Source organism: Camellia sinensis, chromosome 8 (genome assembly GCF_055761805.1).
Source record: "Camellia sinensis isolate YWXY chromosome 8, ASM5576180v1, whole genome shotgun sequence".
NCBI classification, from domain to species: Eukaryota; Viridiplantae; Streptophyta; class Magnoliopsida; order Ericales; family Theaceae; genus Camellia; species Camellia sinensis.
In genome coordinates, this window is record NC_138968.1 from 130,051,510 (window position 1) to 130,122,945 (window position 71,436).

The 71,436-nt window shown below is 39.4% G+C and overlaps 4 protein-coding genes, 1 long non-coding RNA gene and 1 pseudogene across 10 annotated transcripts; 4 read left to right on the forward strand and 2 right to left on the reverse strand.

Annotated features, from left to right (window-relative positions):
• Window positions 1-13,287: 13,287 nt before the first annotated feature.
• LOC114292347 (protein FAR1-RELATED SEQUENCE 5-like) lies at window positions 13,288-13,974 on the reverse strand. Its single transcript, XM_082885498.1, has 2 exons — window positions 13,773-13,974; window positions 13,288-13,664 (listed from the first exon to the last, which is right to left on the reverse strand). The coding sequence occupies exons 1-2, from the start codon at window positions 13,972-13,974 to the stop codon at window positions 13,288-13,290; spliced, it is 579 nt and encodes a 192-aa protein (XP_082741624.1).
• Window positions 13,975-20,464: 6,490 nt separating this feature from the next.
• LOC114301796 (uncharacterized) lies at window positions 20,465-23,598 on the reverse strand. Its single transcript, XM_082883465.1, has 8 exons — window positions 23,069-23,598; window positions 22,745-22,986; window positions 22,270-22,488; window positions 22,089-22,181; window positions 21,895-21,996; window positions 21,406-21,789; window positions 21,208-21,304; window positions 20,465-20,733 (listed from the first exon to the last, which is right to left on the reverse strand). The coding sequence occupies exons 1-8, from the start codon at window positions 23,493-23,495 to the stop codon at window positions 20,717-20,719; spliced, it is 1,581 nt and encodes a 526-aa protein (XP_082739591.1). The 5' UTR covers window positions 23,496-23,598; the 3' UTR covers window positions 20,465-20,716.
• A 1,412-nt stretch (window positions 23,599-25,010) lies between these two features.
• Window positions 25,011-26,423, forward strand: LOC114261182 (putative protein phosphatase 2C 47 pseudogene; annotated as a pseudogene). Its single transcript, XR_014337164.1, has one exon. The product of XR_014337164.1 is annotated as a putative protein phosphatase 2C 47 pseudogene (transcript).
• A 3,144-nt stretch (window positions 26,424-29,567) lies between these two features.
• Window positions 29,568-30,019, forward strand: LOC145796674 (uncharacterized). Its single transcript, XR_014337165.1, has 2 exons — window positions 29,568-29,701; window positions 29,806-30,019. It is a non-coding gene; the product is annotated as an uncharacterized LOC145796674 (long non-coding RNA).
• An 858-nt stretch (window positions 30,020-30,877) lies between these two features.
• Window positions 30,878-34,547, forward strand: LOC145797115 (coatomer subunit gamma-like). 5 transcript variants are annotated; one of them, XM_082883468.1, is made up of 5 exons: window positions 30,878-31,242; window positions 31,326-31,550; window positions 31,657-31,788; window positions 31,876-32,048; window positions 33,081-33,876. In XM_082883468.1, exons 1-4 carry the CDS (start codon window positions 31,132-31,134, stop codon window positions 32,029-32,031), a joined length of 624 nt encoding a protein of 207 aa, XP_082739594.1. In that variant the 5' UTR covers window positions 30,878-31,131; the 3' UTR covers window positions 32,032-32,048; window positions 33,081-33,876. The 5 variants fall into 5 exon arrangements, with proteins under 5 accessions (XP_082739594.1, XP_082739596.1, XP_082739595.1 ...); XM_082883470.1 differs by lacking the exon at window positions 33,081-33,876 and having other exon boundaries at window positions 30,881-31,242; window positions 31,657-31,730; window positions 31,876-32,031; XM_082883469.1 differs by lacking the exons at window positions 31,657-31,788; window positions 31,876-32,048 and adding an exon at window positions 33,965-34,547 and having other exon boundaries at window positions 30,892-31,242; window positions 33,078-33,290.
• A 20,421-nt stretch (window positions 34,548-54,968) lies between these two features.
• On the forward strand, window positions 54,969-57,152 carry LOC145798046 (uncharacterized). Its single transcript, XM_082885499.1, has 3 exons — window positions 54,969-56,169; window positions 56,338-56,502; window positions 56,545-57,152. The coding sequence occupies exons 1-3, from the start codon at window positions 54,969-54,971 to the stop codon at window positions 57,150-57,152; spliced, it is 1,974 nt and encodes a 657-aa protein (XP_082741625.1).
• The last annotated feature ends 14,284 nt before the right edge of the window (window positions 57,153-71,436 follow it).

Here is a 71,436-nt window from a genome sequence, read left to right on the forward strand (position 1 = left end):
GAGGGAAAGAAGTTGTTGACAATGCAAAGGTAAGCAAAAGCAATTAGTACACATGCTTCACACAGTTCACAGAGGTTACTTGAAGATGAAATATCGTAGTGAGTTAATGTATGTGTTTGTGTGATTAGGTGGAGTCGACTGAAAGAAATTGTAACATTAACATATCCTCCAACATTGGTGAACTGAAAGGAATACTGAACCAACTGGTTGCAACTATATTGTCTAGGAAACAACAGTTTAATGAATAGACACGTATTACTAAAATGAAGCAAATGACGCAACAAGTGCTGGAAGGTTTATCGGAATCAGCACAATTGCCCTGCACAGAGGAAAAGGGTGTTCACCCTAGCGTGGAAGTCGAGTTGGATGACAGTGGCGTGGTCTTCCCAAATTATTATGCTAACCTAATAGAGGGTAATCTTAAAGATTTATAGGGGGTGAATTGCGAAGAAAATAGTGTGAATGGAATGTTGTCCAATGAGATAATTGATATGCATGTTGGACAGTTGCATACTGTCCAAGAAGTTAGGGACACGCACAACAACCGTGGCCTTGCCTTGGAGGAAACATACGCAAGCGAAGAAACCAAATCTCTTTTGGTTCAGTTTCTAGCAATCAAGAACGTTGCAAAAGAGAGTGTATCTTCCTTTGATGATTCGCAAACCTTGCCTCCAATGCGAGGAGAAGCAGACAAAGTGCATGCTTCTGCTGGTAAGATTGCCCAAACATTGGAAGCGGGACAAATTGTAACAGGTAGAGGAAAGGGAAGAGGAGGAGGAAGAGGTGTTGAAGCCACAAACGTAGGGAATATGCATTCATGCAACGATAGCAAAATAAGTACTCGACTTACTGCAGAAAAATTCCCAAGTCGCCACATCACTTCACCTTTCGTATGTTTCATTACCAATTGATACTGACAGCATTACTGATCATAATTGAACCATTATTTATGTTGTATTTTAATAGTTGCCATTCTATTGCAAGTTTGCACTAACAAATGTTGTACAATTGTCTTACAGATTTCGGACAAAGTCCTATCCAAACTACACAGGTTAGAGAAGCGATTCCGTTCAGAGGTTAGACATCGCTTCACCAATTTTAGATGCATAAGGATGTGTTATGTATTTTGTAAATTTATTTTCTGAACTGCGTTCAGTTAGTTAATTGTTTATATTAATAGAAGGAGTTGATGTTACTTGATTGTTTATATTGATAGAGGAGTTGATGGTACTGGAGAGCATAGAGGTTTTATCGATAGTCGAAGAGAAAGTTGTTGACTCTGTACTTGACGACAGGAAAAATGAAAGGTACGGTTCAGTTGACTACTTGCAATTAACTTGTTCCGTAGTATTTGTGAAATAAGTTTGATTTTCTATGGATTCTTGTTTCTTGTAGGGACATTGTCGTGTTTATGAATCTTCATGAAATGCCTTGCGAATGTGTTATCCGACATGACATGCACACACTTAAACCAGGGGCATGGCTATCTGACACTATAAGTCGTGGTATCTGACAATGTTATTTCCACTATATTTGCATGATGAACATTCTATGTAAGGGCAATGTTATTTCGTATTAGATTTAAACAAATTACAAACCTCATTTACCAAGTTGCCTCATCTGTTATAATGTTCCAGCCAATCAACTTGGTCGCAGTTCAATTGACTAACAGACAACGGTAAGTACATAAAGACGGGAGGCATACTGCGTGGTTCTTTCCAGTATATCTGTCGATAAGTAAGTGTTTTAGGTCGGTTGTGTACTGTAGATGACATATTTTCATAAATCTTTGGCTGACTGACCTTTACACACCAAACATGCAGACTTTGATACTAAATCAAAAAACTCAACCTCTGAACCATGAAAATATCGTCAAATCATATTTTGGACATGACAGATATACTGGTGTGCTTGATGCATGTGAGAAGGTAATATGAATGTCCATCCCGTTGAAGCGACTAAATTTAATATAAATGTCGGTAATATGAATGTCGATCCCATTTACATGAATGTCAATGTAAATATGAAAGTGCGTAGATGTTCACATGCCCTCTAAACAATGTCTTTACTTGTGTTTATGTGTAGATTTACATGCCTTTCAATTATAGAGGAGTACATTGGTTGTGCGTACAAATAGATATGGTAGACCGTGTGGCGTACCTATTTGACTCATTGGCATCCGCCACACTGGACACCAACAAGCTGAACGTGGGAAAAATATTGGTATGTCGTGCTGAATTTCACAAATCTACTTCCACACTATGACATCCTTCACATAAACCAATCATCTCTTTCTGCAATAGGTTCAAACAATGCATGCCTTATTGCAACTATAGTTTGGAAATGAATATGTTGAAAATGTGCGTACCTTTGACGTCCGCATGTTAGAAAAAAGGCCATTACAACAACTGGACGAGTAATCCACAAACCCTTCGTCACATTTACTTGACTCCTGAATGACTCATTTAACGAACCTGCTTATATTTACGAGAAACTTAATCTTACATTTCATTTGTAGCACTTTCGACTGTGGGATGTTTATGATCAAGTACATGCAGTGGCCTGATATACCCAGCGGTCCACACAAGGTACATTCTACCGCTTCATTTCCAATTGCGAAATAAATCCGTTTATTTCCTACCGCTATAACTGTACCTGATTTCTGTTATTTGCTTTCTTTACATAGTTTCATCCATCCTTCTGTGCGTCGGAAGTTAGTGCTTGACTTCGTTATGGATGTGAATAATTCAAAGATCGGCGAGTATATTTCGTACAGGTGATTGATTGCAATTACAACAAATAGGGCAGCGATGGGGAATGACCTGCCAGTACGAGAGTAATTTGGATGCCCAACCACTACTGGATTACTGCATCAGCTTGTCGTGACAATTTTTAGGTCACAGCTGTGATAATACTAATTTCCCACGCATATTGATTGTACACATAATTCCGATGTTTGAGACTGGAACAAACGACGAAAAGTAGTAATATTTGTTCGCTTTTATCATGGCCTGTAAGTACTTATGAAATTGTGCATAAGTTAGATGTCGCAACTCTATCGATCAGTGGAATTATGGGTACGTGTTTGGGTGGGCTGATGTCACCCTATGTCATCAATAAATCGATGTAGTTACACTTGAATTCGTACAAATACCATGGGACTGAGCGATGTCTTTCTTTGTGGGGTTTTTTTGAATGCCGTAATTTTGCCCAAAAGAAAGAAAAAAAATATTCCACAGAACAAACAAATAGCAGTGACTATAATGCACCAACAGGGGTCTACCCGTCGACAGGAATTCATGTGGTCAACAAGTTGCTGTAATTCTCCTGTCGAACCACCTTAGTATTATGTTTCCAACTGTCCCTGCACATTGTGGGCTTCACATCGACAGGTCAAGCTCTGTATTCTGCCAATGACCGTTTTTGCAATCCACCTAGTTTGTCCATACAATATCCTCGTAACTGCTGCACCATGTGGGCCCTCACGTATAGTTAAACTAAACCCCTTTCATATATGTAACTAATGGACTCTGATATTGACTTTGGCACATGTCATGTTGTGATTGATCCATGTGTCGACAGGCACAAACAAGTACAAATTTTATACTGCAAATAATAACATAACACCAATTCCTAATCAATCCCAACTTAAAGCACGTAAAGGAGTTTGGTATTACAACTTACAAGAAATATAACATTTCATGCTCAAGTCTGATTATAAATCATGCTTATTACGAATGGGCAGAAAATCGACAACAATTTCAAGTAAACAATTAAACCAAAGTTACCAGCCAACTTATTCAAACTGATTGAAATGCCTGACAAGTAGAACTTGGATATTGATTCGAATAAAGAACATGCACCTGATGAGAGGACCTGAAAGTCCTGCCACGGGTGAATTGCGTCTACAAGCCACTGCATGGACAATAAAATTACGAAGTAACAATACACATTGTTTTAATAGTACAGTATGTGTACATGTACGACTAGGAACCGATTTGAAAACAAAACACGAAAGTGGAATATGTTTGCTTGAGTGCAATATTTATATCGTCAGCTGATTGTGAGTATGAAAGTGGGCACCTGCTTAAAGTAGGTTGAACTTAATAGTGCCCATATAATTGTGTGCCACGCCAATGATGGTACTCGGAAGACTCTACTCACGATGATGGTAACCTCAATGGTCCGATACATAAGAAGAGAACTGATTTTGCTTCCCTTCAATAAGTTGGCCTTCAAAGAACCACAAAAGGATCTTGCTTGGACATGGTTTGATGCCATGAAACATTGACGGAACGTACAAGTTGAATATCTGCCATACAAAACAGAAGAACATCATGGGTTTGAACGATACAGTTTTCACAAGAACCTGTTCGTTTAATGATAAAGCTACTCATAAATTATGCAAGAATTATAAACTGCTTAACTTGTGTTGCTCATGATGTTGTCTTATCTTCGGCCAACATCATCAGTTTTGATATCCGTATACTCTTTTTGTGGCCCCTTATTGCATGATCCCACATTTCAACCCCATAATTAAAGTGTAGCTGCCCCTTGATTTTGAATCTTCCAACTCTGCCAAATATTAAATGTACCCCGTCGACCTTCCTTCCAACTCTTAAGTTGCCTCGTCTGTTAAATGTTCTAGCCAATAAACTTGGTCGCGGTTCAATTGACTAACGGATAGCGGCAAGTAAACAAAGATGGGCGGCATACTGCCTGGTTCTTTCCAGTATATCGATCGGTAAGTAAGTGTTTTACGTCGGTTGTGTATTGTAGATGACATATTTTCAGAAATCTTTGGCTGAATGACTTTACACACTAAACATGTAGACTTTGATACTAAATAAAAATCTTCAACCTCTGTACATGACAGATATATTGGTGTGCTTGATGCATGTGAGAAGGTAATATCAATGTCCATCCCATTAAAGTGAATAGATTTCATATGAATGTCGATCCCATTAATATGAATGTCACTGTAAATATGGAAGTGAGTAGATGTTTGAATGGCCTCTAAACAATGTCTTCACTTGTGTTTATGTGTACATTTACATGCCTTTCAATTATAGAGGAGTACATTGGTTGTGCGCACAAATAGATATGCTCGACCGTGTGGCGTATCTATTTGACTCATTGGCATCCACCACACTGGACACCGACAAGCTTAACGCGGCAAAAATGTTGGTATGTCCTGTTGAATTTCACAAAACTACTTCCAAACTGTGACATCCTTTACATAAACCAATCCTTGAAAGGGCAACCACATAGAAGATATATAAATGGAAAATATGTGAAGAAGTATTATCCAACCATGTGGGAAGCTTTGAAGGGGAGTTGATTACTTCATAACAATGCACAAAGGGAGAAAAATTACACAACAAAATAAAAAACCATACAACAGACCATTCAAAAATAGAGTATTGATATTCATTAATGAACAAGTCTGCACAATGGTTTGAAAGATAGCACACATTCTGTGCAATACAAATATGTGCCTGTTTGGTAGAGCTTAATTACAGCTTATTTCAGCTTTCAGCTTAATTTAAGCTATTTTGATGTGTTTAGTTTAGCTTATAGCTTTTTGGAAGTCAGAAATCAGCTTATTTTTTGAGTGGGGCAGGAGATGCTTTAAGAATAAGTTGAAAATCAGCTTAAGCTGAAAGTTATAAGCCATAAGTTGTTGAGGCATAAGCTATAAGCACTTTTTCACAGCTCTACCAAACAGGGCTTATATATATATATATATAAACTAGTCTAGGATCTGGGGAAGAGAATAGCTAGAACACCCCATTCTGATTGAGCATCTGCCAACATGGCTTGGGCTTGGTCCAACTCAGCTTTAGTTGTCTGAATTGATGCAGGACCATGTCTAATTTGGAAGAGTATCATCCTTGCTTCTTGATTAAGCTGGTCATGTTGCTGCTGCAGATGAGCCTTTCTTTGCCGGATAGAGGCAAGTTCTGCCATAAGTTTGGTTTCCTCAAGTTCAAGTGCTGAGTGTTGCTCAAGAATGGCTGCAGAGGTTTGGTGGCCGAGTTTAAGTGAAGTAGATATGGTGTGGGCTTGGTTTAGGAAATCTTTTTTGGTTTGAATATCCTTCGAGCAAGTCTAAACCATCTGTGAAAGGGTTGGCCATTCTGTGATGATCTTGGCCAATTGCTTTAGTTGAATGGAGTTAAAAGGATTATGAGAGAGGTTTAGAATAGCAGAAAGACAGGCCAAGGTTTCATCAAGTTTGTGGAGAATGATTTCTTCAACTGGGGTGTTAATGAGGTTGATGAAGGTGGTTAAGGTTTGTTGAGTTTCAGCATGAAAGAGATGTAGCCTTTGAGGCGATGGGGATATTTCGTCTAGATGTTGTTCAAGAATAGAAAGTTCGGCCCAAATATCCTGAGATGGAATGGTGGCCTATGAACATTAATAGTTTTGTGAGAATATATGCTGCAAGTAATAAAGAGTAAATAGGATGAGGTTGGAAATGCTAGTACCTGTCCTGATAAAGTGCGCACAGACGGTTGGCCTTATTCGGCCGTGGTTGTGGCAGCAGGAGGAGTTGTTTTCGGGTACTGATGAAATGGCAGCATCAACGCCTTCAGGCTCTTTTTCTAGTTCTGGTAAGAGGGAAAAGGCATAAGGACTTTCAAGTTCTTTCTCAGACATTGGTCGTGGAGATGAGTCATGTATTATGTCCGTCCCTGTAAATTGGAGAAGAAGAGAAATTACTTAAAGAAAAGTTTTTTTTTTTTTCAAACGAACAGTCACATTTGTATTTCTATTTCCCTTGTTTGTTGTGAACTTCTGGTTGAGGGGATTTTGTATTGTTATCTGTTAGAGAGGATTGGCTGTTGATTGAAATGTCAAAATCAATCCTCTTTGATTGTTTGTTTGAAGTTTGGGAATTTGAGGAGTTAGATGGTGATGGTTGAGGGCTAAAGATAAAAGGGATAATAATAGGCTCAGTGTCCCCTGGGTAATCAACCTCCATCGGGAGAGCCCCAACTGTCATCCCTGAGAGCAATTGGAGGAGGTTCTAGCTGTGAAGGATGTTGTGATACAGATTGTGTAGATTGCTATGGCAAAGACTGTGAAGGAGGTTGTAATGAAGTTTGTTGAGATGCTTGAGGTGGTGGTAGAGTTGGTTCTAGAGTGGGTTCTCTGGGTACATTGGTGATAGGACTGGGAATTAGAGCCTTGCCTTTATGTTGGTCCCTAACCAATGGTTCAGCAGCAGGCCCAATTTTGGTTGCCAAAGGTCAAACAAGTTAGTGTTGTAGAGAAAAAAAAATGGCATGAGACAGTCAAGGATATGAAGTATATGAAGGAAAGATACCTGTAGCCTTAAGCTTGGAAGGCGAGGATATGGGGCCCTGACTATCAATACAAGTATCGTGAAGGCAGGTTTCAAGTGGCTTACAGAAAATAATGGCAGTCCTAAGTCCCCACCAATGGTCAAAAGTAGTGGAGCGGTCCGAAGTAGGTTTGAAGAAGAAGGGGCCAAAATCTTGGAAATATTTGGTGTTCTCTATCAGAATGGATTCAGCTTGCCTAGGATCTTTGAAGTAGATTCTGGACCCAATCTCCTCATGGATGGTTGGGTGGAAATAAGGATAAGGGATACCCTGGGAAAGACCTAATTGCCTGGACCATTGATTGGGACAGTATGTCTCAAAACTGCAGTTCGATATCTTGGCGGAGGATATGGAACAACCAACCAAGACATGTCTACAGGTGAGAATGTGTCTCCAAGTCTCATTTTGTGCTTAGACTTGCTTATTGTCTAAATCAGAAGGGTCTATGAAAAGGAAGCGAAGTTTGCTGGAGGAGAATTGAAAGTTTTGAAATGGCATGTACAAGTTGGAAGGTCTTTTCAAAGGAAAGTTGTAAAACATGGTAAGATGATTTCTGAAAGTGATGATGGGTTGGCTGTTATAAGTGAGCAATTGTTCAGTATAGGAGTGGAAAGCTGGTTTCAAGGTGTTAGGTGGTGGGGGTCGTGCCTCAAGGAAATAGGCATACAACCAAGCCTGGAAGAGCCAGAAGGGTCCACCACAGTTGCCAAAAATCTTCTTGTCGACAAAGGAAAATAAGGCCTTGTAAAGGGTGGCAAGAAGATAAGGGCTAAAGCCATAGCTTGGCCATCTTGCATACACAAGGCAAGGGGGAGGTACTCCTTGGTGATCTTGTACCTAGGGACACAAAAAAGAAACTGACAAAGCCAAAGTAAATAAAAAAAATAGTTCTTTCTTGGTCCTTTACAAGGGGAACCAGGCTTGCCTTTGTATTTCTGGGTGAAATCTGTATAGCTCATGTCAGTGTTTAAAGTAAAGGTCACTTTTGGAGGCTCAAGGAGAGCGTGAATTGATTTCCCAAGATTGGGAGACCAGTCAAGTGAGCTACATCTAAGATGGTAGGGGAAATCATACCAAAATTGAGGCGTAGGGAGTTACAAGATTGCGACCAAAAGCATACAGCAGCAGCAATCAGCCTTTTGTCCATGTCATATTTCTTGGTCAATAGTTTAATTGCTTCACTAAAGCCCTGGTGCTTCTATACTTCAGAGTCATAACCTTCAATTCTCCTGGCCCAGCTTTGCCAAACAGAGTCTGGTGACCTCCGGCCTCTGACTAGGTTTTTGCTGACATTCCAATTAGTCCACTTAAGTCTAGGTTGGTTGAGAAGAAGGTTCTCACCATTACTAAGGGGATAGTATGGAGCTAGCTCGTCTGGAAAGTAAAACGTAAAGGTAGGGCCTAGAATAACCTTAGCGATAGAGCTTGTGCTGGGCAATAGGGTAATACCTAATTTTAGAGGAGCGATACGTTCTCTGATAGGGTCTGGGAAGTGGAGTAGGTCTTCATTGTTCTTCTCAGATGGAGATGGTTGAGATTTTTTGGACGCCATGGCTTAGGGTTTTGTGGTGCTGTGGTTTTAAACGTTAATACTTGAGAAGAAGGAGTACAGTCTGAGGAGTTCGAATCAGAGGGAAATGAAGTGGTTTGAAGTTGAAAATGTGGGTCTTTTATAGCTTATGATGGGGGCCAGTATATTTAAATGCTCTTATATTGGGCTGTAGTTTATGTTTGTTTTGGACCCGTATTAAGAAATTTGCTATTGGACTTATCCCTTGGGCTCAGGGGAATAAATCTCTGGGTTAAGTACAAATTGGGCCCAAACAATGGCCCCCTTGTTCAAGTTAAATATCATATGACTTGGACCCCCACAAGGGGGGCACCCCCATGACCCCCTCTCTCTCTGATTGACCAGTTTTCTTTTTTTTCTTTTTTTCCTTCTCCTCCAATCACCAGCCCCCACGTTTGTGTGGCGGTGGTAGGGGTGGTGATTGGAGGGGGTCTCAATCACTTCCCCAGATGGTCCGCTTAATGGAGGACAAGTGGCCAAGTCTGAAGGAATGTCCACCAGTTGAAAGTGGGTTCTCTGCATGTGGGTCACCTACAAGTGATGGGGGCAGTTTTTAGCACTAGTCATGGAGTTAGTGGGCACACTTTCAGGAGGAAGCACAAGACAAAACAAAAGCCTTGCTCTGTCGATAAAAGTTTCAAATAGTTGGTGGTCATGAAATAAACAGAAGAAAAGGGAGATAGACAGATAGAAGTGGATGTTTAGCACACTTGGAAAGCCTAGAAGGGAGATCGTGGGTTTTGATATCTGTATATTGTTTTTATGGCCCATCATTGCATGATCTCACACATCTACACCATAACTGCTACTGTAACTGCCCCCTAACTTCGAATCTTCAAGTCCCCTCTGCCAAATATTGACTTTTCCCTGTCGACCTTCCTTTTCACCATTGCGGGGTATGTCCCTCATCATTATGAGACAAAAATCGATAGAATATTGTCCACTAAACACAACCATAATCCTTGCAAACTGGGCCATTGAACCACAACACTTGGCCACTCACTGTAACTGCCCCCTGACTTTGAATCATCAAACTCTGCTAAATATTGAATTTTCCCTGTAATTTAATCAATATATTCAATGTCGGTAAACTTGTTAATATTTGAAATAACCTTTTTCTAGATTATAATGACTTAAACACAATTGTTGTCCTACATTTTACGTAACCACAATACACAACTTATTTATATCGAAAACAAAATATACATCTCAGGTTTATAATCATAAAAATGGAAACTACTTTTTTTTTAAAAAAAAAGTTCACTCATATTTTCAGCTAAATTATGATTGGTTATTTTTAAAAAATTCCTCTTTGCACCTATTTTTCCCACATCCTACCAACAGCTGCTCCATTCAATTGAGGACACATGGCAAGTCTACCTGAAGACAAGGGTTATCAACTAACATTGAATCTTGCATGCCACCTGACTTACATGGTGGAGCAGTTACTGGCAGTGCTCATGGATTTAATGGCTAGCATCCAAGAGGAAACATGAACGAATTAGGAGTCTGTATTTGTCGAGGAAATGCTAAAAAGACTTGGGCACAGGTGACAACTTCAATGATATGCACTTCGACAGGTACACGTGAAGGTTTTATATGGTTTCAAGACCTGGAAATGACCGTGTAGTTACAGAAGTTGCACAGAAGCAGTTGCAGATTCAGGAGATCATGGGGTCGTGGGAAATAAGAGCTATAAATGGCAGAAGGTTTGTAAAGAGAGAGGACATGAACAACAACACAACAACTTACTTTTTACATTGTAACTTATGAGTAGTTTTTTCCGTTCTCATTTGTACTTTGTCACTGGGTGAACTTTGGTGATTTTAACCTCAAATCAGCAAAGGTTTATCTTCTACGATTTGTTACCATCAGCTCATATCATAAAGTTCATTTTACTTGTTTACTTTGTTACCATCAGTTCATCGAAAGAAGTCTTCATCCTTTTCAGGCATTCAAACCAATACCACAATTACTTGATTTTCTTCTTTAACTTGTCAACTTTAAATTACTGCTTGGTTGTTGTCGATATAGCTGCACCATAATTTTACTAACAATAAACCTATTACTTTCATAGTTAACATGAAATAATTTCACAACTCCTGTTCGTAACTCGTAATTCATATAGCAATCGGCATAGAGATAAAGTAAACGAGTTCATTGGGTTACTTTCTCCAAGTAACACCCAAAATTAACTGCCACTTGGATTATATACAAAATGCATGTGCTGGGATGTAATTTTGCAAAATCACATGGACAAAATTCGTATTTTACTCGAAATATAATACTAATTTACCGAAACAAGTCATAACAAATCAATACGAAGCCAAACACATCGTTAGTTAATAAACCACACCGCAACAAACCCTTTAGTTAGATCCAACCAAATATGGAACAGAAACAAGCAACCCGCAATAGGAATCTTGGAATACAGACATAAACCAATTTCCAACCCAAAACAATACACAGACAACCCATATATATCTCACCTTCAATTACTTTTCAAAATGACAAGTCACTGTAAACACAAATGACAACATCACTTTAAACAATATGGGAAATTTACAACTCGTGGCCTTGTACATAAGTAACGTTGTGTCATTTCCTGGCATTGTATGTAACCAATTATTTACACATTACGTACAGCAATCCGTGCAAAATGAAAACTACATACATATCTACCCTGTTCTTCGCAATGATGTGTTTTCAATAACTAGTACTGTCTACCTAATAAATTAAGGGAATAAGTAAATCATACAAATTATACAATTACCTGATTCACCTCATCAATTGTGGTCGAATCATTTTTTCACACTACTGCTTCGACATTACTGTATTGGCCCACAGGCTATTTGGAATCAGGAGAAACATCGAAAAATAGTCGTCATTGCTTAATGTGTGGTGTACTTGGATCCACCAACCCAGTTTTGCAACGAATGGGCAATGACTCTACATTGTACTCACGGTCAGTGATGTGGGTTGTATCTGCATCTGAGTTACTACCCACTGTTCGGCTAAATCGAACCTTAGGACACGTTCGCTTTGTGTGCCTAATGCATTTGCAATTCCCACATTTTCTTGGTCTTTGACAGTTGGACGAGGTCCGCCCGGGTTCCCTTTTGTCTTCACAAGATCAAGATCTTCTACTTCAAATTTTCGTGGGATTGAATGTTTCCCTTTGTCTCCATCCCCATCGTTTAGATTCCTCTCATATAACTCATTCATTCGGCTTGTCATCGGAAGACATGCATCCCTAGCCTTTTTGAAACCTTCCGTTGATTGAGAGGCATAGAAACACATTTCATTGTAGGAAGAACTCAATATCCCATATCGGGCCGTCGATGTTGTAGTGCTATCAATTGAGGGTTGAGGCCATTATTGGCCATCCTTGCTTGCAGCTCTTGTCCATCTATGCAGCACACAAGTTGGGAGAATTTACGTTAAATTTTCGGCTTTCATAATACATATCATGTGACAGCAAGGTAGCTCCAACGACTTAAAATTCATACAAGAACATCTCATTGCGGCATCTACTGGATTTTGTGTTACTATCAATGATCTATCATTCACCTTATACTTATGAATATAGTAGCATTTTTGACCATCCGGCAAAGGGAACACGTCATTGACATTCAACTTCCCCTCTTCTAAGATTTCATCACGGAACATTCTAAATATATTTCGGGTGAATAGCTCAGCTCCATGTCTCTCTATATCTTGTAATGGAGTAACCAATACCGGTAAAGTGTTATTTGTTTCAGCATCATCTCCAGCCTCGTTATACCTTATCCTTGCAAGAGCCCGATCATAGTACCTAACAAATTCATATAACTTCAATTTGTGTCAGAGGAAGGGATTGAAATAAGCATTCATACTCTCCGAGTGCTGAGTGCTCTTCATCCCAGCAAAGAAATGTCCACGCATATATGCCTCAGCCCACATATGACGCTTCTCATATGTCTCCAACACCCAGCTGTTGGTTTGAAGTCCAAATTTTTCGACCATTCTCGTTCAGCCATGCTCAAACTTTGCCTCATCTGTTTCCATGTCCATGCACTGCTTAAAAGCATATGCAAAGCCACTTTTGTGAACAATTGAAACAACATTTTCCCCAAGATGCCAATTACATAATTGATGTCTTGTGTTTGGAAATACTCTTCTGATTGCCTCTCGCATCGCCTTATCCCTATCTGTCAGTATGGACACAGGTGCTTTATTGCCCATCGCCTCCATAAATGTTTTCAAAACCCATGTGTATGTATCAATTGTCTCATTAGCTAGAAAAACACATGCAAATATCGCGGTCCTAAAGTGGTTAGTCAAACCAGCCAACATGACAAAAGGTTTCTTGTACGCATTGGTTCTTTAAGTTGAGTCAAATATCAACACATCACCAAACTTTGTGTAGTCAACCCGTGATTTCGAATCTTCCCAGAATAGATTTTGTAACTTGCTATCCTTACACACATCCTCAACTTCTGCTCTACGTTCGGCTTGAATATTGTTGTGCAGATCCGTATGGATGAAACCAACATTCTCATAAGACCCGGATTGATTTACCATATAGTCTATGATTTGGCTAGCCTTCACACCGACGTTGCGCATAGCCATTGCTTGAGCTTTGTCAGCGCTGTTTAAACCGCGATGTGATCTCAGATACATCACACAGTGTTGTTCCGCCAATTCATGGTTGTGGTCTGAGATGAAGTGAGTCACAACATACTTTCCCCCTTCCCCAGCATCTGCATTGTACCGTATGCAAAATTGGGCTTTGCAACCTACTCTTATTAGTGCCTTGGGAGCTCTACTCTTCTCAGCAACACGGTCCAAGTATTTTGGTAATCTCTAACCTTCTCTTGAACACAACCACAGCCTACTAACAACCTTTCCCTCTTTATTTGTGTTAAATTTGGATTTTCGTATACTAAATCCCTTGGCTTTAGCATACGCATTGTAGAAAGCTTCTCCATCTTTGATCAAATCAAATTTCTGTTCCAGAATAGCACGTTCAACATCACCAACCATGTCATTGTGATGAGCATCGTCAACCATTTCTTGTTTCACATCGGCTCCGCCATCTTCAACGTTCATGTTGGTTGCTTCTTCATTGCTCGAACCAGCTTCGTAACCATGATAAGGTTCTGCCCAACTTTCATTGATCAAACGAATGTCATCTGCTTCATTTGGAATGTCATAATCATCACCTTCCCTTTTTACTTCCGCTGGGGCCATACTACATCTGACATTAGTACAAATAATTACTTGATGACTGAAAAATGTTAACACAAACACAAACATCACATTTTCACATGGTTTAATTGTTTGTGCAAACACAAACACTCGCTTGAGAAAGAGAAATGTTAGTTGCCAATTGAGGGGTTTCCGTTTAAGCGAAGCGTAGGGCGGTTGAAGTTAGGATGGGGGTTTAATTGAGGAAAAATAGCTGAAGTGAAGAGGCCAGAGAGAAAGAGAGACAAAGAGAGGGAGACAGCTCTATACCTCATATCTAGTTGGAGAAAACGCCTTTACTTTAGCAATGGAACCAACACAACCTTGTAGTTCTGTTGTTGTTGGAAATCGCCCGTTATACTGTTTCCTACAGAGCTTCATCAATGGAACCCAGCAGGGGCTTCTCGCTGTTAATGGAAATCAAGAGTTACATTGACTTAACCTTACACAGAGAGGAGAACAGAGAGAGATAGAGACGAAATAGAGAGAGTGGGTGAGATGCAATCATGCAAATACAAGCATTAACTGGTTGCCCCAGTTTCAACTTTTTCATGATTAAACAATTTAATAGTCTTGATCAATTATTATAATTTAGCGACTAAAACTTAAATTGTATTTGATGTGCAATCTTAATGCTGTGTTTGGTTGAGGGATTTGGGGAGAGACTTAGAAAGAGAAAGGGAAAAGATGTGTGAAACTATGTGAAATATAGTATATTTTATTTATATTTCACCTACTTTTTTTATTTTTTTTCTAAATTCTTTTTTAAATCTCCCAACTAAACACGCCATAAAGAGGTTCCACACTTAAACAGCGACGTGAAACATTAAAATGAAATGCATAGAACGCAATCATTTATTTTAATAATTTAATTTTCAACCTGTGTAACGGTTACCAAAAAGACCACAAAAGAAACCAGTCGAGGGGTCCCAAGTCAGTCGGCCTCTTGCTCTTCTCTTCTCCTCCCTCTTCTCTTCTGCCATAGCCGAAGCGTCAGCCGTTGCCGAAGATCTTTTCAGTAGCTCAGGTTTGTTTCTAACTCTAAACTTCATTTACATTAGGGCTTTTGATTTTAAAACCCTAACCCTTATTGAATATCTTATATTAAGTTTGGTTCTCAATCAAAATTAACATCTGTAGCCAATTGCTGTGCCACTTTGATTTCAAAACTCTAACTATGAAGAATGAATATCTGATATTAATTTTATTTTCTCAGCTTTTTCCTTCAAAAAAATTCGAAATTTTTAATCCAATTATTGCTCTTTTTCTATCTCTCTTTGATTCCATCTATAATCAGCAATGTCATTGACCACATTCCAAAATCATCCTCTGTTTCTTTTGTCTCTTTTTTCTGGAAATTTATTAGCTCTCTGTTTTTGTTTTTTTTACATTTTAATTTTTTTGAAAATACAAAATTTCTTTGTTATCTGTAAATTGGGTAACACTCATGTCTCTCTTGATTATTATTAAGAGAGAGAGAGAGAGAGAGAGAGAGAGAGAGAGTGCAACACTGCAGAGACTTCTTGATTTATTATTCTCTCCCCAAGTTTGGTTGACCAGTGCCGGGGTTTAGCCGGTTTTGAGAGAATCAAATCAATTAGGTCTAGAGACAGATTAACAATAAAGGTTGACCAATCTTATAGAAAATACAGATTAACAATTTCTTTAATAACAGATCCCACAGTCTAATTGTATATGGCTGAAGATTATTTTCTATGATTAGTTAGTTCTGTGTCCCTGGAGAGCTTGCTTGTTAATGGTTATCAATACATTTGTGAGTGTGTTTATACACTTTTACATATCGAATGGGGTGAATGAAAGTTGGGTCTCATGATATTTACTAAGAGTTTGACAGTTAAAAGGTCGCTTTCATCACATTTATAGAATTAGCTTCATAGCGATGTATGTGTGTCCTAATCTTCATGGTTAAAGAATAATTTACTTGGTTTATTGGTATATTTTAAGGTTTGTTTTATAACATTTTCTATTGGTTTTTGTTCACTATTTGACGAGAGATTAATCTATAAAGATGATCCAAAAGGAAGGCTTTTGCAGATTCCATAAGGTATAAGAGATTTTAAAAGAAAAAACATTATGAGACTCAAAACCAATCATTTATTTTGAGTAACAGATGCGGATTAAATTCTTGGTGCAAATGCTAATATTCGTTTGGTTTATCCGTTTCTTTGTACTGCCAACTAAATATTTGCAATTGAAGCTTGCAATTGATGTAATGTTACAAGTCACTCTATTATTTGTATGACTCTTAATATAGGTGCCGTTTATTTTGGAGTGAGTAATATTTACATTGTTACCTACTAAGTTTTCAGTTAACTAGTGATGTAGCTACCTGTACTAAATCTAGTATTTTACACTCTACAGTCACTGGCATAGCATGTGAACACAGTTAATGCTTACTTTTTTGATCTATTTAGCTTCTATGTATTATTTCTCAAATAGTTCACATTGTGGCACCAAGTATATTATTTGGCAATATTCTTTTGCGTTAAAGTTGTTTACAATTGTAATTTTATTGATCTCCTAAAATTTAAGTGTAGTGGCCAGGGTCACAAGATTCTATAATCCATATAAGAATGAATTGCTACATGTTGGTCATCCTCTTGGATATACTGCTATAGATATTCTTGCTAGATTCAAATGCATGCAGGGTTTTAATGTTTTGCACCCGATGGGATGGGATGCGTTTGGATTAGGATTTATGGATACACATCGTCATTTCAAAAAAATAAAGAAATAAAATAAAAAATCTATACAAATAAAACCAACACTAATTTTAATTGAATAATGTGTAAAAGAAAGTTAATATTTGGTTTGGAATTTTCAAAGGCAGTTTTTTGAGTTTTTAATTTGTATATTGAGACCTTTTGATTGTTCCTTGTTGCTTGTTTGTTTGCCTGTATTATTTTTGGAGAAGCTCAGTTGTCTCCAATCTTCTCTTCCAAACTAACCAGCCCAAGAACTACTCCCTGGGGGGAATAAACTTTACCTATACCAATTTACTGGTTAAGAATGGTGGGCCAGAACTTGCTTGGATGAATTTATATGTTGATGCCACCGTGAACACACCTGTGCTTGAGGCTGCCCAAAATAGACTATCAACTGATCTGGCCTAGTTACAGGAGCTGATGCTAACAAAGTTTTGATCCTTAAAACCTCCACCTTTTTCCAATCATAAAGCTACCTTCTAAATTGAAACTCCTAATCACCTGCACTTTATTTAATCATTGACATTGAGTTCAAGGACACCCCTTTATCCACAACCAATCTATATAGAATAGGAAACTCTTCTTTCAGGCTCCTGTTAACACACCATCAGCCAGACGAGAATTTTTTTCTATGGCCATCCCCAACTCTTATTTGACAATTATCTAAGTACAACCTCAGTAGGATATTACTCTGGTTTGCAATGGACACAATGTCATTCCACACTTTGGAGAAATTGTTTGTAACGTCTATATTTGGCATCCAACTACCCACCTCCAATTTGTATTTGCTGCAAATAATTCTTCTCCATAGTGCATCTTTCTCTACACCAAACCTCCACCACCATTTAATCAATAAGCATGTGTTAACTTCTTTCATTCTCCTTATCCCCAAACCCCCTTGTTCCATACTTTTTGCAACTTCCTTCCATTTAACCAAATGTACTTTCTTCTTCGACTCTGAGCCACCCCACAGAAATGTAGCTTGTAGCTTCTCTATTTCTTTAGCAACCCCCCATTAGGCATTTTAAAAATAGACAAATAATAAGCAGGTAAAGAAGAAGTTACAGATTTAATTAGTGTAAGCCTCCTAGCTAATGAGGTCAGCCTTCTTTTCCATCCAGCTAATTTGCTTCTAATCTTCTCCAACACAGGTGTCCAAGTGGCTTTTCTGCTTGGATTAGCCCCTAGAGGTAACCCCAGATACTGTAGGGGCATATTCTTCACTTTTTAATTCAATAATTAAGCAAAATCATTGAAGGAATCCTCTGCTACACCCACTCCACAAACTACGCTTTTGTTGTAGTTTATTTTCAGCCCAGACAATACTTCAAAGCATCTTAAAATCCTCTTTAAATTGCTAACTTCCATCACTTTAGATTCACAAAAGAAAAGTGGGTCATCTGCAAATTGTAAGTGGGTAAGTGCAACATCATTAGATCCAATTTTCACCCCCTTAATTAAATCCTGGTTATGAGTCCTTGACAGTAATACACTTAACCCTTCAACTACAATGTTAAATAAGAAGGGAGATAGGGGATCCCCTTGTCTTAGGCCCCTTTACGGACTAAATTCCTCTGTTGGAGATCCATTAACAAGCACAGATAATCTTGCAGTAGTTACACATTCCTTCATCCAGTCTACCCATTTTGATCCGAAGCCAAACTTTGAAAGCATTGAGAATAGGAAATCCCAATTAACTGAGTCGTAGTTGTTAACCAGTTAGCTAGAAAAAGGAAAAAAACTAATAGTAAATGAGAAAGACATGTCGACAAAGTAATTATGTAGTCTAATCAAATATATAAATATTTGGTGCCTCTTCAATGTTGGAGGCCTTAGATAAGTGTCTTAATGGCCTATCAGTCAAGTTGTTACTGATTAAACACATTGCATTTGCAGAGTTGACTTTTTTTTTTTTCTTCCTATTCTTGATTGATTCTTTTTGTTATTCAATTTGTAAATACATTTGAAGGCTTTTTGGACTAAAAATAGTCTCTGTTCTTCTAACTTTGAATGTACTATTTTTTTTTCTTGGAAATTATATTAAATAATTGTTGTTGTTTATTGCTTTTTCTACAAGAGCATGAAGATACTTGAAACAGAGTAATGCCTTTAAAAAATTATTGTTCTTCTGTTTTTGGGGTCTTTGATTTATTGATTCATTCAAAACTAGAGTTTATATGGGTTTATGTGTGGTATGTATGGGTCATGCTACTACACCCCTTTTGGGATGTGTACCGTATGCAAGTTATAATATTTGTGATATTGATTACCACAAATGTTGTAACTAAATATGAGTTATAAGTAAAGAAAAAAATATGACACGATTATATGAAAGAATAGGGGCATTGCTCAAGTGTGAGCATGAAGGTTTGAGTCTTCTTCCAATCCATACACATCCCAAAATCCTCAATTATTGGGACCAACACTGGGTAATGTTCTTTAGACTCTTATGAAACAATCAATCTGAGTACCTCCCAAATTCATAAATTCAGTAGTTCCTTAAACAAAATTGAAAAGATTTGTATTCTGAAAGATAAATCCAAAACTATTCACTATCCAATCGAATTATGATATACTGTGAACAGAGATTTATGAAACTGATGAGAAGACCATGTGATAGGGGTTTGTTAAAAAATAAAAATTAAAAAAATAAAACAGAGTTGCAATGTATATGTATAATTTAATATGTAGTCAGAAACTAAGAGGGAAATAGGCATCTTTCACTACAAAAAAACCAAGATTTAGTAGCGGCCAAAACTGTCGCTAAAAGCAGGAAAAAGCGTCGCTAAAAACTAAAACACCTTTACCCGCGTTTGCAATAGTGGCGGCCAAACCGCCGCAATAGTGGCGGCCAAACCGCCGCAATAGCCCCATCGGCATATCCTTATAGTGACGTTTTTCGCAAACGCTGGTATAGTTATTTTTATTGCGACGGTTGATGTAGTGGCAGTTACAAATGTCGCTATATCTTGAATTTACCAATTACTTGCTAACTTTATAGCGACGGGTCGACTGCTGCTATATCCTTCACTTTTGCGACATTTTGTAAACCGCTGCTATATTTTGACTTTATTCCATCAGTTTTACACTGTCGCTATAACCATATAATTCGTTTCGAATTTTATTTACAGCGACGGTTATTAACCACTGTTGTAGGCTATATATATATATATATATTTTTTTTTTTTTGGGGTGGGGGGGATGAATAAAGTCATAAATAAAACGACAAAAAACTACAAGATACAAGGGGTATACCCTTAGGAGCAAACCAACTATACAAAGACACATAAACCAAAAAACAAAAACAAAAAATCTACACAACAAAAACCATCCTGTTCACACACCACATAAGCAAAGAGCAAATGAGGGCAAGAACAAGGCAAACAATTCCAAAAAAAAACCTAAGATCAACATAACCTGATTACATTGAAAAGATCCAAACAAGAAAAGGAACTAGAAACAAAACCCAAAAGGCCATATTACAGGGACAATTTGATTACAAAATGATCAAAACAGACATCATAGCCCTGCTCACATTATATATCTATAACAACACTATTTTATTCTAATGGCTCAATGCTCAATAATTGTAAAAGGTAAAAGAGTCTGCATTTTCATAATCCCAAAATATCCAAAACACCTTAATTAAAAGGTTCATTACATAAGCCTGTAATACAAAAAGATCCAATGTTTCTAGCAAACTAATAGCCCACACCATAATCCAAAAGAAAAACTTGTCACATAACAATAGTACTCAAAAGTATTACTCGTGACACCATTTTATAAAGATCTCCATGAAAAATGTTCAAATCGAGAAATGACGTCCATTGTTTGATACTTCATATTATCTTATTTCCTGCAATAAAAATAATTGAATGAGTATAAGTATCATTTTCAATTTTAAAATCTATAAAGAAAATTTAGACAACAAATAATTCTCGACAAGTCTTATTTTATTTTATTTTGGTAAGTATATGGTTTACATATAAAAAAATAAAGATTACAATGAAGTTGAAGATCATCAAGCCAAACATTAGTAGCAGCCACCAAATCAAGCAACCACTAGCAACATCTAAGGGTCTATTTTTAATTGTATATTACAGTTTGATACGTTGCTGATATTCAAATTTGTTCGATTTTTGCCCAATTCTCTATTTCATTGGTTTGTTTGGTATTTTTACGGATGCCAATAAAGGAAGCAAAGTAGAGAAGTCAACCTATCAAACCCCAATTTCGTCCAAACTAACTAACTAACAATTTATTGGTAAAGAAGTCATTAACAGTGGTTCTAAATTTGTGTCAATGTATGTGTATTGTAATGATGATTTACCTCGATTAGAAGGTTGCATTTCATGACTCCGAAAAGTGGATCTTTGATGTGTTCGTGGAGAAGCTTGGTCCGGAATGCCACTACATCCATCTGTCGCCTAATTTATACAATAAAATTTACATAAGTATGCATAAATTTAGAAAATGATAACATATGATAAATACATCATATAAAAGAATATGTTATATGTAGTTATACCTGCAAACCACTAGAACTATGTCTCTGACTCATCAAAAATGCTACTTGCTCTTTTAAAGAGTTTATTACAGCATCTTGAGCTTGCAACTGAATACCTTGAGTTTGTAACTGATCACCTTGAGTTTTTAGTTGTTCCTTCAACTCAATTATAGTGTCTTTGTCTCTCATTCTCTCTTCATCAGAAACCATTCTTAAGTGGTCAAAATTATTGCACATGAAGCCATGCTTGGAAGGAGTAGGCCCAAATCCTAAACCTCGAACACGACCATGATGCTCTTTACCCATCACTTGAGAATAAATATCATTTGGTGACCAAGATATACGTCCACCAACATTTCCTTCAGAGCTGCTTGGTTGTGAGCTCATCAAAGCTTCTAGTTTTTCCTGTAGCATAAATGGGGGGAAAAAATAAGACGACAAAAAGCAAGAGTGATTGTTTGCCACAAACACATTAGAATTTTGAAAATGTAACTTATTAAATGGGCATACAATTTTTGTAGCTGCTGCTTCATTGACTGGTGTCCCATCTTTCCTTTTGTGAAGCGGTATATATAATTTTGCTCGATCTAGTGCAATCTTATCTTTTTGCTCCTATGTAACAATCATATCGTTTGAGAATAAATTCATAATATAATGCACTAACCAAATTCAAAATATAAAAGAAGGAATGAAGTTCGAAATACCATATCATATGCATGTTGTGCATAAGTTTTAGATCCTCCCGTATGTGCACTTGTTTGCTCTCGCCTGCTTTCCTTATTGGTTGCACTAAGTTCCTTCACTCATAAATGCATAACAATATGTTAAAAAAAAATGATATAATGACATTGTATTATTTGATAGAAAACATACATCTATGCATACCTGTCCTTCCTTTGAAAACCAATACGCGACAAGGTCAGCATAGTGCTCACGGTTAACTGTTAAAGGTGCAGTAGCTACTATCTGTGCTGCTGTCTTTGTCTCATCATAGTACTTTGCTTTTAAACTACATTTCCAATTTCTCCATTTCTCTCCCATTGACTTCAATGTTCGATGCCTAATCATATCCCTTCTCTCATCTTGAGGAATGGCAAACTTGGACTACAATTGTATGGTTTTTCATGTTATGAACATTCTTAAAATTATCAATACAATAATATTAACTAAATTTGTGCATTTCTTTGCCTAATTCTCATATTTTTACATGGAGATAATGAACCACACTAATTTCATACTTCTTACTTCTAGACGACACCTATATCCTAATATAGGAAAGGAACTTTCAGACAATCCTATCAACAATTTTCTTTACCACTGTAGTAGAATTATCACAAAATACTTGTAGTTAGAAAATTACCTCGATAATATTCCAACAATCTTCTTTATACTGATCTGGCACTTCATGCCAATTCTTGTACTTAATTGGGCATAAGTGTGGCTTCCTAGCAATGGTGCCTATGAAGCGACTGAATATACCACCCTCTGTAGAAACAGCCTGCAAATCCTTGTTGAAAGTGAGCATAATGCGTTCTTCTGGAGTCAAATTCCACACTTCAACCATACGTGTAATTCCCCGTGTGTTTCGCTTGGTCGATTCATCTATTACAATACAACAATGATATATATCATGGAAGTTAAGGGTGACTTGTAATTTGTACCTCAACTAAAAATCTAATAATACCTGTACGTTGCATTTCTTCTTCCCTTAACCAGTCCTCATCTAAATCATCTTCAAACTGAGGGTTAACCTCTGATTCTTGAGGTTGAGGATGTGGAACATGTGATGGAGCATGTGAGGAGGGATGTGACCAACTAGGTTGTGAAGAGCCATTTGATCGACTAGGCTGTGAAGTTTCATTTGGCCGATTAAGCTGTAAAGAGGCATTTGAACGACTAGGTTGTGAAGTTCTATTTGGCCAGTCCATCTGTGGAGAGCCAATTGAGTGACTAGGTTGTGAAGTTCCACTTGGTGCGTTAAGCTGTGAAGGGTTATTTGGTTGGCTAGGCTGTGAAGAGTTATTTGACTGGCTAGGTTGTGCAGAGCCATTTGATCGCTTATTTTGGGACTCCTTCTCAAGATTGCAAGTTCTAAATCGTTTCTTTGCCATATCTGCTAGATAAACAATAGATGTAATTAATCAAACACAAAGATATTAATCAAATTAAATGAGCATTTATCATAGTATACTAAAGATATTAGAGAACATAAGCCATAGGAAAAGCTCATATACACCTCGCAAGATTATTTTATTTTTCTACTTCTAAGGAGATTTTATGTACACAATGCATGGAAAGAGGAACAGATCTGTTACAATGGTGGATTGGGTATAAATTTAGAATCTTGGAATGGAAAATATGGGATGTGTTTCCTTTTGCTGCACTGTGGTATTTGTGGAGGGGCAAAATGATTGTAAGTTCATTGGTTCTCAACTAAGGGTGCAGTCTCTAGTAAATGGTGTTTGATTGTCTTGGCACGGTTGTAGGGGTGAAGAAGGTGCAAATCCTGAGTCTGCTCTTGATTTTTTGGCAAAACACTGTCAGTGGGCTGTGGTGACATTAGGCCCTAATGGATGCATTGCAAAACATGGAAAAGAGGTCAGTGATATGTTATATTTGTGTCCTCTTCCATAGTTTTGGTTATTAGAAATATTAATATATAACCTGGTTATATATATAAAATCTGTGGAACTTTGAAAGGTAACTATTCCATGGAATCTTATAATAATCTCTCTTCCAAAGGCACATGTGTACCCCTTATGGAATGGATATTATAATTGGTATCATCCTAAACATTGTGAGTCTGAATTTGTTATGTAATGATCATGGCAAGTACACAAGATTAACACAAGACATTTATTCTGTTTTAAGTACACAATATGCTCTCTTTTAGTATATAGTAAGTCTACAGACACATATCTAACTACAGAAACAGATCTAAGTACAGAACATTAGCACTAAAAAAGTGCACTTTTATATTTTTTTTACTTTTTGGTAAGTAATGGATAGAATTTCATTACCTCTTTCAGATTGTTCGGGTTCCAGCAATTGGGGAGGCAAAGGCAATAGATGCCACTGGAGCAGAGGACCTGTTTGCAAGTGGGTGTTTTTACAGATTGGTAAAGGGGCTAAACCTAGAGGAATGCTGCAAAGTGGGCTTATGCAATGGTGGCTCTGTTATTCGGGCTCTTGGGGGTGAGGTCACACCACAGAACTGGCAATGGATGCATAAACAAATGCAGACCAAGGGCCTCACTGTCCCCAGTAGTGATGAGTGATATCTCCTGTCAAAGAGGATTTTTTTAGGGTTTGGGTAATCATTATTGCTATTGTTTCATGAGTCAATGTTATTTGGCATTAATGATAGGCCAAATCAATTAACTAACCATGAACTAATCAATATTTTCACAGACCATAAGATTTAAACACTGAAGCCAAGCAAAACTGTACACATTTTGTGCCTTTCTTCACCAATAATACTAACCATTTAGGTTCAAAGTATGAATCAAGGTGTGATCAGTAAGATAGATAAAGAGACATGCATGTGGATAAAGAACATAGCATGACAAGGTTCAACATAAGCAAATATAGCATGACAAGGTTAAACATTAGATGAAAAAATGGTACATTTAAATGAGTTGGTTATTTTCTATGGCACTTGGGTACATTGTCTTTAGCATTGTTTACAAGTTTTTTTATATATATTTCACTACATCTCTTTATGAAGTCCTCTATTGTTGGTTTTGATAAATCCATCACACTTTTATTTATAGATCAAGCATTACTTTTTGTAATTTTTGTTTTGATCTTCTTTTCAAGTAGTTTTAGCTTAATTGTATGAATTATTTTTCAAATGCTCATTCTTCAATGACACTTAGCTATTTATATTTTGCAATTGTTTTGTGTTGTGTTGTCTCTTATTTATTAGGTTTCTTGTATTTGGATCAATTTTTGGTTATACCACCCCAACCCACCCCACCCCACCCCACCATGATCTTCTTTGTTCATTCGGGTAGCGACACAGCTGTGGGACCCCGCAGATGGAATGAGGATGAACATCTCTTGATTGATGATGTTTCTTCCCACCTTGGTTCTCTTTATACCTGGCCTCTGCCAAATGCCTCCTTCTATGCTGTTTTCGATGGTCATGGCGGCTCTGAAGCCGCCACTTATCTCAAGGACAATGCCATGAGATTTTTCTTTGAAGATGTTGATTTGCCTCCTACGGATGATGATGACTCTTTATTTAAAGAGTTTGAGGACTCTCATCGCAGAGCCTTTTTGCGCGCTGACCGTGCCCTGGCTGATGACTCCTCCCTTGTTGCCTCTGACTGTGGCACCACTGCCCTCACTGCCCTAGTAGTTGGCAGGCATCTTCTAGTCGCAAACGCTGGCGACTGTCGTGCTGTTCTCTGTAGGAATGGAGTTGCATTGCAGATTTCTAATGATCACAGGCCTACATATTTGCCTGAACGACAAAGGGTGGAAGAGCTGGGCGAAACCATCAAGTTTGGGTACCTTAATGGTGAACTTGCAGTGACCCGGGCTCTTGGAGATTGGCATCTGAAACGTCCTTTTGGGTCTGCCTCGCCTCTCACTGCGGAGCCAGATATTCACCGAATCCTGTTAACCGAGGAGGATGAGTTTTTGATCTTGGCTTGTGATGGAGTCTGGGATGTTATGTCCAATGAGGAAGCAGTAGACATTGTTCGTAATCAGCTGAGGCAACATCACGACCCGCACCAGTGTGCTAGAGAACTCGTTGATCATGCATCAGGCCTTTATAGCAAAGACAACCTCACAGCCATTGTTGTGTGCTTCAGTAACAGTGGGAATCGCAAGAGGCCTGCCTTTCACACCTACACCGATGTGAGGCAGAAGCGCAAGACTGCTTTTATTTAGGCTTATGTTTGGGACTTGGTTTAGTAAATTTTGGGATTTGTTGTTAGCTGTTTTCAAAGTTGAGAGATACTTTTCATATTGATATTGATTTTGATTTTGATTTTAAGAAATAAAATTTCAAAACCTTGATTGGTCTATTTCCATTGCCTAGATAGATTAAGCATCGTCCTTGCCACCTTATTGTTGCCATCTTTCTCAGCCACACAAAACCAGACCATTGAACATTTTTACATTCATTTAAGCCTAAAACAGAATTGTTTTGATAATTCACAGCTCTTTTAGTTGAATGAACCTCAAACGTCATTGTTTTGATAATTCATGATTGAAAGGTAATGCTTTGTGGAAAATAATATTTGTTCCTTCCGCATCTGGAAGTGAAGTACCATGATTGAAACTTTTAGCTCCTGAAAGAGGGCAGAAGGATTTCCGAGCCCCCACCGTGCATATATCTGTTTCTTGGCTTTGTTAAATCAACCTGGTCTCTTTTATCTGTGGATGCATTAGCTAGCAGTCATAAGTTGGAAGGGATGTGTATCAATCCCAAACATTGGATCATCCCGACTAAGCAACCCTCGTGCCATGCCATGTGATGATTGCTAGTTCTTATGACTTCCTAAGGTGAGAAGGTATCAGTTGTAAATCACGATGGGTTGAATTTTCCAAGTCAAAATGTTAATTAAAAGGAATGAAGTGAAACTTGAGGATAGCACCAAAAATACCACTTTATCTTTTGGCACCACAATTGCTGGTGTTGCAAACCACTACTATTTCTGGACTTTTAGTGACCATTATTCTTCATCACCGTGGCCATCCGCCACTGCAGCAGCCACCAACATCTGTCACTGCCATCCCCACCTCCACTCCCCATCACCTTCATCAGTGCCAGCTCCTTATTGTCATTGCATTGCTTTTCTGCTATCTCTATCAGCACCACTGTCAACTGTCCCTCCATTCTTTCCGCTACTACCTCTATCAACCTTTTGTAATTCTAACTTCTATTTCAATATAAAAGATTATGCTATATTGGATTCAATATAAAAAATTCACTAAATACCAAAAATACAAAAAATACAAAAAAAAAAAAAAACGAAAATTTAATACATTTTTTTTTGTATTTTTGTGTATTTATTAATTTTTTTGAATATTTTTTCACAAATATTTTACTATTTAAATACATTTAAGTAAGGCACATCTAAAAAAATAATAAAATTTTAAAAATATTCACTAAAAACAAAAAAATACGAAACACAAAAAAACTCAATGTTCAGAAAATTGAATTCAGACACTGATATTGTTTTGTGCACTTGATTTGATCCTTTTCTTTCAATATTTTTCTATCTCCACTACAGGAAATATAGGATTTAATGGCGTTTATTTAACGGCGCTTTTTTAAACGTCACTGTTTTTAACATTTAACGACATTTTATAAACGTCGCATTTTATTTTGAATAAAACGGTACCGTTTAGGGAATCCAAGTCGTTTTTTCAACGCCTTCACATGTGTTACAATAATGTTATTCCTCGCTCTCTCTTGGCTCTGTGAGAATCAGAGAACCCTTCTCTCTCTCTCTCTCTCTCTCTTCAAGCCCTCATTTTGAATCTGGGAAACCTTCAGTCTCAGAGAAATCAATCCCTCAAATCTCTCACTCACCCGATCGCTGGCTCTCTCTCTAAACCCTTCACTCTCAGATATTACGATTCAACCTCAAAGTGATTTCGATTTCGAAGTTTTTTCTCTCTCTCTCGATTTGGAACCTCCACCGCCACCACCATCTGCATCGTTGACTAAGGTGAGCACCACTGTATACAATCTCAATTTCGTATTCTCTCTCTCTCACTCAAGCTCTTCCTTCCATCGATTCTTCTCCTAGGGTTTACATATGTTTAAGATTTCAAATCTGAGATTTCTCATTCAAAAATTTATGTTTCAGATCTGAGATTTCTCATTCAAAAATATGTTTGAGATTTGAGATTTCTTATTCAAAAATATATGTTTTAGATCTGAGATTTTTCATTCAAAAATATATATTTATGACTTGAAATTTCTCATTCAAAAATATTTGTTTGAGATTTGAAATTTCTCATTCGAAAGTGTATATTCTTTCCTCATTAAAAATTTTCATTCGAAACAATATCCTTTTAGATATGAGATTTTCATTCTAAAATACATGTTTCAGATCTGACAGTTTTTATTTGTTTGAGATCTGAAAACTCGTTGGGATTTTTTTTGGGTATAGTCTTCTTTTTGATTGTTGATTTTTGAGGGAATTTGATTACTCAATGTTTTGCAAAATTTAGTTCTGATCTTTTTTTCTATTTGTACCATTTGGGAATTTTTTATTTTTTATTTGAGCTAGAGAATTAGCAATTCAAATTATTGTCATCAAAAGAAGTGTTTTTAGGGAAGGAAGGAAAACTTTGTGGATCAAAGACCTGCTAAGGTTTTTTGACCTTACAATTGATTGGTCCAACCTAAGAACATGAACATGATCCAACGAAGAAGTTAATGGATAGTAGATTTCATCTAATACATATATGATTCATTCAAATTATATTAATTGAGTTTTTAAATTGGGTAAATATTAGTCATTGTCTTATGATTTGGCTTTCATTCACTTCTTCATATTTGTATGCATCTAGGAGTTGGTCCTACCATTATGAAAACCTGTGTCCTGGTTTGTGCCTTTTGTTCATTAATTCATCATCTAAGAACGGTGGGTTACGATATTTTGTTATTTTCATCTATTACTGTCAATAAGTTTATCATATTGGTGATTTGAGTGTTTTCCTTTCATATTGTTTTTCTTTTTCCAATGCTTTTTGGGTTAAATTAAATTTCTTTTGCCTCAGGCACCATGGCAATTGAGTACCTCGAGGACAACAAGACTCAGACGGAGATCATTGATATCCTTCACAACACCTATGCTCGGCTAATCCCTTTTGAGCAAAAGGTAGTAACTGACATAAATGCCATTGGATTTGAATAAACTTGTTTGTTCACCATAATCCCGAGCTTTAGGCATTGTCAAGTTTCTCATGCCTAATTTGTAAACACTAATAGGATTAATGAATTCCAATCATCAGCTGATCTCCAAGAAATACAATTATAAATTGTATCTTTCAATTTACAACTGCAAATTACCTTTGTGACTTTATTTTGTTCTTCAATGTGGATTTCATGTCTAAAACTCATTTCTATCTCTAGAACATTTTCTTTCTAGTTGAGGACGGTAAATGATATTGAGTGATAGTTCAAACTCGTAAATTTATCTTATATGTGTCTTGAAGCATAAATATTTCACAATCTATCTCAATGCACATGGATATTTAGTTTTGTTTTTGCCTTTTAGTTCAGTTGGAGATAATTGAGCTGCTTCTGAAAGCATGTGATGCTGTGGAGAACTATGTCAAAAAGGTTAGAAACATTTTAGTAGCTTAAGTAAGATGAACAATCCATTTTGTGACTCCAATTTATGCTCCTCTCTTTTTTTGATTCTGTTATTTCAATTCTTTGGGCAGTGTAAGACTTTGGTTTTCGAATACAGACCGTTCATCTCTGAGGAGAAATGGAGGTTCAACTTCTAGCTTTTATTGGTACTTAGATTCAAGTGGCATCTCTTGTGGTGTATTTTACTTGGAGATACTTTGATGTTTTGTTTATTATCTCCTAGGGAAATCACTGTTACAATTTACATGACTGCTTTTTTTCTTAATAGTTCTAAGCTGAAACAAATCATGTGTTTGGCTCATCACTAGTCCATTCCATGCATTTAATTTTTTATATTCAGTGAATTGATGATTGAGACATAGTTATAAGATTAGTTGTACATAATTATTCATTTCAACCATCTCATTGCTGATCAGTAGATCATTTTATGGACTTTCCTCTTAATTCCAGAAAATTTTAAAATAAGGTTTGTGTAAAACTTTAATTTTAGCATATAGATGAAGACATGTAATTATTTTATTATCAAGTCTTCAATTATGAGAAGATGTATACTTGCAATTCTCAAATCATATATAATAGATGGCCTTTTTATTTATTTATGTTAGTCTGTGAAGGTGGGATTTTTATTCTAAGCCTCTGGTATGATGTACAAGGACTTCACCAGCAAAGCTAGCTAGCACCTTCGATCATTTTCATTTATTTATGTTAGTCTGTGAAGGTGGGATATTTATTCTAAGCCTCTGGTATGATGTACAAGGATTTTTATTTATTTATGTTAGTCTTTGAGCATTTTTATTTTCTGAGGCATCCAACCACAAAAATCCCCTATTTGAATGGTAAAATGAAAACTTAAATTCAAATCAGTTGTTTGAATGGTTTGTTATGGACTTGAAAATTCATTGATATAAATCACTAAAACTAAACACTTGAGCTACATACCAACAACAATAAAAAAGAACATAAAATCCAATAAAACACTTGAGCTAGATAGAGTCATTTTCATGGTTTCAAAAGAACAGATTTTTTGAAAGGACAACTGAATTCCATGGTTTCATGTGTTTATGTCATACGTGGTCCATTTTACTTTTTAAATTTATTTTTCATGTTATGCTTATTCTTCTTGGGCAACTCTTATTTATTTTCTGTCTTCCTTCTTTTTAAGGATGAATTTCTTAAGCAATATTTTGAGGGAAGATGGCGGTTTTGATTACAAGAAAGCAATTGTTGATTCAATTGTTATCCTTATAAGAGACATCCCAGATGCCAAAGAAAATGGGCTACTTCACCTTTGTGAATTTTGCGATATCTCATAATTCACTATGTTTTCTTTATTCTGAGAAGAGGAATGGTTAACCATTTGTTTGCAGGTTCGTGATAGGGGTACTCTATATCTGAATATGCTTGAAGTTGATGGTGCAATTGTTGAAACTGATAAAGATGTGAAGAACTTCCTTTTTGGGTCTTTGGATGTGCCATTAGTCAACCTGGAGATGAGTTTGAAGAACTACGTGAGTGTTCCCAGAGAGTTGTCAGTCTCTTTATGCATTGTGCAATGTTTGTTATCATATTCTCACGTGTTTGTTCAATACAGGTTCAAGAACCTTCAGAAGAGCCTTTTGATATTGATTCTGTACCTAAGGAGGTTAAGTCTCTTCCACTTGCCGAGAAGAAGGCCCCTGGTAAAAAGCCAACTGGTTTTGGTAAAAAGCCAACTGGTTTAGGTGCTGCTCCAACTGCTCCCACGTCCACTGTTGATGCTTATGAAAAGCTTCTTTCCTCTATCCCAGAGTTCTCGAGCTTTGGGAAGCTTTTCAAGGTTTTTTACCAGACACTCCTTCCATTATATATACTGATTTTGACTATTGTTGATAATCTGCTGATTCAGGTTTTTTTTTCATATAAATTTTTGTTTCCTGTACCAGTCTTCGGCACCTGTGGAGCTTACAGAGGCTGAAACAGAATATGCAGTTAATGCTGTTCAGCACATTTTTGATAGGCATGTGGTGTTCCAGTACAACTGCACAAATTCAATTCCCGAGCAATTACTGGAAAATGTAATAACCATCTTAAAAAAAGTAGTAGTTCTTTTATTCTGAAATTATTTTGGGATAATCTCTCAATTTTTTTGTGCTTACTGCCAGGTCACCGTTGTTGTGGATGCTTCTGACACCGAGAAATTTACTGAAGTGTCAACAAGGCCTCTAAGATCTCTTCCATATGATTCACTAGGACAAACATTTGTGGTATTTGAGAAACCAGAAGGAGTCCCACAGTTGGAAAATTCTCGAACATGTTGAAGTTTATTGTGAAAGAGGTACTGTTCGTGTTTTTATAGTCATGTTAGACACAGGGCTACAAAGTATCTTGGTGTTGCTTGGTTATATTTGGACATGTTCAAGCTTGGCTTGAGCTTATCGAGCTGTAAAAACATTTATGCTTGAGCTCAGCCCGATGGGTACTCTACTTTAGCTCATGAGCCTGTTGGTCTTGTGTATGGCAAGAAATTTGAAAAAGTTCACGGCCTGATTTTTTATTTAAAAAAAGAAGTTAAAATTAAAATTTTAACAAAACATTGTTGTTGTTGTAGACCACATGGAGGAAATTGCATACTTTTGTACACTTTCCACTCAATAAATCTATGTCCATCACTGGTTTCTTAGAATAGCTTGTTAACATGCAAGAGTAAACTTATCCTATAGATGTATGGACAAAAAAGTTACTTACCATTTCCTTTGCTTATTACTTATTTGTGAGGTGAGTTTTTCAGTAAGGTTACATATTATCCAAACTTGTATCAAATTCTTAGAATAGCTTGTTAACATGCAAGAGTAAACTTATCCTATAGATGTATGGACAAAAAAGTTACTTACCATTTCCTTTGCTTATTACTTATTTGTGAGGTGAGTTTTTCAGTAAGGTTACATATTATCCAAACTTGTATCAAATCTTAAAAAACAAATAAATAAAATAAAATAAAATGTAAAACTTTAACAACCTTTTTCTGGGCTGTGTTGGGCCAGCCCATGAAATGTTTTCCAACAAATGTATTTCTTTGAAAAGGTCCAGTATGCCACAAGTTCCATAAAATGGTGTCGTATTCTTTCTTCCGCGTACCACTCACCACTCACCTCACCCAATAATCTCCTTAGCCTCTTCACATTGACTCTTCTTCTTCTTCTTCTTCTTCCCCAATGTTGGGTTCGCTTCAAAACCCTTCTCAGCTCTCAAAGAAGGTAATCTCATTCATATTTTTGTTTTTGTTTGTTTGTTTGTTTGTTTTCTTGATTTTCTTGTTTTCAATTTTACTAATTAGTTGTTTTCTGTATATCTTTTTCACTCACAGCAGCAGAAACAGGAAAGAGAATGGTTTGCAGTGAGTTTCAAGCCAGAGAATTTCATTCCAGGTCTAGTCATTGGTTTCATTTTTGGGTTGTTCTTGGACTTATCAAAACCCATCAAAAACAATAATAATACTACTCCTAAGAAGGCGGCCAATCTCTTACTGGGAAAGCAGCAAAGACTGGTCTCAACTAACACTGATGAAGAGCTTAAAATGGTACTGTCTCTTATTGTACCGCCTCAGTTCTTTGTTCACTCTGCTTTTTATCTTTCTTCAAACATTATTGTTGTAGAACTCAATTAAATGTTGTAGAAAACATTGTTTGATTTTAATTGTTTTTGCTTTTGGGAGTTTTCTATCAATGAATTTGATTTAGAGGGTGATATGTGATAGGTGGGTTTGATCTTTGTACTTAGTATAAGGAGTTTGGTGTGATGTATTTGGAGATTTTGATCAATACTAAGCAGTTTGGTAGGAACTGTTGTTAAAAAATATGGAGTAATCCTATTAATATGCTGCTACTAGAACCCATTTTTTTTGTGTTTCTTCCTTAATCAGTCAGTGAGTGTAGTTCAGATTGATTTTTAATTGTTATGTTACAATAAGTGATGTTTTGCATGTATTTAAACTATACCTAAAAAAGAAAAAACCCTAATTGATCGGATTGGACTATTGTTGCTTGGAAGGCCCTTTGTTGAATTTTGATTGCAGTGTTGTAAGATATATACGATTCTATTCAATTTCTTATATAGTCCTGTAAGCACATAAAGGTGAAAGATGTAGGTATTCATATGCTTTAGAAGATTTTGGTTATTTATTCAAATTTCTTAAGCAAACCAAGTACTCTGATCAGTTATGTCGTGTGTGTGGATCCGTTTTCTCTTTTCCAGGTAGAAGACTGCCCCATAATTAGTAGCTGGGCTAAGTTTTATCCATCGAATTGCTGAATGTGAGCTTGTTTTCTTCCAGGATGATAATAGGAAGTGGGTATGCACACTTCAGGATCTATTTGTTTTCTTTGCTGCTGAAATCCTATATCACTATTAACTAGAATTCAACCCCAAATGGTAGAGATTTGAGCTTTCTTCTGGAGTTTTGAGTTGCATATTAGCTGCTGAAATCCTATATCACTCGTTTATAAACAAATGGAATAAAGAAAGCATAAGCTGTTCTGCCAGTTTTTGGTGATTACTAATTCTAATCTACTTTTATGGATATCTATAAAATCATGCACCTTTCCACAGCATACCAAAGGCATTAAAAGTAAGGTATGAACCAATTATAGATGTTTTGCTGGTGATGGTCAAATATAGCTCCTTTGGTATTTTCCAAAGTATATGTTTAATTAATTTGTTTTCAGTTTTTACATAATTGTCAGAATGCTCTCCATGTGCTAATTCGATTTACTTCTGTTGCAGCTTACGAGCATCAATGGAAGGTTTTCTTGATGCTTTTATGGAGCAAGTAACCGCCTTTCCGAATGTAAGTACTTAATTGAGTTCTGCTTTCTATGGTATGATTGGTGTCTCATGATTTAATCTGTGCAGCCTCAGAAGGAAGCAATTCTTGTAATTTCTTCACAGCATGGTTTTGACTTTACCAGGATAAGTTATTAGACAAGCATATAGACCATTTTGATTTTAATTGATGTATTTAAAGTCTGAATTGTTTCTATTCTTAGGTATGTAATGCATTGTTTTTTATTTTTAATTTTGTTTTCAAGCTTAGTTTATTTATTATTTTAATAAACATTAATTATTAGTTCTTAATAATTGTTTGCCAGGTTTTTTTTTTGTTCAACCATATAAAATTAACACAATCTAAAAATTAAAAAAAAAGGCTATGGTGGCTTTTAAAAACGTCACTATATCCCATCCCAACGGCTAGATTTTAAAATGAATAAATGTCTATGACGGCGTTTTCAAAAATGTCGCTAAATGTCAGAGTGACATCACAGTACAGTTAGGGTAGGACATTTGGCGGCGTTTTCAAAAACGCCGCCTATACTAATATAACGACGTTTTTTAAACGCCATAAAGTTATAGCGACGGCCGCGTCCTCGACGTTTGGTACTAAACGCCACAAAAAAAATTAACGACGTTTTTAATACTTTTAGCGGCGTTTTTTAAACGCCGCTAAAAGTGAATTTTCCAGCAGTGCTCATTTGATCTTCTCCTACCCAGGGCTACGCCCTTCACTGCTTAGGGCTCTGAAAGGGGTTTTCTGTGATAAATCTCTGAGATTATGGTAGATTTGCATATTGTGATGACACTTCCACTTATCGGGTCATGTATGGAGCAGATCATGATATAATGTGGCTCCAAAAGGACTTTGGCATGTGTGTCTGCAATTTGTTTGGGACCAGGCAGGTAAATTTCCTATGAGGTTATTGATCAAATGAAGTGTTAAATGAGAAGGCATAATTTTTATATGGATTTTTTTATCTTTTTTTCTTCTTCTCCTTTCTAATATAGTAATTATGGAGTTTCCATAGGCTTTTTTATGGTCTTTTCATTTCAAGCCAAAACACTCATCATTACAATTCATAATTAAAAAAAATGCCACTGCCTCATCATTTTGGATGGATTTTCTTGTAAATTTTTTTTTGGGGTATCATTTTGCCTTTTCATAAGTAGAAAAGTATTACTCAATCTTAGAATGCTGCAAAGCCGGCATTTTATGACCTTTGAACAAAGCCTCATTGTTCTGCACATTTTTTGTCATTCTCTAGATACAAAACCCCCTCAATGGAAGCTTTGCAAAGGCTTTGAGAAAAGTTCAAATCAGGTGCTAGATATGCAATTTGGAGTCTCCCTCACAAATTTGAAGTTGGTAGGTATTGGCAATGGGTGGGTATCACTTCAGTTTTTCTTCATTTAATTTAGTTGTTTTGAACTGCATAATTGATATAGGAAACAAGTTTGCTAGCCCTTGTCAACAGAAATGTGGTTATTTTTGTATTAATTTGTATTAGCCCCTTTTTCTGCTTTAAATTGCTTAGGGTTTTTCAAGTTTCTATAATTTAAGCTGTCAGTTCTTTAATTTTTTATTTTTTATTTTAGATGTATTGCTCTATGACAACATAGTACAATAAGGAATTGTGAATTGTCATTTTGATAATGGCATATTTTGCTATGGTGTTTTCTTTGACTTCCTTACAGGTTGCTGCATATTCACATGGTTATGAGCTCCTAGATCCACTGGAACTAAAGACTTGGCAACTTGAGGTGATTTTTGTAATTCTATATTATTACAACTCTGTTAATGTAATTTTTGTTACCATTATTTTCATGTCAGCTGAAAAGCCAAGTTTATATTTGTGGGTGCTGATTTTCGACCACACTGCCAAATAAGAACTCAGTAGGAGAGGACAGGCAGAATAGATCATGCCCAAATAACCTGTCACAGAAAGATAAGACTCCGGTGGTGGTTCGTCCACTCGGGGGCACTCCAACGATTAAGTTAGTACTCAGTTATCTCAAAGATAACAAATAATGCTTAACTCACTAACTAGAATACAAAAAGCATACCTTAGACCCACGAGGGTGCCTTACTTTTATAACTTGCACTAACCTGATCCCTGTAGAAGCCTAGCTTCAATGGACTTTGGCTCAATGCTCATCTTGGACTCCCAGCTAGATAGAGATAAACTCTTTAAGAGCTTCATCTTTATCCAGACTAAGGTCCTCTCCCATTCTAGGACTCTTGTCCCTTATCCACTCATCTTGGATTTCGATATCTCCGCAGATAAACCCGGCCTAGCCAAGATCACCTTGGCGTCGTGGCCAAGAAACGTGGCACCTCGGCTGACACTTCGGCGTCACCTTGGCCGCGTGTTGTCATTCACAAAATATGTCCCCACAACTGCCCCCTAGGTTCTATTACCTCGGCATCCTGAGGTGATGAAACCTACATCGTTTGTCCACATAGCACGTCAGCTAAGACTTACTCCATCCTTTATGGCCGATATCATCATACGTCGGCTTCTCATGACCAAGACTCTAAAGTCTACTTTATCAATGACCAAGAACAAAGAACCAAGTTCTTCAAGTTCCTTAACCGAGATCACTCCTATAGCAAAGGTTTTTGTTTCATTAAATCAAGAACTCCAAGAGTTTTATCTGCGCATGAGCTGTCACGCACGGTTTACTTAACCGTTTTCTCTACGCATCGCTCTCTCATTGGTTCATACCTGAAACGCGCTATCAGGTCACGTCGCATCTGCGCACGCCGCCTGACAGACACGTCATCCAAGGCATTCCATTATGGTTTGCCACCCTTTCGAATTTCTAACAAAAACTACTTCTCTCTCTCTCTGTCATTTCACTTTGCATTCCTTCGTTTTTGCTCAATCTTTCTCTGTCTAAAACTTCTCTCCCAAATCCTCCATTGTCGTTCCTTTCGAGCTCTGCCACTGCCGTATTTACCACCTCCGGCGCACTTTTCATCATCTACTTTTGGTTATTCTCGTCATCTGACTCCGGCAACCTTCATATTGGCATTCATTTCACTCGGCAAGTTCACAATTCCTTCCCCCTTAAGTTCGGTCTCTGATTTATTTCGAACTCTATTACATGTTTATACGTTGTTTGCTACCATTGTGAATATGTTTTGTGTTTTTGAATCTTTACTTGTACTTTGAATTTCATCATTTTGGGTGTCAAACATGCTTGTTTGCGACTTAGTTGTTCAATCTATCTCTGAGTCTACACACATGGTTCACGGCCCTTGTGCACACACACGCACTATTCATGTGTTTGATGCTTTAATAGTTTGTTACTGTTTTTGACTTTTGCATAGCTACACACACTTACGCAGTGTTCTTGAATTTCTGTTTGTTTTCTTGAGTCTGAATCATTGCTCTTTTCTGTTTTTCTTGCTTATTTCCATATCTTTCCCTTGATTTCTTGTTTCCATATAGATATAGGCCTTGGGTTTTGATAGAAATCACTATCTCTAGGAAAATTGAAACAAATTCCCCTAGATCTTGAAAAACCCTTGACCTAGTTCCTGTTTAGGGTTTAGCCGAGGTCCTTCAAACCCACACCAACCACTCTCTTTTGAAATCTTGCACATTCTTCCTTTAGCCGACATCATGGGTATGTTCAAGGGGAGGGTAGATACCCCAGAAAAAATAGAGTATTTCCATCGAGAGTTCTCCATCCCAGCCGATGTTCACCTTGGACTTGCTGGGGAGGAGGACTCTATCATGCCCAATGGGGATTCCATGCCCTTCCCAGTTGTTGCTTTCATAGAGTATGGACTTAGGTTCCCTCTAGACATTCTTTTCCGAGAAATCCTTTATTATTACAAGCTCAACCCAATGCAACTGGCTATTAACTCCTATAGGGTCATCAATGGTATAATTGCTCTAGCTAGCCGAGAAAATGCTAGGATAACACTAGCTGACATCCAATATTGTTATACCATGTGTGGCCTAAAATTCGAAAAAGACTACATCTATTACCTCAAGCTAAGATCCACAGCCTACAAACTCATAGCTAACCTCCCCGACTCCAACAAAGGTGCTGAAGATGATTATTTCATTGTCTCAGGCAATTGGGAATTTGCACCTGACGACGACCTTCATCTCTATCCTCTACACCGATTGGTGTTCAAAGAGGATGAGGGCAAGAACCAAGTGTCAACTTTTCTGCTTTAAGACTTATCACTTTATTCCCTTTATATGTTCTAATGTATGAATTTTGTTCTTGCAGCTTTCCCTCAACCCTCAAAAGATTTTCGCCAGTCCTTCTTTCCCAGCAAGGACTTGAAAAGGCTGTTAGGCTTGCCGGTTGACCAGCGCAAAGCCCCTCTACTGCTCAACTACATTCCAACTTACAAATCTAACTTACCCGACGTTCCCAAGAGAAGCAGGACTCCTCTCTCTGCTACAACTCCAACAGTCGCCTTCTCACCAAGGCCAGACCAGGCCTCATCTTCTAATCCAGTTAAGGTTACATCAATGTCTGCCGACGCCGACGCTGACGTCAAGCTCTACCAAACGTACCAGCAAGCAGAACTCGTAACAGCAAATGTCAAGGTTCTGAGGCGTCGGCTTACGATCCTGTAAACCCATCTACCGCACTTCCAGCAATCCATTTTGGTACCAAGGTAACGGTCGCTTCCACTGCCGACGAAATGGGCTGCAAACTGGCAGTTGTTGAAGACTTTTTAGCCAACATCCCAGGGGTTATGACAATGCAATCCTCGCCTTCTCCATCCTAATCAAAACCAAAGCCAAAAAGATTGAAGAAGGCCAAGGCCACAGTGACTCAGATTGAATATGAGGACACTGTGCCAATTTCGCAATTGGCTAAGGTTAAAAAGAGTCAAACAGCTGCCAAGAAAAGGCTAGCCGAGGTCGAAACATCTGATTCCCAACCGCCGAAAAGGCCGAGATCTGAGCAGCCTGAGGGTAGCCACAGTTTCCCTCGCAATATAACCTGAGCTCCCGAGGTCATGGTGGATGACAGGCCCTTGACAGCCAACGACAGCGCAATGAACCTTGAAGTCGACGTAGCCCTGTCAACGGCTGTTCTTTTACCAAAAGACATGAACTGTATGGCTGAGTTATATGAATACGAAAACTTCGCCCTTTTGATGCAGCACTCAGTCTTGGTAAGTCTCTTTCTTACTCTTTTGTAGTCTTCCTATGTTTAGTCAAATTTCACTAATCTATTTTTCTTCTTGCAGGCTATCCAGCAGGCTCACTCATACGCGGTCAAGACTGAGATGACAAGGAAGGAGTTGGCACAGAAGACTAAGGAAGCTGGCAAACTCCTTTCCTCACTTAACCATGTCGAAGCCAACAATCGAGCTCTACTGGATTAGGCCAAGGCTTCCAAAGCTGCTTAGAATTTGGCCAAGGAAAAAGCTAAAATGGTCGATGCTAAAACCGAGGCTACCAGAGCCGATCTGAAGGCTGCCAAGGCCAAGGCTGCTGATCTAGAGGCCAAGCTTCAAGAGGCCCTAGACTCGAAGGAGGCCGAGGTGAAGGCAGCCGATGAAAAGGCTTATGAAGAAAGGCAAGCCGCCGTTCGTGACCAGTACAAACAGCAAGTCAACCTGGCTTGCAACCGAGGTTATTACCTTGGCTGGATAGCGGCGCTCAACAAATTACTTGTTCCAATGGACTCTAACCTCCAAGACATCAATCAACTTCAAGTGTCTTTCCCTCCAGAGCCTAAGGACTCTGGTGATAAAGCCGACGAAGATGATGCCGAGGATGGTGAAGCTGATGAAGTGAAGGAAGAGACTGCCACTAATCCCAAGTCTCCCACCCTCAACGAGCAAATAGACTTGACTCAAGATGAGGAGGATGACTTAGTTTCCAAGGGCGTCTCTCCCAAACCAACCACCTCTAAGGCCGAGGTCCAGTGCGCCGAAATGAACCTGGATCAGACTTTGCTAGAAATAGACGTCGAGATAACGGTTGACAAGAATGCAACACCGTCTGCCGAGGTTGAGAAACCACAGACCAATCCTAGTACTTAGGATATTTCATTTTTACTTTGTACTTTTATTTTGTTTGAACAATGTTTAGCTTGCAATTTGGCCGAAACGCCCCTTTTGTAATTTTGAACAAGTAATCTCTTGCTGGGCCGAAGTGCCTTTTTCTGAATGCATGTCTTCTCTTTTCTTCCAAGTGTTGAATGTTTGTCTCATGTATGTTTTATTGCTTTCTTTCATGCCTTTCATGTTTCCATACTTAGAATATTTTTGCACTTCGTCAAAATATACATTAACTATATAATAACTTCAGAATGTAATATCTCAGATATAACCTTGAATGTTTTTCTCGGCCAACCATTTGTATACCTCGGGTAACACTTTAACAATACCAAAATATTTTTACAAGTGTTATCCAGTATTGCTTTTTTACTTTCACATGATCTTCTTTCAAGACTTCACCCTTTCCAAGCTTGGCAACCTGGTTGGCCATCTAGGATACTTCTTTTGATATTACCTCGGCTAATCTCCAACCTGTAAATTTTTCTGAAATTTCAACAAGTGTTAAGCCAATTCTAGCTTGTAAATTTTTCTAAAAAATTTCAACAAGTCCCAAGCACTTTAAACTTTTACTCATCATTCTCCAACTGTCTGCTCCTAATGTGAACCTAAGTTTCACTTATGTTCACATTAAGCACGTATAATCATTTGCCGAAGTCAGAATCAAACAAAAACTAGCCAAGGTTCTCAACCTTGGTTTCTTTGTTAATCCAATTGAAATGCACTTAGTTCCACTCTAAGTTTAATGGCAAGTCTAGTTTCAATTCAACTTACTTCAACTCTATTATATGCAAGTATAATTCAACTCTGCCATATAATAAGTCTAAGTTATTCGTCATGTTTCAATCAGAAACATCGCTAAAGGACTAGTCAGTCCTATTACACAAATTTTAAAATCAAGCTAAAATTTTATTATTACTTCGGCTAACGACATAAATTTCAAAAAAAAACAAAAATCTAATGATAGAAACACTTCAAGTTGCAAGTGTTCCAGGGTCTTGGTAACTCTTTGCTATCACTGTCTTCAAGCCGATATGCTCCATTACCAACAATCGAGATAATTCTATAAGGCCCCTCCCAATTTGGGCCAAGTTTTCCTTCTCTGGGATCCTTCTTGTTGCCGACGACCTTTCTTAGGGCGAGGTCCCCAACTTGAAACTCTCTTGGGTTGACCTTCTTATTGAAAGCCCTAGCAAGTTGTTGCTGGTATGTCCCCATCTGAATTGCTGCTCTCTCTCTCTTTTTTCCTCCAGTAGGTCTAGATCTCAGGTTAGAAATGCCTCATTAGTACCATTTTTCATTCTCTGGGTTCTGATTCCTAGAATGCCAACTTCTAGTGGGATAACTGCTTCAGTGCCATAAGCCATGGCAAATGGAGACTCTCCAGGTGATCTCCTCGGCGTAGTTCGATATGCCCAGAGTACATTAGGCAACTCTTCCACCCATTTTCCCTTTGTTGTCGCCAGCCTCTTTTTAATCCCATCTAAGATAGTCTTATTAGATGCTTCTGCTTGATCATTACTCTGAGGAAACCTTGGAGTAAAGTAATAGTTCTTGATTTTGTACTTTGCATAGAAACTTTTGATTAGCTTGTTGTCAAACTGCGTACCATTGTCTGTTATTATTGCCGTTGGGATCCCAAACCTGATGATAATGTTTTTTCATATGAAGTTCTTCACATCAATATCCCGAATCTTCGCAAGGGGTTCAGCTTCTAACCACTTTGTAAAATAGTCAGTTGTTACTAGTAGGAACTTCCTTCGTCCAGTTGCTTGGGGTAGTTGTCCAACAAGACCCATGCCCCACTCGGCAAATGGCCAAGGGCTGGACACTGGGTTCAAATCTGCTGCTGGTTGATGCATCAAAAGTGCGAACCTTTGACACTTCTCGCACTTTCTGACATAGGCTTCAGTATCCTTCTTCATGTAGGGCCACTAGTACTCCTGAGTAATGGCCCTATGAGCAAGTGATCTGTCCCCAGCATGGCTTCCACATACTCCTTCATGTATTTCATACAAGAAGTCTTTAACTTGGGAGGGATGCACATTTCTCAAAAGGAGACCAGTAAAAGACTTTTTGTAGAGATGCCCTTCTGCTGTCAGGCTAAACCTAGCCGGCTTCAGTCTGGTCTTGTGTGCTTCTTTGCGATCATCTGGCAGTTTCCCATATCTAAGGAACATTACTATTGCATCCATCCAACTTAGACTCGTCTCCACACACATTGCTTCTTACTTTGTGATCAATGGTTCCACACTTGGGCCTGACAAATAATCAACCATTATTGTCCTTGCTTCTCCTGATTTCATTGCACTAGCCAGGTTAGCCAAGGCATCGGCATGGCTGTTGTTATCTCGGTTAACCTGTTGTAGTCAGCAATCTTGAAACAAGGCTAACAGTCTAACAACCTCTTTGACATAGGTTATCATTCTTTCATCTCGGGCTGCATACTTGCCCGTTGCCTGATTCACAATAAGCTGGGAGTCATAGAAGACTACCACCTCGTCGGCTTCCATTACTGCTGCCAACTTCAATCCTGCGATCAGTGCTTCATTGTTTGAGGCTTTGAACCCCAAACGAATAGATTGCTCTAACATTCGCCCATCTGGAGATACTAACACCACTCCTGCCCCTACTCTTTGACGGTTTGAACTCCCATCAACAAACAAGCAGAAGGAGTCGCCGATGTAAATATCGCAGGGCTTGAGTTTCTCTTCTTTCTTCTGCTCTGCTGTGGGGGTTTTCATTCCTAGTTAGGTCTCTTCTTGTTCCCCTAGACATCTTAAGCCGCGGCTCATTGGAGCCTAACGTGGGATGGCTCTAGGTGTGAACTCGGCCACGAAGTTGGCCAGAACTTAGCCTTTAATTGCTGTTCTAGGCCTAATTCCAGGTCTTACTGACCCAATACTACTGCCCATCTGGCTACCTTGCCCGTCATATCTCCTTGTTGTAGTAGGGACTTCAAGGGATGCTCAGTCAATACCACAATCTTGTGGGCTTGGAAATAATGATTCAACTTCTTGGAGGCCATCGTTAAGGCCAATGTCAATTTCTCTAGAGGTAAACACTTGGTCTCTGTGCCTGCTAAGGTTTTTCTCACATCGTATACTACCATTTGTTCTCCCTTCTCTTCTCTGATTACCACTGCACTTACTGCATGCTCTAAAATCGCCAGGTATAAGAACAGTTCCTCTCCAAGTACCGGATTTGAGAGAACTGGAGCTGTGGTCAGGTATCTTTTTAAGTCGGCCAAGGTGACTTCACATTCCTCTGTCCACAAGAAATCTGTGGCCTTTTTCAAGAAACTAAAAAATGATTTACACTTATCTGAACTTTTGCTTATAAATTTGTTCAGGGCTGCGGCCCTTTCAATCAACATTTGCACTTGTTTTGCTGACGTTGGGTTTTTCAAATCCATGATGGTCTTAATTTGATCTGGGCTTGCCTCAATACCTCTTCTGGTAGCCAAGTATCCTAAGAACTTACTAGATCCAACTCTAAATGCACATTTCAAAGCATTGAATCGCAGCCGATATATTCTAAGGATCTCGAAAACTGTCTTCAAGTCGACCAGATGATCCTCAGGTTCTTTGGTCTTCACGACCATGTCATCAATGCATACTTCCACTATTTTGCCAATCAGATGTCTGAACATCTTGGTCACTAACCTCTGGTACGTTGCTCCTGCATTTTTCAACCCGAAAGGCATCACTCTGTAGTAATACAGTCTTTTTGGGGTGATAAATGTAGTCTTCTCGTCATCAATGGGGTACATTGCTATTTGATGGTACCCCCTGTAAGCGTCTAGGAAGCTCATCCTTGCATACCCTGAAGTGGTGTCCACCAATTGATCGATCTTGGGGAGTGGGAAGCTGCCTTTGGAACAAGCCTTATTCAAGCTAGTAAAGTCCACGCAGACCCTCCACTTTCCATTCTTCTTTTTTAGAACAACTGTGTTTGACAACCAAATGGGGTAATTTACCTCATGAATGGCTCTGGCCTCTAACAATTTGTCCACTTCTTCTTCAACTACCTCCACATGGGCCAACATTGGCCTTCTTGCTCGCTGAATGACAAGTTTGGTCGACCTGTCTACATTTAGTCTGTGGCAAGTGACATCGGGGTTAATGCCAGGCATCTTATATGGTGTCCAGACAAACACCTCTATGTTTGCTCGCAAGAATGACTCTAACGCCTTCTCCTCCACCTCGACCAAACTTGAGCCGAGAAGGAAGAAATGCTCTTCATCCCCTTATTGGACCAAGATCCTCTTTAAGGCTTCCTCGCTTTTGTCGGCTGGCTCTTTGCCGACGTCATCCAGGACCTCCATGTCCTCGTCCTCAATTTCAACTGTTTCTGCCTCTCGCACATTGCAGGTGGATTTCATTGCTGCCATGGAGTAATTCTTTGCCTGCACCTGATTCCCTCTGACCTTCTCAATTCCATACTCTGTTGGGAACCGCAACAGCTGGTGTAGTGTTGACGGAACAGCCCTCATTGCGTGCAACCATGGCCTCTCCAAGATAACATTGTAAGGGGAGGGGGTGTCAATTACTGTGAACTTTGTACTTACTTTCTTGGTGCCTGCCTGCACCTCCAAACTTATTGCTCCTAAGGGCCATGTCAGTGTTCCATTGAACTCGACCATTAGACTGTTGGACTGCTCCAGGTCATCTCGGTGTAGGTTGAGCTCCTTGTAACATCTAACATACATGATGTCATAAGAGCTGCCTTGGTCAACCAGAATGCGCCTTACCTGGCATTCTCCAATCTTGAAGGATATCACCAGAGCATCGTTGTGTAGATGTTGTACCATGTCTAGGTTGGCTTTAGTAAAGGACACCATTGGTCCTTGATACTTGTCTGCCCTAGTCCTCTTTTGCTGGACCTGGTACACATGCTATAAGTGCTTTACCCTCTGAGTCTCTCCACGTACCTCGTTCTCATTGACCTTCGAGTGAATCACATTGATCACTCGAGGTCCGTCTACTTACAGTTGCGGTGCTGGTGGAGGTGGTGCTGCCGGTGCCTGCGGTAGCCTTGCTTGCTCTTCCCTTGTTCTGGCCTCATCTACTAGGTCCCTTAAGTGACCTTGTCTTACCAGATCTTATAGATATGTCTTTAGGGCTTTGCACCCCTAAGTCAGATGCCCATCCTCATTGTGGTAGGCACAATGCTTCCCAAGGCTTCTTCCCATAAATTTGCCAGGAATATTCTCTAGTGCTCTATAGTAAGGCTAGTTTCTGATCCTTTCCTGGACTTTGTAAATTAGGATCCGGAACACTGTGGTGACTACCTGTGTAACCCTCAGTCCCGTTTCTTGTCTATTAAAATTTGTATTACCTCGGCCTCGCTTTGGCGAGCCGTTCCTCCTCTCTTGTTTTGACGCCTTTGTTCCTGGCGTGTTTTCTTCAACTCTCGCATATTTCTCGATTCTGGCCATGTAGTCGTTGTTCAGGCCGTTCTTAAAAGATACGACCACCAACTCTTGGTTGCACCCTGGTATTCGGTTAAACACCTCATAATACCTTTTGGCATAAGCCCTGAGGCTTTCATCCTCGCTAATTCTCAAAGCCATCAGGGAGGCTACCCTCAACGGCCGCAGTTTGTTTGTAACAAACATGGCAACAAACATCTCGCCCAGGCCTTCCCAACTTTTCACAGTTCCTTTCGACAACTTGTGAAACCAATCTGATGCGATTTCTCCAAAGGATGAGGGGAACACCTTGCAGAGCAACGATTCGTTCCCAATATATAGTGCCATTGAGTTCAAATATAAACTAACGTGAAAGTTAGAATCAGACTTACCGTCATATATCTGGCATCTCGGTATGTGAACTGAGAACGACGTTCTCGGTTCGATCGAAGATGTGACCTCGGTATCTTGTCGCTTCCTCTGAAGGTAGTCCTTCAAATCCTCCTTAGTCTGTCTAGGAGCTCGGCTGTCAACGGATTTCAGCCTTTTTGGTGCGCTGCTCCTGGTGTCGTTATGAGTCCTCTTGGACTTCCTTTCATTCATCGTATCAAAACAAAGCTCTTTCCCTTGAACATGCTGATGTTCCTTGACATAAATTTCCTTGGCACGAGGTGTCTTCTAAGACTCTCCTCTCATCGATTCTCCTCGCCCGACCTCTCATGAAGGCCGATACGAATGCTCCTTTGCCCTGTCATGCTGAGAGACTGCAGGAATTGCTTTATGTCCCCCTTTCTGGGCATCGTTCTTGGCCGCTGAAATCGGCGTGTCCTCCAATGGAAACAGTGGCTGCATAACGTTGTTTTGCATCATGACGTTGACAACCGATTGTAGGTCTGCCAACTTGTTTGCCAGTCCCTTCATCTCGATGTCTCTCCTCAGACCTATCTTTCCATACCTAGAGGTCGTTTTCATTGTAATACCCGTCTTGACATGCTTTTTTCAGTGCATCTCCCTCTTGGCCGACGTCTTTTTCACCGGGATTCTTATCCCGAGGTTCTTCATTACGATTGTCCTCCTCAACGTTAGGATCGGCGTTTTTACCACTCTCACTAGGGATGTCGCCCCCAATCTTTTCTTTCTACCTGTCGTTGGCCATCTATTTTTCTTACGCTTCCCACAGACAGCACCAAATTGTGGGTGCTAATTTCAGACCACACTGCCAAACATGAACTCAGTAGGAGAGCACAGGCAGAATAGATCACGCCTGAACAACCTGTCACAGAAAGATAAGACTCCGGCGGTGGTTCGTCCACCCAGGGGCACTCCGACGATTAAGTCAGTACTCAGTTATCTCTCAAAGATAGCAAATAGTGCTTAGCTCACTAGCCAGAATACAAAAAGCGTACCTTAGACCCACGAGGGTGCCTTACTTTTATAACTAACACTAACCTGATCCCTGTAGAAGTCTAGCTTCAATGGACTTTGGCTCAATGCTCATCTTGGACTCCCAACTAAATAGAGATAAACTCCCTAAGAGCTCTATCTTTATCCAGACTGATGTCCACCCCCATTCTAGGACTCTTGTCCCTTATCCACTCATCTCAGATTTCGATATCTCCGCAGATAACCCCGGCCTAGTGGAGATCACATCGGTGTCACCTTCGCCACGTGTTGTCATTCACAAAATACATCCCTACAATATTAGACCTGGCAACATTGGTTTCTGTTAATTGCATGCTACTGTAATGGCACAGAATTACTTAGATGGGCTTAGTCATAATTGTACTATGTATTTTCTTGACTTGTCAGTTTTCACCATTTTAACCATTGCTCAATCTAATACATTAGAGTCCCAAACTAGAATTTAATAAAACATAATCAGAAGGAATCATCAACTAATGACAATGTGAAAATGTCAGAATAGATCATTAACTTTTCCCGGTGCTATCTAAAGTCTAAACATGCTAATGCAACTCGCGACATATCGTGGGAATAAATTATTACTTGGTCTACATCTTAAAATTCAATAAATCAACAAAGGTCTGATACTCTTTTTTTTTTTTTTTTTTTTTAATTTTCATAATTTGAAAACAGAAAGTTTATTTTGAATGTTTAGTCTCTTCTAGGTCTTTTCACATCTTGAATCTTTGAGAAATAAGAGCAAAGGAAATCAATTTGTCTTGAAAGTTGGAACCCTTTTAGCTCTAGCAAATAGGGCTTTGTTTATCTTACTAATGTTAGTTGCTAAGATGCTATAATTTTTCTCAATCCTCATCGTAATTCTTTATTGATATGCAATTGGTTTCCTAACACCTTAAGCCAAACATAGATTTCTATGATCTTTAAAATTATTTTTATATAATTTATTGATTTATGTGACTAGAAAATAGTCAACATGACTTTTATATGTTAGTGTCGTCAAGGTCTTCATTATCTTATCATGTGTTGGTCTGTTGTATATCCATCTTGCATTAGATGAATATGAACTATTTCATGTTTTGTTAAAACCTTAGATTAGAGTGACTCGAATTAATAATAAACCTACAAAATAAATTGGAGCATTTAATTTTGACTTCCTATGATATTTTAACGTTCAGACATCAACTAGTAGAATTTGTTGGCAAATTGTTAGTTCAAGCATTATGTAATGTAATTCTGTTAGTTTTATTTAATTTTTTTTTTCCATAAAACTACACCACAACATATACTGTGCCACTGTTTCAAGTGTCGGCATCACGTGTTTGGAATTTTTTTTTCCCAGCTACCATGGAAGTGGTTATCATGAATCGCAATTGTTTACAATAGTTATTGACTAATTTGTTATACATTTTTTTTTGTTTGACCTTCGTAGTCCAATGTATTTGTGTTTATACGGTTGGTTTTTGAATTTTGTGTAAGTTGAATGTTGATGTTAGATGCGACCACAAAAATTAGAAAATTTGATGTTAGGTGTAGTAAATGTTGATGTGATGTGGCTAGTTAAATATAGTGTTGAGATTTTTGTTTGATGATAAATTTTAGTTATCAGATTTTTAGAATTTAAATATAATATTTTGGTACTTAGCTAATGTCGAATTTTAATTTAATAAACTAAAACCAAATTTGTTCCCAAAAAGAAAGGGAAAAAAAATAATAAAAAATAAATAAATAACTAAATGAGGGATAAATGACTAAATCAAGCATGTAGTGGCGTTGCAAAAATACGTCACCAAACGTTAGGATGTCATCATAGTTTGCTGGAGTCAAGTTTCCAACAACTCTACCATGACGTTTTTTTAAACTCAAGCAAAAGACCCTTTTTAAAATGCCACAAACCTATACCAATGGTTGCATAGTCGGCGTATCGCAAAGATGCCACTATATTGTTTACCAACTTTTCTCACTAAATTTGTGGCATTTTTGAAACACCGGTAGAAGTCATTTTTCCAGCAGTGTCCTTTGGCTGCATTTCTTTGGTGGCATTTTCTAAAAACATTGCCAAAGGTATGTCCATAACACGAGCCTTTTCAAACGCTGAATAACTGCTGTCAGATGACATTGTTTTATACATCGGTTAGCCAAGAGACATGTGACGACGCTTCGAAAACATTGCAAAATTATTTGCATGTCAAAATGGTGGACTTTTATGCTCAGTGAAAACTATAATATTTTATTATTTTTCAAGTTTGTTTTACATAGATTTGCCCGTCTCTTATTTCTTGACAGTTGAACTGAGAGAAAACATGAAGCCTTGAAACCCTAGAAGAGATGGAGGATGAAGGCGGTGCATGGAGGCATAAAATTAGGGTCTCTCTCTCTCTCTCTCTCTCAATTTGTTTTTTTTCATTTTAACTTTTGCATTATTTATTTTTTGATGATTTCGTCTCATAGTTTTCTTTTGGAGTTAAAGAGAGAGATTGAGGCCTTTAGTCTCAAGTATTTATTCTTTGATTTTGATTTTGAAAATCTTATTTTACAATTGATTTGATCATTTTTGTTTGAGATTTTTTGATCTCCTTTGATCTTCTTCCATCGAGAGTTTTCATTCTTGCTTGATATGTTGCTGATGAGACCTATAGGAGATTAGAATTTTTGGTATGCTAACAAAACAATTTCTTTCCTTTTGTGTTATTAGTCTACGTTTTGTTTCTAATTACCTTATTGTGTATGGTATCAAATTGCTTGGCCTTCCCCTATTCCTTTTTGCTTTGTATTCTTGCATATCATACATTTGTTTCTTTTTAACTGTAGAAATTTGGTTTGAAATTTAGGGTTTGTTAGACGGCGTTCAAAAGTAATGATTACACTTCACAGTTTCTAGTATTTTTTGGTTGCAGATTGTTGATGAGAGGGGAGATGGTGGTAACCCCAATCACGATTAGCTCGGATGGGATTAAGGGGCGATTAAGATGGGAGATTTGCATCGGATAGTATGGCCGAGCTACGGTAACGCAGGTGTGGCAAACCTCACGGTGCCGAGCTATCTTCTCAATTGGCGTGGCCCTCCAGCCCATCGTACACAGCCGAGGTAGGTTGGCCGACCAGGCATGGTCTAAGACCTGGCTGAGCTGTGACTGCTAGACGTTTGGCGATAAACACGCGTTAGCATGGCACAACCGAGCAAATGACAATCCGGAATGAGTCTAGGCCGAGAAGAGGACCAGCACGCTTCACCTTCAGTTAACCCGGAGAGTTTAGACCAGGATGGTGGTCGGCGTGCGCCCGACCGGATAACTCGGAAGCTCGGTCGTGTTCTCTGTGGTTGTGATTTTCTCCAGGGAATAGGCCGGTTTTGGTATACTGATCAGGTGTGCCACTTGGGCCAATGGTGTGAGGGAGAGAAAATCTGCTCCAGGCACGTGTCAGTACCGTTTGGCAGTTTTGCATGTACTGGATGGAGGATTTGGTCTTTACGCGCGTAAGGTAGTGGGAGGCGAGCACTGCCACCTGTCCAGGGAAGGACAGCAGAGGTAGTGCGCGCACAATCCTAATGCTGCATGGCCAGCTTAGAAAAAGGAAGGGAAGATGAACGTTAGAGGTAAGCAATTGATGCCATCTGAAACACATTCTCTCTCTCTCTAACAGCCTTCTTCTTCCTCAAGTGATCTGACTTGATCGTCGGACAGTCTATCTGGCAACCCACTGCCGGGCAGCTCACCATTTCTGTGTTGCCAGGTTAGACGCCGTCACGTGAAGCTTGAATCCAAGGAGTACAGAAAGCAGAGGATATTTCGCCCCCGTACAATTGGTGCCGTCTGTGGGAAGTCTTTGATACTCAAACCTTGCTCTTCAAGCTACTTCGACCACTTCTATGGCCAACAACGACGAAACTCCACTGTCCGTCGTCGATGGTATCACACCAGAGTCTGTCCGACGGAGAGAGGGCCCCCCAAATGTTCCAGCCATGGCGGGCCTAGAGACTTCTTCGTGAGGTGCGCGAGACAATCGCGGGAGGAGTACTGATTGCTTGAAGAGTCCAGAGGGCCGTCGGCGGTGGGGGGAGTCCCGTGCGCAGCGCCTGGAGCACAGACTCAAAGACCAAGATGCCCTCATTCGCAAGATGGCAGCTGAGATGGAGATGCTGAAACGCCAGATCAAGGGGAAGGGTGTTGCTGGAGAGGATAACCTCAGTGAGCGCACCCCGTCTCCTCGTCCTAGCAGTCGCTGCCAGGAAAGGACGCACTCTCTCTCTATCACCAGAAACTATGGGGTTGGGGATTCCGACCCAAGGGAGGGCAGGTCCCTTACACGCGGCAACACCTACCGCCCCTCGCGCCCATCGTCGACGTCGTGATACTCTTTCTCCACCCGTTCCAGAGACTTGAGGGATGTGTTGGAGGAGAGGGCGCGCCGTCGAGAGGCTCAGAGAGTGCCGGCGTTGCAGAGGTTGAGCACCCGAGTTCATTGTAGCGAAGAAGTGGCAATGCCAGCGCCCTGGGTGATGGCCCCTGCACTAGTGGACAAAGAGCTGGCAAAACTTACAGCCACGCTGCTGTCTCCAGAAATCGAGAGTACACCGCTCCCTGCCGGATTCCACCAGCCTAAGTTCACCTTGTACGACGGCAAGACAGATCCGTACATGCACGTGAGTCATTACCGGCAAGTAATGGCTGGCCACCGACGCAATGACGCCTTGATATGCCTCATATTCCTAGCAAGCTTGGGAGAACTGGGCCTAAAATGGTTCGAAAGGCTTCTAGAGGGGAGTATCGAGGGGTGGCAGCAACTAGCAGAAGCCTTCGTCACCAGATTCAAAACCAACACTCAAACACTGAAGGAGGTTGACCATCTCCTGGGCGTCAAGATGGAATCTAGAGGTTCGTTGAAGGCATACAATGCAAGGTACTAGGAACCTTACAACGAAATCCTCGACTGCCCTACCAATCTGGCGATCACTCAATACAAGCGGGGTCTCCCAATCGGACATAGGCTGCGAGATTCGCTCACAATGCACCAACCCACAACCATGGAGTCCTTGATGCAACAGATTAATGAGCACATTCGTGTGGAGGATGATACCGCCTCCGCGACCGAGAAGGTTAATCCGGTTGCGGCGAACAGAAGGGTGGCGGGGAAGGTTCACTCGGTCGGGTAGGAGGATAACCGCCCAAACGACCGGTCAAAAGATCAATGTCATGGCTCAGACCGCGATGATAGAAACAAAGGTCGCAGAAACGATCGAGCTGACGCTCCGCGTGATGCAGAGGAGGATGCTAAGAGAAAATTGAAGGCGTGGACTGGAATCACCACGGTCTTTAAAATCCCAATCTACCGCATCTTGAGTGAGATCCGAGGCGAGCCTTTTGTCCGCTGGCCGGCCAAGTTGGGGAATGCACAGAGAGGCTTCAATTCAAGATATCACTGCACCTTCCATGAGGAGCGGGGACACCGAACGGAGGATTACTTGCCGCTCAAACAATATTTGGGGGAGCTAGTGGCCGCGGGACATCTTGACCAATACATAGATGGGGATATGAAAGCCGCGCCATTGGGGCAAACCGAGCCAAACGGCCTAGCCACCCTAAAGGCAGCACCCCAAGGCGTAATCAACGTCATCCATGGCATCATTGAACCAGCAAGGGTCTGCGAGCTCAAATGGATGATTAAGAAAGCCGAGCACATGAGGGAAGTGCTCTCCGTTCAGCCCACTACGAAAAAAGGGAAGACCGAGGAGAAAGACATCCTTACCTTTTCGAGCAGGGACTTGGAGCGGATCCAGATGCCCCACAATGATGCCCTAGTGGTAACTCTTCGCGTCAAAGACTTTGACATCAAGAGGATCTTGATCGACCAGGGGAGTTCGGTCGAAATTATGTATTATGACGTGTTCAAACAAATGAAGTTGGAGGACAAGGACTTGGCCCTTGCGACGTCCCCTTTGGTTGGCATCAACTCTCAGCCAGAATGGCCGGTAAGGAAGATCATATTGCCGGTCAAAGCGAGTTCAGTCACAAAGCAAGTAGAGTTCTGGGTGCTCAAAGTCCCATCCACCTACAACTTAATTTTGGGCAGGGGCTGGTTGCACGCCATGCAAGCAGTAGTGTCGACTTACCATCAGGTTTTGCGCTTCCTGGCGCCAAGCAGACAAATAGAGGAAGTTTGGGGAGACCAGGTGATGGCAAAACAATGCTTCGGTGCGGTAAATGGCAGCCGAGCAGCCAAAGGGTTTGTCCAAATGATTGAGGGACCCGAGGTAAAGGAGGTCCTTCAAGACGTAGGAAGAAAGGCCGAGGAAAAATCGGTCGAGGATTTGGTAGAAGTGCGCATCGACGAGAACGACCCAACTAAGTTCTTCCTCTTGGGATCATCTTTGTCTAGCGCCGAGCGGTTAGATTATGTCAACTTCTTGGTTTCTAATTTGGAGGCTTTTGCATGGACGCCTTACGACATGCCTGGCGTCGACCCCAGCTTTATTTGCCACCAGTTGAATGTCTTCCCTAATGCGCGGCCGGTCATTCAGAGGACTCGCCACTCGGCTTTGCACCATGCCGAGGTAATGGTAAAAGAGGTCAAAAATTTGTTGGAAACAGGGGCAATAGAAGAAGTGAAATACCCTCGATGGATATCCAACACGGAAGTTGTTTCGAAAAAAGAATGGCAAGTGGCGAGTCTGCGTCGACTACAACACGGTCAACCGTGCATGCCCAAAGGATAGCTTCCCACTCCCTCGAATTGACCAGCTAGTGGACTTGACTACTGGCCATCAGAGGTTTAGCTTCCTGGATGCGTATCGCGGCTACCACTAGATAGCCATGTATGAACCGGGCCGAGAGATCACATCGCTCACTACTTCCAAGGGCTTGTATTACTATAAAGTCATGCCGTTCGGACTGAAAAATGCCAGGGCAACTTTTCAAAGAATGGTGACAAAGATGTTCGCTCCACTTTTAGGCCGCACCATGGAGGCCTACATCGACAATATGGTGGTAAAAAGTAAGGAGCAGTCTCAACACCTCACCGACCTAGTAGAGATGTTTGCTATACTTAAACACCACAAGCTTCGTTTGAATGCCTCCAAGTGCACTTTCGGAGTCGGCACCGGGAAGTTCTTGGGCTTTTTGGTCACAAACCGAGGAATTGAAGCCGACCCATCCCAAATCAAGGTGATACAAGAACTGGAGCGCCCAAACTCCACAAAGGACGTGCAACATCTTGCCGGGATGGCAGCCGCGTTGAACAGATTTATCAGCCGGTCTTCAGATCGTTGCAGGCCCTTCTTCAAAACTTTGAAGGCCAAGTTTTTCTAGGATGACGAATGTGACCATGCACTGGTGGATCTAAAAGTGTACCTTTCCTCAGCCCCAATCTTGGTCACGCCAAAACCTGGTGAAGAATTGTATCTCTACTTGGCAGTCTCTCAACATGCGGTGAGCGCCGTCCTAGTTCGTGCTGAAGGCATCCAGCACCTGCCCATCTTCTATGTAAGCAAGACTCTGCTCCCTTCTGAGACGAGATATCTTCCGCTGGAAAAATTAGCGCTGGCCCTGATGATGGTTTCGAGAAAGCTGGCGCACTATTTTCATGCCCATGCAATAGTTGTGATAACCGAGTTTCCACCTAAGGTGCTCTTTAAAAAGGTAGACTTTACCGGGAGAATCTTGAAATGGGTCGTGGAATTGGGGCAGTACGACATCAAGTTCCGACTGCGCACCGCAATTAAGGCTCAAGCCCTTGCAGACTTTGTGGCAGAATTTGCCCCTGGAATGCATCCGGTTTGCCCGGTTGATTTGGCTAGAGTGGATTTGGCACAGCCCGCGGTTCAGGCAATGGCAATGAATGTTGGCTTGCAAGTGGAAGAAGAGCAAATGACAGTTGAACTTGAGAACCCGGATAACTCATTGGGTTGTGAACCCAGCCAAGGCACGGAAAGAGACCAGAATGAGCCGACTAGAGCCTTGAAGTTAAGAAGCTCACAAAACCCCTCTGATTGCTGGAAGCTGTTCATTGGCGAGATATGGAAGCTCTTCGTCGATAGGGCATCCAACAGAAATGGGACCGGGCTGGGTATCGTACTGACTTCACCGGACGGGCTGGTTATCGAGCAAGTAATTACGCTCGGCTTTTCGGCGTCCAATAATGAGGTAGAGTATGAAGCCCTCCTCGCCGGACTGAGGAGTGCATTGAGGATGAAAGCGTCGGCTCTAATGGTGTTTAGTGACTCCAAACTGGTGATCAATCAGGTCTCCGGGGAGTATGAGGCCAGGGATGAAAGAATGGCCAAGTATCAGGCGCTGGTGCGCGCAGAGATCAAGAAGTTCGCCGCCATACGAGTAGAGCAAATCAACCGTGAAGAAAACAACGCAACAGACGAACTGGCTAGCCTTGCATCTACGCAATCAGCCTTCCCTAATCCCTTGATGATAGAATTCTTGCCTCGGCCAAGCATTGAGGAGCCAGAAGTGCCCAAGGTACTGTGCGCCGACTTGGGACCTTCCTGGATGGACCCCATCTCCACCTTCCTGAAAGATAGAGTTCTGCTTGAAAAAAAAAAGGCAGCCAACAAAATTTGGGCTAAGTCAGAGCGGTTTTGGCTCTCGTCGTCTGGAGCCTTGTACAAGAAGTCCTTTACCGGGCTGCTCCTAAAGTGTGTCCATCCCGCCAAAGTAGAAGCTTTCCTCTATGAGATTCATGAGGGCATTTGCGGGAGCCATACAGGGGGCAGATCTTTGGCTTACCGAGCAATCTCCCAAGGTTACTGGTGGCCATGCATGCAGGCAGATGCGTAGAAATACGTTCGCCGGTGTGAAAAGTGTCAGAAATTCGCTCACCAAATCCACTAGCCAGCCAGAGAGTTGCTCCCCCTTACAAGTCCTTGGCCGTTCGCACTTTGGGGACTGGATATTGTGGGGCCACTCCCAGCTGCCCCGGGCAACCGCAAGTTCTTCATCACTGCTACCGACTACTTCACCAAGTGGGTTGAGGCCGAGCCTTTGGCAACCATAAAGGAAAAAGATGTGAAGAAGTTTATTTGGAAAAATGTTATCACTCGCTTTGGTATACCAAAGGCCCTCATCTCAGATAATGGTACTTAGTTCGATAGGAAACTCTTTCGTGGATTTTGCGAAGAGCTGAAGATTGAGTTCTACAATTCAACACCGGCCTATCCTCAGTCAAATGGGCAAGCGGAGGCCTCCAACAAGACCATCCTAGACGGGCTGAAGAAGCATCTTGAAAAAGCCAAAGGGAAGTGGGCTGAAGAACTCCCTAATGTGCTCTGGGCATACCGCACTACGCCAAGACGATCGACCGGAGAGACACCATTCGCCTTGGCCTATGGCATGGAAGCCGTTATCCCGCTGGAAATTGGTATACCAACTATTCGGTCTGAGAGTTTCCAGCCAGATTTGAACAATGAAGCAGTCGCATTGGAGCTTGACCTAGCCGAAGAAAGAAGAGAACGGGCTCTGATCCACATAGCGGCCTATCAGCAGGAACTTTCCAAGAAATACAACAAGGCTGTGCACCCCAGGCTGTTCAAAATCGGGGACTGGGTCTTGAGAAAGGTGATGGGCAACACGGTGGTCCCTGGCGAAGGAAAACTTGGTACAAATTGGGAAGGACCATATAAGGTGACTGGCCTGGCAGGCAAAGGGGCACACCATCTGGAAGATTTAGATGGTAAAGCTATCCCCAGACCGTGGAATGTAGCCAACCTTAAGATCTTTTACTTTTGAAATGTAATCGCTTTTGTTGCTTAGCTTTCTAGACCTTTAGCCTTCTGGCATTCGATGTAAGGATAGCACTACTCTTTGAAATGAAAAATGTCTCTACTTTTTGTTTATACTATGTGATTTGCAAGGATATTGGGCCTCTAAGGATGCCAAGGGTAGGGAGACCAACCTGAAAGGGGCCGAACTGATCTCCTCTCACCGGTATAGAAACAGACCACACAAACAGTTGGTGTATTGTCCAATTTGCATAAGGCCCGAGCTGATTTTTGCTTGCCCCATTGGAATGTTGGCGTCATGACCAACTTAAATGAAATATTGGTGTTCTGACCAATCCACAAGCCGAGCTGATTTTGCTCGGCCAAATCGAAATGTTGGTGTTTTGTCCAACTGAAAAGAGCAGAGCTGACTTTGCTCGGCCCAACGAAATGTTGGTGTCTTGTCCAACTTACAAGAGCCAAGCAGACTTTGCTCGGACAAATGAAATGTTGGCGTTTTACGCAACCCAAACAGGCCGAGCTAATTTTGCTCGGCCACATGGACATATTGGTGTTCTGCCAATCTAAGAAGGCCGAGATGATTTTCGCTCAGCGAAAGGGCCATGATGCTTGGCGTTTTATCAAACTGAGAGGGGCCGAGGTGATTTTTGCTCGGCCAAAGTGAAATATTGGGTGTTTTCCAACCTAAAAAGGCTGAGACGGTTTAGCCCGGTCACTTTGAAATGGTAGCCTATTGTCACATTTCCAAGGACCGAACTGATTTTTGCTCGCCCAACTCTAAATGTTCATGATTTGCCCAACTTATGGCCGAGTTAATTTTACTCGGCCGTACGAAAATGTCTGGGTTTGTTTGCGACATCCAGTAGCCGGGCTGCTGCCAGTTGCGATTTTTGAACATTTAAGTTGAGGGAAGTCTAATTTTAGCTTGGCATATTGCGCGGCATAGCCGACCTACTAGTTGTGATTCCAGAACATTCGAATGAAGAAATAGTGAACTTTACAACCGAACAAAAATAGATGGTCAACAAGCAAAAAAGTTCAAATTTTCATTGCTGAAGGAAATTGCATTACAAAGGTGGGGCCAGGCCCGGTTACATCAAAAAAATAAATAAATAAATAAACAAACAAAACCAAAAGAAGAAAGGTAACATCAGTCAAGATCGACGTCAACGGTTTGCTCGGCAGTCGTTGTTGTCTGCTCGATCAAGTCCTCCTCGGTCTCATCTTCCGTAGCAATGACTTCCTGCTCGGCCTGGCCATCTTCGGCCGTCTCAGAAGTTTCATGAGGGGTTTGGTCGGCGGCTTCCTCCTCGGCAGCTTTCTTTGCCTCTTCAATGAGCCTTTTTTGCGCGGCGCTGGCGTACGCCTGCATGTAATGCGGTATGAAGGCAGTAGGTGGATTTTGGAACATTTCAGCATCTTGACCAAGGCCAACTTTTTCCACGGCAGCTTTCCAACAGCACTGGAAAAAGATGTCCTTGGTCGCCTGAACCTGCCGTTCATAATTCTTCTCGTCCTGCGCATACCCCCGGTCTTCGGCGTCGTCAACCGCCTTATCCTTCTCCTCCTTATGGGCATCACGAAGTTTGCGCAGCTCGGCGAGGTACCGAGCCTTCGTCTGCTTCATGGCTCACTGTTTGTCCTCGTCAGCCCGGGCCAACTTCTGGCTTATCGTATCACGCTCGGCCTCAACTGCCTCCTGCGCGGCGTTCAGCTTTGCTATCTCAGCCGTTTTGGCCTTGTTCTCAGCAATGGCATCACGCAGGCTCTACCGCATGGCGATCATGCGCTCGTGGGCCAGATAGTTCTTTTGCACGACCTGAAAACGAATAAAGACGGTTAGAATTCAAAAAACCAAGCAATAACTTCAGCAAAGCAGTTAAAAACTTACCAATACGATCGATTTTGCTGCCGAGCGAAGCACCTTCAGGTCGGACAGCTCATCGTGCTTCTTCATGTCGGCGGGAAGGATCAGCCCCTTGGTCATGTTGAAACCAAGGGAGTAATCCTTGTCCGCATATACTGAATCGGCGGCAGAGACTGCCGGGCCTTTGTTTTTTATCTCGGGCACCCAGACCGGGGGGGAGGTTGGGCTCTTGGATGGCCCAGTTAGTGGTTGCTCGGTCTGGTTCCCCAGCTCGGTGGAGGCGTGCTCAGTTGAGTCTTCATCAACAAGATGCAGCTCTGTTTGGTCTTTCCTCAGTCTTTTCTTTGACCGGCCAGTTGGTTGTTCGCTGGCAAGAGCCAGCACAGCCCCTTCCTTTTGTCCAACCGGGGTGGAGGAAGTCCCCCCAGATGCCTCTGGTGGTTGGGAGTCGCTTGGCTCACTAGTGATCATTGATTTGATTGCCCAGATTTTGGCCATTTCTTGCTCGGCAGTAAGAGGAACAAGTCTGATTGGTGGAAGATTTGGATCTGGTTCTGGGGAGGGCGCACGAAGAAAGTCGGTCACCCTGCTTTTGCGCGACGCTGTGTAATGGTAGGTCGGTTCAAAGCCGAGCAGCTTCGGTGATTCCCTTTCCTCGGCCGGATGACGCAGCAGAACTCTGATGACCTCTTGATTAGCTCGGGAGTAGTCGTCGGCCAAGAGCTTATAATCTGCAAAAAAGAGGACAAGTGTTAAATCGGCAAGAAGAAAATCAATGCAAAAAGGAAGTAACGCGGTTTGCCGAGCTACTCACCAGCGCTGCCAAAATCTTTCCTAATGTACCAACCCGGTATGGGCGCCTCGATGTCCTCATATCGATCGGACACCCACAGGAAATCATCATCATTTGTTTCCTTATCAGGGTTACCCTCAATGAATTTTGCTTGGCCCTTCTTTACCTTCAGGTACTAGCCAAAACCCACCTTTATTCTTGCTGAGACTGTATTGATGAAATATCTCGGCAAGGCCAAGATTGAGACCGAGCCTCCTATTCAGCTCGGCCACGCCATTTATTATTTTGTACGTGTTATTTGAGACTTGGGTAGGACAAAGCCTTGTCTGCCTCAAAAATTCGCAGATCAAGGGCTAGACCGGGAAGCAAAGCCCTCCCTCCACTATGGATACGACCGTGAAGTGGCACCGATCTAGGTCGCCCCACGGGATATCTCCCTTCTTGGCCAATTCTAAGTGGACGTCGTCCGGGATGCTGTACTCCCTACGGAACTCGGCCATCGCACCGGGAGAACGCACCATGAACCGGTATTTCCCCATTTATCTCGGTTCTATTTATTGGGTGATTTATTTTGTATCTCAGTGGAAAATTTGCTCGGACAATGAGCGTCACCGGTGATAATGCTAGACTGGCCTGATCGGTCCTATTTTGTTCTGCATTATTAAGAAACAAGTCCAAGGGTTAGCACGGCATAAACTGCACGGCTTCAATGTGGATCTTTTAGCTCGGTGAAAGGTTTTTGGGTGTTTGACCGGTTCGACCCCTATCTCGACTCGACTACTTGGCCGATTTGGCCTTCCTAGTTCAGGTCTAATTCCCTATTTCCAGCTCGGTTACGGCCTCAACAAGAAGCCGCAAACTAGTTTTTGCTCGGCCAAAGCTCTATCCACGGATCTAAATAAATGTTTAGCTCGGTTCTGTCCAGTATTCATTCAGTTCATCCCAAAAATGGGGTTCGTTTGTTCGAGCCAAGGAGAAACGGGAGCATGAAGGCCCCATCCACTCCTCCAGTTCTAGTTTTCCCTAAGGTGTGCCAATACTACCCCATGGATGAGGTATTGATAGGATCTTAACATTTCTAAGCAAGAACACCAAGAACGAGGATGAAGAACTTGAAGAACTCGAGCATGAAAACACAAAGGAAGGGTAATGGGACTTACCAATGTCAGATGCCTAGCAAAGTCGACCCCTCAAGCTTGTTTGCAACTTCAGAAGGAACAAAAATGGACGTTGGGGAGCGAAGGGGGCAACGGCAGTAATGGTGGAAGTTTGGAGTGTTGAGGGCTAGGGTTTTGGCTTGAAGGAGGAGATGAATAGTGTAGGTGCAAATGACCCTTAGTTTGTGCATAAAAATGGGAGAAAACCAAACGGCTGCGTCGTTTGAATTTCACGCATGAAAAGACAACTTTGAGGCTGCACGGGGCCAATGGGATGAAGCCACGTGGCATCAAAAGGACGGTTGTCAGTACGGTTGTACGACCCTTGATAGGACTACGGGCAGGATACGAAGACCGACCAAATGGGATAGCTCGGTAATTGCTTCGACCCCAATCATGCTCGGCTTGGTGCTGGCGCGACTAAGGGACTGTTAACTCGGTCATGGTGGTAACCCCAATCACGATTAGCTCGGATGGGATTAAGGGGCAATTGAGAAGGGAGATTTGCACCGGACAGCACGGCCGAGCTACGGTAACGCGGGTGTGGCAAACCTCACGGTGCCAAGCTATCTTCTCAATTGGCGTGGCCCTCCGGCCCATCTTACACGGCCGAGGTAGGTTGGCCGACCAGGCATGGTCTAAGACCTGGCCAAGCTGTGACTGCTAGACGTTCGGCGATAGGCGCGCGTTAGTACGGCACAACCGAGCAAATGACAGTTCGGAATGAGTCTAGGCCGAGAAGAGGACCAGCACGCTTCACCTTCAGTTAACCCGGAGAGTTTGGACCAGGATGGTGGTCGACGTGCGCCCGACCGAATAGCTCGGAAGCTCGGTCGTGTTCTCTATGGTTGTGATTTTCTCTAGGGAATAGGCCAGTTTTGGTATGCCGGTCAGGTGTGCCACTTGGGCCAATGGCGTGAGGGAGAGGAAATCTGCTCCAGGCACGCGTCAATACCATTTGGCAGTTTTGCATGTACTGGATGGAGGATTTGGCCTTTACGCGCGTAAGGTAGTGGGAGGCGAGCACTGCCACCTGTCCAGGGAAGGACAGCAGAGGTAGTGCGCGCACAATCTTGAGGCTGCATGGCCAGCTTAGAGAAAGGAAGGGAAGATGAACGTTAGAGGTAAGCAATTGATGCCATCTGAAACACATTCTCTCTCTCTCTCTAACAGCCTTCTTCTTCCTCAAGTGATCTGACTTAATCGTCGGAGGGTTTATCCGGCAACCCACTGCCGGGCAGCTCACCGTTTCTGTGTTGCCAGGTTAGACGCCGTCACATGAAGCTTGAATCCAAGGAGTACGGAAAGCAGAGGATATTTCGCCCCCGTACAGTTGATATTGAATTTGTATGCTTATGTGTTCTTTTATGTTTGTTAATATACCTTGTACACTATTTGCTTGATAATGTGCCCATGAGATAACTTGTATATTTTTGTGCTTGTATCATTTATTGAAATTGAAATTAGCTTCTTTTTTTTCTGTCCAAAACATGAATTCTTCAACTTGGCTGTTCTTTTCATGCCCCCTTGTAGTTGAAAAGTTAGGGCAAAGACAAAAAGGATGACCAAAAAAAAAAAAACAGAGAAGGAAAGAGGAATGAAACTAGAATTTGTATCACAAAGTTACCACAAAACCTTGAAAATAGAGCAATGAAAATCAATTGTATGCCAGCAATTTTCCATATTTTTTTTTCTTTTGATTGGCACTTGGGGTGTCTGGATCAAAACCCGACTAATCTCCAGGGATACACAGGCCCTCGGCAAGGAGTTTTCCGCAAGTGTACCACGGTTAATTCAAGGGTTTTTCCCAAGTCCGATGGCCCCAAGCAATAGGAACTGATCTTATTTGCCAAGCATCAAGCTGTTCCACATTATAATAAACATTTTCTTCCATTTTGTACTATATTTTTTTGACCAACAACAAAATTAATTTTATTGACTAATCAAAAGGAAGAAATGAGGATAAGGCATCCTCTACAAGTGAAAGCCAATAGAGTAAAAGTAAATGTGCAAAACCCAAACAAAAGTCAACACCAAAAAGCTATGAGTGTCACACACCGACAATCAATCTCTAGCTAACAAAAACAATGGAATTCCTCTAAAGATAGGAGCCACAGAAGCCCAAAATGAAATTAAGTCACAAACTTTCTCCCACCAAAAATCCACATCCATAGATTTATCTTTGAAAATCCATGCATTCCTTTCCAACCATAAAACCCCAAAAGTTGCAAAGACGACATAGTACCAAGGCACAATACTAAAGCACTTTAGCCCTCCTCAATCCTCCCAAAGCGTGAAACCCAATTAGAAGCGTATGTCCACTACCTTTTAGGGCCACCCAAATAACGTTCCTCATAAGAAACAATCTATGCCATAAGCTCAACGCAATAGGATAATGCAAAAATAAGTGATCCACAGATTCACCATCCTTACAACACATAATGCACCATTGAGGATTTAGAACTCAATTGAGTCTCCTTATTTGCAGTGTATCATTTGTCAAAATGTCTCCATGAACCAAAGACGACATGAACACCTTTACTTTAAGAGGAATGCAAGCCTTCCAAATTATTTTACAAAAAGAAAAATGAGGAACTTGAGGATTATCAATGATTTTGTCAAAAAAAAAAAAAAAAAGACTTGCAAGAAAAGATATTTGATGAATGAAAAGCCCAAACCCACTTATCCTTGATAACAGGAAACAAAGAAAAATCATCAAGCCTTGACAATAGAGATGCCAACTCTACTGCCTCCTTATCATTGAGATTTCTAGAAAAATTGAAATTTCAAGAAACTAAAGCCAAAGATGAACACGCCATGGAAGCAATAGAACACTTGTGAGATCGAGCCAATCTATATAAATGTGGAAAAATTGAGGCAAAAAAAGATAATCCCATCCAAACATCCTCCCAGAAACCAACATGCTCCCCATTACCCACCCTCACTGAAAGATAATGAGACCAAAGTGAATGAATCTGAGGAATTGACTTCCAAGGAGCACGACAAGAAACCCTCGTAACCAACTGTGAATTCTTACTGCTATCTTCTAATAACTGAATACCATAGTGAATTACTCTCATTAGGAAATCTCCATAACCACTTGTCAAGTAAAGCCAAGTTCCTAGCTAAAATATTACCAATCGCCAAACCTTCCTTCTCCTTTGGTAGTGACACTAACTTCCAACTCACCAAATGGTCCTGCTTACCCTCATCCTTACCTTTTTAGAGGAAATCCCTCTATCAGTTTTTCAATTGCTCTTGCCACCTTCACTGGAATTTTGAACAAAGATAAAAAAAAAAAAAAAAAGTAAATAAATAGTAATACCGCTCAAAACTATTTTAACCAAAGTATATCCCCTCCCCCCCCACACCCCCACGCAAAAGTAAAGTCTTGCTCTACCCATGCAATCTCTTGCCAATCTTTTCAACAACAAGATTCCAAAGAATATCACTTCTAGGATTACCTCCAAAGAGAGTCCTAGGTATCTAAATGAAAGTGTTTCAATACCACATCCTAGAAGCGAGGCCAATCTCTGAAGCTGATCATGATTCATGTTAATGCCCACTATGCTACTTTTTTTTCCAAGTTAACCTTAAGCCCTGAGAATGCCCCAAAAGTCTTAATAACGAAAAAAGATTAACTATCTGCCTTTCATTCCCTGCGAAAAAAGAAAAGAAAAGATGGTATCATCCGCATACTACAAATGAGTCACACTAACCGTGTCTCCCCCAACCTCTAATCCCTTAAAAAGTCCTTCCTCTGTAGCTCTGCCAACCATCCTACCTAACGCATCGGCCACCAAAATAAAGAGAAAATGGGATAATGGATCCCCCTGTCTTAGTCATCTTATCACCTTGAACCTTTCCCCCGGTTTCCCATTAATTACCACCGACATATTACACGTCAATAAACATCTCCTAATCTAGGATCTCCATCGCTCACCATAACCTTTCCTGTCCATTACAAAATCCAGAAACTGCCAGTCCACATGATCGTATGCTTTCTTGAAATTGATCTTGAAAATAAGTCCCTTCTTCCCTAAACTTCTATATTCCTCCACCACTTCATTTGCTACCAAGGCCACATCTAAAATCTATCTTCCTCTCACAAAAGCCCCTTGTACCATAGACACTGTATCATTGAAAGATGTACGTAGCCTTTTCGATAATACCTTCCCCAAAATCTTGTAAAGTGAAGTAACCAAACTAATGGGCCTAAAGTCGCCAGTTCTAACAGCATTCACTTTCTTCGGAATTAGACATATAAAAGTAGCATTTGAACTCAGATTAACAACCCCCGACTCATAAAACTTCATAAAAACTCAACAAATCCCCTTTCACCACCTCCATAGACTCAAATTTTTATACACACTTCAAATGAAATTCAAACCATGATTAATCTTAGGCAATTTTGAAGAACTAATAACAAGCATATGCATAGATTATACTAAAATTCACATACAAAGAAAGATGAACTAATGGAGACAAAGTGAGAGCATAGAAAAACTCTGGTTGAAATCAATTTAAACGTAAGTCTACCCATATACTTCAAATCCAGGTTTGCCAGAAATTTCCAAGAATTATTATTTGAAATAAAAAAAAAAAAAAAAAAAAAAAAACACACAGCAACCATAATTTCAAAAATGAACTGAAATCAACCAAAAGCACCATTACCAAATTAGTGCACTGATGACACTGAAATTACAAGCAACTCATAAACTAAATGGAGAAATAGAGAGAGTATGGAAACTCTAGTTGAAATCAATTTAAACCATATATCTAAACTCCAAGGCTTTTAGAAAAACTAGATAACACGTAACCACAATCATGGTTATCAGACTTTCAATCTAGATGGTATCATCTTACGCTTATACGATTTTAATTTGGATGAACAATTAGGGTCACACTAAGATTTAAAATTTTGTAATATGTTAGAATTGCTTAGATCCTAAGCACAAAATTGTGTAAAATCACAATACAACCTTAATCATACTACGATTTACCAACCTTTCTTTATTAGTATTTAATTATTTTTCTATATATATCATACAATTCAAGTATCTTCTATTATATGGAATTTCATTTTTTTTGGAACTTGAAAAGATGTGAAAGTTTCATATTTATAGAATAAGATTTATTGAATTTGAATTACAACTATGTCACGGAAAATTTAAAAATTTTATTTGCTCGAAAATCAAAATTAGTGAATTCAATTTATTATCTGAATAAAATTGTTTGGAGGGAGAATTGAAATCAATATTTGTGACCATTTTATCAATTATAATATTATTAGTGAACCTACAACATAATCAAATTTATCATTTTTTTAATGATTTAAAAATAATAAAACCTACGCTTTCATTATTGATATTTTACCTTTTATTTTGTACTAAAAGTAAAATCTTACAATTTTATGATTGCCAATAATCTTCTCGATTTTAACGCCCATGCCCAGAACTCCACCAATTAAATGATGATATCAACAAAACAAAACTAAACCCAAAGACATCACATGAAATTCAAACCATGGTACCTCTTTTGCAGCACTAATACCAACAATAAAAAATGCACACATGAAACTGAAATTTATGCATGCAAATCACTGTCTAAAATGGAGAGAGAGAGAGAGAACTAACTAGACAGGTAAAAGGATTGGATTTCTGGAGAGATTGAGAGCTTAGAGAGAAATGTATGGAAATCTGTTTTTGGGTTGTGTAGTTTTTTTTTTTTTTTTGAACACGGGTTAAGTATAGTTTGAAGCCTCTCTGTTTGATGATTCAAAAACTTATATACAGTTTCTAGAGGAAGAAAAGTGGAGGAACAAGAGGAGTTGACCAAGAAAAATGTCTCATCTCATTAAGGACCGTTAAACTTAAGGATTGGGCTCCCTCTGATCCATAATTTGGATGGAAGGGTGTTGTCCAGCCTTTTATTATGGATTTTGTTTCGATAATTTGAATAATTTATTTTATAGGTATTTTAAGTAAATCAATCATATAAAAAATTAAGTCAATTCGATAATTGTAACTTATTCAATTTATCGTTTTTGTCAAAAAAAATAGATAGTCTATTTTTAAAAACATACCTGTGATTTTTTTTTTAGACATGATAAATTAAATAGGTTACAATTATTAAATTAACTTAATTATTGTAATAAATGATATACACAAACGATCCTATAAAATGAACAATTCAATTTATCAAAGTAAAACTCATGATAAATCCAAGAGTCTAGACAACACTCTTCTGCGAAATCCAACTCCTGTTATTATTATAACTCCATATTCACGCTTTGGCTAATCATTTTCTTTTAAATAATATGGGTCTTTTTTTATTTATTTATCATACTCCGTCAAGATGTGGCTGCTATTTATTAACATTTTAAATTTAAATAAAAATAATTTAAAATAATTGTATTTTCATAAAGGTACAAGTGAGATTGTGTCTAGTGTAAGGGAAAATTGTGGCTTCAAACACAATTCTCACTTGTTATTGTTTTAAATTATTCTCACTTACTTAAATACAATTTTTCTTAAATTAAAAGTGTGATCACTAAACGCGTACTATAAATGCATTTTTTGCTTTAATTTACTATTTGTATTTAAATTCTAATAAAAAAAATGTGATTTCTAAAAACATTACTAGAATTCTTTATTCTACATTTCGACTGTTAACAAACACGATCATACATAACTTCAAAACTAAGTTTCAAAATCTACAATTATTTAATAAATGGTCGGACTTTCTCCATTCGAATTTTTTTGAGAACCTCATGAGATTCATTATAGGTCTCATTTCAATAATTCTTTTGAAGTACTCATTTTATAGTATTTATGTATATTATCCAAAAAAAAAAAATAAATCGATCTAATAATTATAAATTTTTTATTTTATCATAATTATCTTTAAAAAATGAATGATTTATTTAGAAAAATGTACTTATCGTTTGCTTTATTTGTATATATAATATGTTTTTTTGTATGTTAGGTAACACTGGACCAGCTAATGTGATGGCAATGTATGCTTGGGAAGTATATTTAATTGTCTGAATAGTTTATGTTGATGTAATTTATTCATTTATTTTTTAAAACATGATTCAAACATATATAATTGTCAACGCAGTGATTAAAACATGATGATTAAGGACATTTTTCACATCCTAGCAGCAACCCACTACAAGAAATTACACTTTTGGCGACCAAATTTTTAGTCGCCAAAGGTTGTTTTTAGTCGGCAAAAGTCAATGACGACTAAATTTATTCGTCGCCCCGTTGGTCGCCAAAGCCTAGTCGGCAATAGTCAACGGCGACTAATATAACGTTGGTCGCTAATTATCTTATGTTTGGCTACTAAAACAGACTTAGTCGCCAAAAGTAATTAAATCAAAATAAAATTTTCTTTTAGCGACTAAAATATTTAGTCGCTAAAGCATTTTGGTCGCCAAAACTAACTATACAGCGACCAAATATTTAGTTGCCAAAAGTAATTAAATAAAAATGAAATTCTCTTTCAACGACTAAAATATGTAGTCGCTAAAACATTTTAGTGGCCAAAATAACATTTTGCCGATCAAATATTTAGTCGCCAAAAGTAATTAAACCAAAATGAAATTCTCTTTCAACGACTAAAATGTTTTAGTCGCCAAACATAACGTTTTGCCGACCAAATATTTAGTCGCCAAATGTAATTAAATCAAAATGAAATTGTCTTTCACCGACTAAAATATGTAGTTGCTAAAAAATTTTATTGGCCAAACATGACGTTTTGCCGACCAAATATTTTGTCGCCAAAAGTAATTAAATCAAAATAAAATTCTCTTTCAACGACTAAAATATTTAGTCGCTAAAAAATTTTAGTCGCTAATAATAATACATTTACCGACTAAAAATTTTAGTCACTAATAATAATATGTTTAGTGACCAAATAGTTTAGTCGTTATTAGTTTTCACGACGAAACATTTTAGTCGCCAAAATATTAGATATTTCTTTTCATGGTATTTTACGACCAAATATTTTAGTCGCCGAAGGATGCCATGTTCTTTCGTGACTAAAATCTTTAGTCGGGAAAAATTTCTTCCCTCATCTTCATTTATTTTAGCTACTAACTATTTGGTCGCTAAAAGTCTTTTGTTTCTTTTTACTACTAAATATTTAGTCATAAAATCTTTGCTTGCATTTTTGGCTACCAAAATATTTAGTCGTAAAAAATTTTATAATTTTTTTTAATTACTTTCTCAACCACCAGTATTTATTCCATTATTAGTACAATCTGTAACCTATATATATATATAATTATCCATATACTGATAAAATTAGCAACCATTCCACAACATGCACACATTTTACTTTCAACCATCAAAAAAATTCATATTTAACATCAAATTAATATTTCCAATAGAAATTCCACACAAACCAAATATAATCCAATCTGAAAAATATAATTCCATACATAGGATTAAACAAAATTAATATCCAATTGTTAATCTGTACCACCAAAAACTAATTTGTACTACGCCAAAAGGTATTCTGTACCATGCCAAAAAAATAATCTGTACCATGCGAAAAGGTAATTTGTACCACATCAAAAATTAATCTGTACGACGTCAAATTCAATCTCCTGTACCACGCCATAAAACTAATATGTACAAACTAATGCTAATTTTTAGACTAAAAACAATGTCTTTCGTACTTGTAACAAAAAATCGTTCATTGCAATTCCACACCAAAAACCATCTGTAAAACAAAAAATTAATCATTAGTATTGACTACATTTTGCCAAATTTAAAATTATAAAAAAATATATACAGACAACTCTGATTACATCAAGAAAATGATACATTCCAAGAGGATTTAAAGCCAGGGACTAACCTGACCTAATTTCATAAATTTAATTGTAAGAACTTGACAACTAAATAATTCGTAGGGAACTCCCCCACTAGAAGAATTATACTTATACTAAGGATGATGATTGTTTCATCTTTGGTCATCAAGCCATACTTACACTTTACACTAAAGAAATGGCTCCTGTATTTACAATGCTTAAAAGTGAAGAATAATGTTATGTATACCTTATAAACCAAATTTAACTGCTACATTATGGTCTAAATCAAACCAAAATGACATCATAAGTTCATAACTCAAATGGTACACTGAAACTGCATTTTGAATATAGACTGAACACCTGCACTTGGGACCAGGGGTGACCTGGGGTTCAATCCCATGAAACCAAATTCAAAAGCAGTTGGATTCAATTAACAACTAATATGCATCAATACACTCCCAGATCCCGGTACTAATACCGTCACCATCTCAACAGCCATCATTGCCACAGCATCACAGCCCCCAAGTTCAAAACTACCACACTACAACCACTTCCCAACCACCACTGCACCATAATCCTCAATTATAATGACATAAACCCACTGCCTGGACTTGTAAATAAATCAAACTATGATACGATTGCACAGCTCAAACAACAGTTCCTTATTTGACAGACCACTTTACAATTTACATCTACATACCTGATAATGAACCAAATTCAGAAATATCCTCAACCTAGCCAATTAAAAATGATAACATAATCGAGAATGCATGTAGATTTAGTCAGACCTTAATAATATTGACAAGCTTACTAAGCCAAACAAATGACAAATCAAAATAAAACAATACTACATGAGATCGAATTTTAAATCATCCCTAAGTGGACCAAATTTGGTGGTGGTCTACTTGAAACCAAACAGGACACATAAGGAGACAAGTATAATATTAATATCACATTAAGGTTATAAACTTGATGTGATAAGAATGTCTTTAAATTTTGTTCATTCATAATGTTCAAAGGACCAGTTCTAAATTTTGTTCGTTCATAATGGCTTTTGGGAAAATTGGTAACTCAACAAAGTATAGATTTATATAACTTCTATGCATAAGAAGAACATACTTTAAAAATCAATTCTTTGCACAAATAGCTTTTGTTTCAATATGACATCCATTCAAAGGAAAACAACCACAAAACCAAATTAAATGCAAAAAAATAAAAAATAAAATCTAAATTACATATTAAGGGCAATGCCGCAACATAACAAAACATTTTCATTAATACAAAATGTCTATCTCCCATGCCACATCAACTTTTTATCCTTTCTAACTTCTTTGAGTCAGTCAGTGGGTTTTGAGGGGCCTTGTTAAAATTCTTGATAAATTATTTCCTTTATTTTTCCTCTTTCTCCAAGGTGGGATTTTATTAGATTTCAGCATATGGAGGCTGTTTCTAAGAGAACATGCATCCAAACCATGAGAATAATTAGTTAATTACCAACCTGAACACTTTGGAATATCCCAAACAGCAATAGATGATGGAGTACATTCTGGTTCACAAAGTTGTCAGTTGTCCTCATGGTTGACATTCATTGCAAGCATCCATGCACCAATCGTAACATCTTCATTGCTGAACATACGGAAACTGTAAATTCAA

What these genes read in the sequence shown, in the direction of transcription:
- LOC114292347 (XM_082885498.1), bottom strand. Translation starts at nt 13,974, where the DNA reads ATGGTTGACGATGCTCATCACAATGACATGGTTGGTGATGTTGAACGT. An exon ending in GTGGTTGTGTTCAAGAGAAG is followed by an intron (nt 13,665 to 13,772) that starts GTTAGAGATTAC and finishes GGTACAATGCAG; the next exon opens with ATGCTGGGGAAGGGGGAAAG.
- LOC114301796 (XM_082883465.1), bottom strand. Translation starts at nt 23,495, where the DNA reads ATGGCAAAGAAACGATTTAGAACTTGCAATCTTGAGAAGGAGTCCCAA. An exon ending in GGTTTTCAAAGGAAGGACAG is followed by an intron (nt 22,182 to 22,269) that starts GTATGCATAGAT and finishes TTATGAGTGAAG; the next exon opens with GAACTTAGTGCAACCAATAA. An exon ending in ATAGTTCTAGTGGTTTGCAG is followed by an intron (nt 21,305 to 21,405) that starts GTATAACTACAT and finishes TGTATAAATTAG; the next exon opens with GCGACAGATGGATGTAGTGG.
- LOC145797115 (XM_082883466.1), top strand. Translation starts at nt 31,132, where the DNA reads ATGCTTGAAGTTGATGGTGCAATTGTTGAAACTGATAAAGATGTGAAG. An exon ending in AGATGAGTTTGAAGAACTAC is followed by an intron (nt 31,243 to 31,325) that starts GTGAGTGTTCCC and finishes TGTTCAATACAG; the next exon opens with GTTCAAGAACCTTCAGAAGA. An exon ending in GCTTTGGGAAGCTTTTCAAG is followed by an intron (nt 31,551 to 33,077) that starts GTTTTTTACCAG and finishes TTTCACTCACAG; the next exon opens with CAGCAGAAACAGGAAAGAGA.
- LOC145798046 (XM_082885499.1), top strand. Translation starts at nt 54,969, where the DNA reads ATGGTTTCGAGAAAGCTGGCGCACTATTTTCATGCCCATGCAATAGTT. An exon ending in TTACCGAGCAATCTCCCAAG is followed by an intron (nt 56,170 to 56,337) that starts GTTACTGGTGGC and finishes GGCCACTCCCAG; the next exon opens with CTGCCCCGGGCAACCGCAAG. An exon ending in GGCCCTCATCTCAGATAATG is followed by an intron (nt 56,503 to 56,544) that starts GTACTTAGTTCG and finishes GATTTTGCGAAG; the next exon opens with AGCTGAAGATTGAGTTCTAC.